Source organism: Papaver somniferum, chromosome 8 (assembly GCF_003573695.1).
Source record: "Papaver somniferum cultivar HN1 chromosome 8, ASM357369v1, whole genome shotgun sequence".
NCBI classification, from domain to species: domain Eukaryota; kingdom Viridiplantae; phylum Streptophyta; class Magnoliopsida; order Ranunculales; family Papaveraceae; genus Papaver; species Papaver somniferum.
The window spans coordinates 147,252,666-147,324,754 of record NC_039365.1 but is presented as its reverse complement, the minus strand read 5'-3'; the positions used below and the strand labels follow the sequence as shown (position 1 = coordinate 147,324,754).

Sequence of the window (72,089 nt, the reverse complement as noted above, 5' to 3'; positions counted from 1 at the left end):
AGGGCTAATCTTGGAGATTGTTGTTGCGTTGTCGGTCCATCCTTGACTTTAGGTTGTTCAGTGTCTGGACCTTCTGATCGCGATGATTGATATGTTGTGGATGATTGTATGGTAGAAATCTTCCCAAGACACAGGATGAAATAGATGAGTTGGGATACATTTTGTTGACAATGTGCTGCTATCAAGTCTTCAAGGACTTTGTTCCAAGAGACATCCTTCAACCAACTTCTGAACCTTGGACTACCGTATGGAATGGGATGCAGTGAGCAGTCCCCAGTTATATTTCCTGTTAGATCTGATGGCATGGCCGAATATGTGAATGTATCTTTGGGTCGTGCTTTTGGAGTTTTCGATGCACATGTACGGCTTCATGTTGATAAATTCCCGTGGTTCGTAATACTTCGGCAGTGATGATGTTGAAATCAGAAATAACCAGGTTGAGGGGAGTGAAAGCGTCTCATGCTGGTAGTCCCCACGTGTAGCCTACTGTCATCTCATCGCCTTGAATCCATGTCCACGGGATTTGATACAAGCTTATTGTACTCTTCTGGATGTGACGCTGTGATGCGCATGGAAGAAATATTCTGGATAGCGAAGAGGCAGGAATGAGAGAGTTATGGTGTTTATCGTGGCTCCCTCTGTTTCTTCAAGAAAATGTTTCAGCCGTGCCTCTGGAGTTATCTCATGAGTCTTTGATGGTCGTCGGGATGGACTGCGATGAGCAGTCCCCAGTCGCATTTTTCTTTAGTTTCTGAAGTTGCTTTCCTCTGAGAAGGCTTGGGATCCGTCGCAGCCTCGTAAAGTGTTGAAAGCGTCTTCTAGACAGAGAGGTGATGATATTCTTGCGCTACACCCTTGAAGAGTAGATGACCTTGTTGTGGTTTTGGCCTTTTGGTTGACTATGTCTTCTGAGCTTTGACAGTGAAAGGATTCCGTGTAGATCATCAGTCCCCAAGTATGATTTACATGTTTCCATATTTGTAGTGATTGCTACTGGGCTGAAGCTCTGGATGGTATCAAAAAATGAGAGGCAACAGTTCTTGGTAGCGGATGTAATCAGAAAAGACTACATTGTCGTGAGAACAAAGTAGGTTGGCTAGAATTGTATGGGCATCCATGGAAGTAAAAGGATTGGCCGGATGCGTAAGCGAGCAAACTATCCATAGTCACGAGTTTTGGAGGGATAGATCAAAAGGTGGCCATGACTACGAAGATTGGCTGGCTGCGATCATGATCCTTGACATGGGGAGTGTGGTGACACGACCCTTTGCGGGAAGGAGTGGTGTTGAAGCGGCTTCGGCTCTTGGAGAGGACGTTGAAAATTAAGGATCCAGATGCTGTTTCGGATCTTGGGGCTGCTTATGGAGATATCGCTGAAGAGGAGCGGCTGCTGGAGCGAACGTTGAAGCGGAGCGGCTGCTGAAGCGAACGTTGAAGCGGAGCCGCTGCTGGAGAAAGTTGAAGCGGAGCCACTTCTGGAGAGAACGTCGAAACGACGCCTTGAAACTCTCAGATCCTTGACGGTTACAATGTTGAAGCCGGAGACTGCGTCACTCAGTGTTCTGTCAAACTAGACATCCCTCAAGTGAACAGTGGTTAGGAGTCCCCAGTTCCATCTATCGATCGTTCTTTCCAGGAGAGGTTGGGGTTTGGGAACGGCTTTCCTGGCTGGAAACAGCTGCTTTTCTGATGCAGTGCGGTTGAGGGGTGCAAATATGTCTTGACGCTACGCCTTGGAGAAATATAGAATCTCACATAACTGTTTCATTATAGACTGCACGATTTTGTGGGCGAGGTCCCCAGAACTCATGCATCTCCTGACGGGAAGAGGGTCTTTGTGAATTCAGGAGGCTTGCTGATTTCCTTTGCCTCGATTTTGGAGAAGTCGTTCCTGATCTTTACGTGTGATAAAATTAGATTGTTGATTCCCTTCTACTGGGAATTCAAGAGCAACGCGAGCCCCTTCATCTATAAACGCACGTCCTGCTGAAGTTCCTGCGCCGGATGTTAAAAGTATTCCTTGTCAGCTCCCTCTTGGGTTGACGTGACTCTTATGGTGGCCGCTCCGTCAGTGTCTTGAGAAAATAGGTATCTCTTTCCGAGTTATAAACACGTATGTCTGAGCCTTACGGGAACCTTTTGTCTTTCCATAAAATCAACAGTGGTAAAAGGAGGTCGGCTTCTTCCGGCTCTTCCAGTATCTTTCCCTGATGGTGGAGTAGCATCGTCTCTGGTGACGGTTGGAGCTGTCATACTTGAAGAAACGTTGGGGGTGGCGGAAGCGGCTCTGGTTATGGTGATCGTAGGTGTATCGTGCAGAGATGGCGCGGTTTTGATCACGAAGTGTTGGAGCCGTGACGCTGTTTTGAAGGGTGAGAATGGCGCTGCTTTGGCTGGTTGTGGAGAGGAGAAGATGACGTTGAAAGGGTGCAAGTTGTTAGCGCTGGAAAGGATGCAAGCTGCTGGCGCTGGAAGGATGCAAGCTGCTGGCGCTGGAAAGATGCAAGTTGTTAGTGCTTTAAGGATGCAAGCTTCTCGCTGGAAAGATGCAAGCTGTTAGTGATGGATCGGATTGGAATGGGCGCTGGCTTGGCGTGGGCGCTGGCTTAAATTCGGTATGGCGCGAACTATTGGATGGGAATGGTGCGGACTGTTAGCTTGGAATGGCGTTGGCTTTGCGTAGCACGGATTGTTGGCTTGGCAAGGAGCTGGCTTGGCAAGGCACTGGCTCGGCGTGGCGTGGATTGTTGGGAACCGCGAGGCTTGTTCTTGTGGGCCCAGTTGTCTCTTTCCATATGTAGCTCAAACAGGAAATCCTTTCCTTATTCAGATTCAAAAAGTGTTATGCCTATAAAAGGGGTTGGCTCTCCTCTTTTTTTTTGAAAGGCAAATAAAGCGCCTGGTTTATGGTTTTATTTGAATTGATAGATAACTGTTATCTACGAGGGTTTTGGATTATTCTTTTGGAAAGAATTGTTTTAGAATAATGTTGTATTGATTACGATTGCAGGTGACGCAAACATCCCAGGAAAACCATGGAACCGTGAGTGTTGCATGTCGGTAGAGAGCATGGGATGAAACGTAACATGGCTATCGGTTTTATCATTCTTGTGAAAGCTTGAAGTAGTAAACCATGTATTTTATCTAAGCAAGACTTACCCGGTTTTTTCGGATCTCTTGACGAAAAATGAATCTTCCGGGTGTAAGTCCAAGTTTTATGGGAAGCACCGCCGCGATTGTGGAAAGTCCCCGGTCGTCCCTGAGTCACCTAATAACCGAGTCGTCGATCCCTGGGCTGATCGTTTGCTCCTACCATCTTGGAAGTACCCAATCACCTCTTTTCGTGTCATGACTGGTAACTGAGTCGTTGATCCCTGGGCGGATCGTTTGCTTCTACCATCTTGGAAGTCCCCGGTCACCTCTTATCGTGTTATGACTGGTAACTGAGTCGTCGATCCCTGGGCGGATCGTTTTCTTCTACCACCATGATGTCTGGGTTGAAGTATGAGATTGGGAGTTGGAAATCGATATTGTAACCGATAGATTAATCTCCCACTGTGATCGCCAATTGTTTGAGGGTGAAAACAGTTTCTGCTAGTTTCGGTAATTTCGTGTGTTGTGGGTGAGAAACGAGTCTAAACCCTAAACAATGTACTGCAAGGGAGTACTTTAGATTTGAGAGATCAATCTGTACAAATCCGTCCTAAACCAAGAAATGGCCGTTCCAGACTTGTTTCGGTCACAAAGTGAAGGAGAAGGGTTGGTTTTGGGGAGGGAATCAAAGAGAGTGTTGAGACCAGAATAGTTGCTTCTGGAAGAGTAGTTGTTTTGACTTGTATCAGAAAGCGTAAGATAACAGATGGGAAAGCTAATAGGTGATTTCTGAGTGTTGTATGCTCCTGACCAAAACTTGTTGTTCGGTGGTAATAGGTAAGACCTATTTATACAAGTCGAAGTGAAAAGTACTCTGGTCTCGTAAGAAATGGAAACATATGAGTAAATGGGAGGAGGTGGTAACCGGTAACGCCTGGAATTGATGTTCCATTATGAAGGAAAGCGTTTCACCATTACTCCCTGTATTTACTAACCGCCTCATTCTTATGACATTGTATTGTAACGGGCATAGTGTACGCCGCACGCTGTAAACCGCCAAACCAATACCCTAATGATCATCCCCCGGTTTGTGACATGTGTTGATGTCTCGAGTGTTTTCGTGGAAAACATGTAGCATGTTGTTGTTGTTTGGAAAGTTGAGCTTGGGATACTTTCCAGCTCGGTGGTGACTCTCGACGGTCGAGATTTTCATCTTGAGAGGAAGGGTAGCCGTTGATTATTGCAACCCTTCATTTGGTAGCCAGTGGCATGAAAGCATGGACTACATGGCTTTGACATGGTTAGGCGTGGCCAAGCTAGGATTTTGGTATAATTTAGGCGCGGCCAAGAACTAGGGTTTTGGCATAGTTTGGGCGCGGACAAAATTAGGGCTTGGCGTTGGGACAAAGGTTTCTACACGTTAGATGTTGACCTTGGACGGCTAAGATCTGGATCTTATATGGTAGGGTGGCCGTTGATTGTTGAAACCCTTCGTTTTGGCAGCCAACGACGTGAAGGAAAGGTTGGCTTGGTTTTGGCTCAGCGGTGCGGCTGGCATGGTTGGCATGCCTTGGCGTGGAGATGTGGCTGGCACGACATACCATTGGCACATGTGGCATGGTTAGCATGCCTTGGCGTGGAGATGCGGCACGGCATGCCATTGGCACATCCGTCATGGTTGGCATGCCTTGGCGCAGAGATGTGGCACGACATGCTATTGGCACATGCGGCATGGTTGGCATGCCTTGGCGCGGAGATGTGGCACGGCATGCCATTGGCACATGCGGCATGGTTGGCATGCCTTGGCGTGGAGATGTGGCACGGAATGCCATTGGCACATGAGGCATGGTTGGCATGCCTTGGCGCGGAGATGTGGCTGGCACGGCATGCCATTGGCACATGCGGCATGGTTGGCATGCCTTGGCGCGGAGATGTGGCTGGCACGGCATGCCTTTGGAATATGCGGCATGGTTGGCATGTCATGGCGCGGATATGTGGCACAGCATGCCATTGGAACATGAGGCATGGTTGGCATGCCTTGGCGCGGAGATGTGGCTGGCACGGCGTGCCATTGGCACATGTGGCATGGTTGGAATGCCTTGGCGCGGAAAGGTTGCATGGCATGCCATTGGCACATGTGGTGCGACTGGCATGGTTGGCATTCCTTGGGTGGCGAACTTGGACGGTTGAGATCTCCATCTCAAATGGAAGGGTATCCGTTGATTGTTGCAACCCTCTGTTTTGGCAGCCAGCGGCATGTGGTAGGGCCGGCATGGCTTTGGCATAGTTTAGGCGCGACCAAAATTAGGGTTTAGTACAAACAATGATGTTTGTCCTTGGGCCGGAAGTTTCCATGCGTTAGGTGGCAAACTTGGACGGTTGAGATCTGCATTTCAGATAGATGTGTAGTCGTTGATTATTGCAACCCTTTGTTTTGGCAGCCAGCGTCGTGCATGGCTTTGGCATGTGTTAGGCGCGGCCAAAATTAGGGTTTAGTACAAACTGTGATGTTTGGTCTTGGGACGGAAGTTCCCATGCGTTAGGTGGAAAACTTGGATGGTTGAGATCTGCATCTCAGATGGAAGGGTAGTCGTTGATTATTGCAACCCTTCGTTTTGGCATCCAGTGCATGGTTTTGGCATGTGTTAGGCGCGGCCAAAATTAGGGTTTGCATGAACTGTGATGTTTGACTTTGGGCCACAAGTTGCCATGCGTTAGGTGGAAAACTTGTGTGGCTGAGATTTGTATGTCAGAAGGATGGGCATCGTTGATTATTGCAACCCTTCGTTTTGGCAGCCAGCGTCGTGCATGGCTTTGGCATGTGTTAGGCGTGGTCAAAATTAGGGTTTGCATGAACCGTGATGTTTGTATTTGGGCCAAAAATTGCCATGCATTAGGTGGCGAACTTGTGTGGATGAGATTTGCATCTCAGAAGAAAGGGCAGCCGTTGATTATTGTAACCCTTCATTTGGCAGCCAGCGTCGTGCATGGCATGTTGGGACGGCTGGCATGGTCGGCATGCCTCAGCGCGGAGATGCGGCTGGCACGGCATGCCATTGGCACATGTGGCACGGTTGGCATGCCTTAGCGTGGAAAGGTTGCACGGCATGCCATTGGCACATATGGTGCGGCTGGCATGGTTGGCATGCCTTGGCGCGGAAACGTGGATGACATGGTTTGCCATTAGCACGGTGGTGCGGCTGGCATGGTTGGCATGCCTTGGCGCGGAGACGTGGCTGGCATGGTTTGCCATTGGCACGGTGGTGCGGCTGGCATGGTTGGCATGCCTTGGCGCGGAGACGTGGCTGGCATGGTTTTCCATTAGCACGGTGGTGCGGCTGGCATGGTTGGCATGCCTTGGCGCGGAGACGTGGATGACATGGTGGTGCGGCTGTAATGGTTGGCATGCCATGACGCGGAGATGTGGCTGGCATGGTTTGCCATTGGTACGGTGGTGCGGCTGGCATGGTTGGCATGCCTTGGCGCGGAGATGTGGCTGGCATGGTTTGCCATTGGCACAGTGGTGCGGCTGGCATGGTCGGCATGCCTTGGCGCGGAGATGTGGCTGGCATGGTTTGCCATTGGCACGGTGGCGTGAGAATTAGGGTTTGGTATGTACGAAGATGATTTCGGTCAATAATAAGGATTTTGCCGTGGAATATGACACATGTATAAAAAAAAAGGTACCATGATAATTCTTACGTAGGCATGTTGATTGATTCAATAAATGCGCTCATAGTGATGTCATGTCAGATGTAAGGTTTTACGATTTTAACCCTAAGCTAAAAACCACCATCAACAATTGTATGTCTAATTAAAGTCTTGTCTTCCTATATCATATAGATTTATATGTAATATATGTTTTAATATATACACTGTTAAATACAATAAACAAGTTAAATAAAGAAGATTGCACTATTGAATTAAAAAAATATTATAGTTTAATTTTATTATATATGACTGACATATTTCAATTTCTCCACGGGCCATAAAAATTATGTAAAAAGATATTAAAGTTAGAATTAACTTCTTCAAAATTTGAATAACTAGCAAATGTTTAAATTTGCTTTTCTATTTGATATCTCATTTGTAGGCAATATGTGTATAAATAGATATCTGATAACTAATATGCAAAGAAGAAGGTACCACGTACACCACCAACTTTTTCAGGAAACCTGTAAGGACAAACTTGTCATAATCAATAGCACGGATCAACAATAAAGATATGATACCTGATATGAAGACAAGTTCTACTTGGGCGATCTCATGAATCAATATTCGAGTAACAACTAGTATGTACCTGAAGTGCGATATTAATTGAACTCTAACGAAAAAGAATCTTGTAAAAAAAAATATTACCGATACAAATTCTCAAGAATAGATCTAGTAGGTTCTTGACAGTCGTTTAGGCTTAAAACCTGTCTAGGTTATTTAACGTACTACTTGTGATATTTCTATTATAAAGATAAACATTATAACACGCAAAAGAAATAAAATAAGACACCAGAATGTGCAGAAAAACCCCGGGACCCCGTCCAGAACATGAACATCACATCGTATTAATCTGTTACAAACACTAGCCTACTATCATACTTCGAAGCAGACTAAATTGATCCTACATGTAATTCAGTTTCAGTTACGCTCCTTTACGTCTCTTGGATATCGCAAGATACTACGAAACACGATTCTCCTAGTTGACATCCTTTACAGGCTTAGTATTTTCTTCAACTTAAATGAAGATTTTTTGACTATTTAGACTCTTACAGAAAGCCTATTTGATTTCCCTTCAGAAATATTTGCAATCAAGGTACGAGAATCTATATGCTTATGAAGAAACGTCAAGAAAAGAAGATATCAAGCAAATTTAACGATTAGGATATCTTATTATCTTCAAAACTTATAGAGATTCCTAATCAATTATACCTCACAAGAACAATCTAAACAAATCAAACTAGAAGTGATTTAGATATTTATCTTATATAATCATAAAGTCTAAGACAAAGATTACTTTGTGATTTCTATCTATCATGTTCCTGGTCTATAGTTTGGAAACTATAATATAAGAACAATATCCAGATAACAAAAACTATCATGTAAAAGATTACTTGATCGTGCTTCAAGAATACCTTAATGAAGTCTTTCAAAGTCGTAGTCTAATATTGTTTCACCACAGGAAACCTAGGGTTTCAGAGGACGACTCTAGCCGCAACTAGGATACAGAAGTGGCATGATTTGGATTCTAGTGTGCTGGTAGTCCTCTATTTATATTTATGTACATGAGTTGGTAGCTTACAAACAAAACAAGGTTCGTGATCTAGTTTCATGTTAACGAATTGCTTTGTAACCAAGAAATCTGAACTTCTCCATGTAAGCATGTCATAAAAAAGATATGTGCAACCGTAAGTATAGGTTATCGACCAAGTGTTTTCCAAAAACAACATTTAACTAGCTATAGAACCGACATGCTTAAACTGGAGTTTAATTATCATAATACAAAATCATTTCGTGAATTTTATAGACAAATTGTGAACTAAAAGTCGTCTCGTAACCTAGGAGCCTTTTAAAATTGACAAGTTCGTGAACTGTCAAAACATTTGTGTACTTGAAAACAAAATGTGTACACGAAATATTCAAAATCAACCAGTTCTCGAATTGCATAAATCAGTTCATGTACTATTGAATCAAATGGTATCCAGTATGACCTCAAAATTGACTACTTCGTGAACTGAGTAAATCAGTTCGTGGATGCAAGTTAGTTGAAATTTATTAATCAAGTCTTTTTTATATAAGTTCAAGTTCATAAACCGAGAAAATTTTTTTGTGAAATTTAAGAACTAACTTGACTACTCCTTATTGCTTGAACTCCTTGTTGTAATGTCCATCATAATACTTAAGTCATACGACATGTCTTAATAGATAGAATGGCAAATAATATGAGTAAATATGATAGTCCAATTTTTTGATGAAGTTTCTGTTGACACCGTCATTCTTCAGTATTCAATCTTCAAGGTCGATCGGTGAATTTTGACACTTAACTATCTTCAATCCTAGTCCGAGGCTGACTTTGGTAAACTATAAATCAAGACATATTTTTGATCAACTAAAATTGACAACAAGCTTGACGTACCAAAACTTGTGAGTTTGAACGAGCGATGCTCTAAAAATCTCCATATTTGTTAATTTAGTGAAAAACTATTAGTTACATATGGATTAAAAAATAATAATCTTCCACTCCACCAAGCATCTTGATTTAATCTTCATAATTCTTGAATTCTTCGTTCTTCAACTTCTTTTATCGTTTTTCATGCGTTCGTTTATCACATTGTTGTTGAAAATCTGTAGCTTATAACAACTTATGAGAATACTCAAGTTAGAGTATTTAGAAGAATAATCAATCTTCTCAATGGTTGTTACGCCATTGCATAGTATTTTTACCTACTTCAAAATCCATTGTACCAAGACTTTAATAAAATTACTATGGTGATATGTTCTCCCCCTTGGTCTTAACATGTCTCTTTTTGCTATATTTGAAGTTTACTTTCGTCCATGTAATTCAATCCCCCTTAGACATTGCTCGGTAATGTCATCTGTCTTAGTAGATTTTTACTAAATAATTCTCCATTTTTTAGTCATAAATTGACAAAGATTTCGAATATGGATCTTAATGAACTACGCCTTAAGATATTATAAACCCTAGAGATTCATACCTACTTCTTTCGATGATTCTATTTCCTTTAGGTGGTTCCTTGACATCATACCTAGTTGTGGAAACACGAAGTTACTCAAATAACTCAACCATATTTGTCTTTGTCACTGATTTAATTTTGAATATTTCTCAATTTGTGCTTTTGTTAGAGCACTGCTTGGTCGAACTCGCAAGCGTTGCTATCTCAAGCTTGTTTGTCAATTTTAGGTGTCAAAACTATAAGTCTTGATTCCTAATCTACTTATAGATATGTCTCGGATTATGATAGAATGTGTAGTTGAGATTTAGACTTCACGACGTTCATTGATTAAAGACGAAGATCTACTAAGGGGAGCTTGGAGGAACTTCATCAACAAAAGGTATGTGGATCAAACTCATGTATCACTCAGAAGTCTATTATATTTTATCTCCTATTGAGACTAAGTCGTGTAGCTATATAGACTTTTACATTATACACATTTGATATTTTGAGCCGAGTTTATCTCACTTATTTATTTCTCGAAATATGTGTTGGGAAGCTTTTTTCTTTAGCTATGTTCATCATTATTCTTGACGTTAAGTCAAAAGAGGATCATGTGAAAATTGCCTTGAAACATCTTACATGATTTATGTGAGACAGTCATTTGATGTAGACTCAGAATGTTTCATATTGATCATTCGATCACTTGAAAATTACTTATAAGCTAATAGTTTGTGTGATACAGCTATTTTAGTCTTCTAAGGATGTTTCAATGATTGAAATGAGAGTTTAGAACAATTAACCAATTGTCTGGATATAACACAGTATGCATACCAGTATGCAAATTGTTGTAATATGAACAGGTCTAGGAACCAAGTTTGAGTACCACTATGCGAACGATTTTAACTTTCAAAGTCCGGGAACTAAGTTTGCATACCTTTTTGCGAACGGTTTCACCCGAGTTCGGTCCGGAAAAACAGTATGCGTACCCGTTTGTGAACTGTCGTACATGACCAAAGTCTGGAACTTAAGTTTGCGTACCCGTTTGCAAATTTAGGTGGTTAGTATGATTTCATACTCATGAACAAATACATTTGTATATTAGGGAATACAATCTTTTCAAACCTTGTCTAAATGTTCATGAATTGATTCTTTTGAATCAAATCCGATTTTGCTTCAACTGTGTCTTGTATACATCTATGAGAATATAAACAATTGAAAAACTCTATGAATAACACAATCAGATTTATTTGATCAAGAAGTGTTAGATGAATGTGGTTAATACAAAAGTGTTCATATGGCTAACTTTGGTTAACTATTGTTGAGTCAACTCAATATACACGTTTAGGTACGGTTACCCATATCTAAATGAAGGTATATTTCATTTGTGTGTAACAAGATAAGACCATCTAACAATGTATAGATATTTCTTTGGTTTTAAGCAAACTTAGCTTGAATCTTAAATCAGGTTTTCATCTAACCGTGAATATTGATTACTTTCTTAGTAAGCTAACTTAGAATGCAAATCCTGATTTGAAAGACTATATAAGGGAGAACTCTAGCAACTAGAAAACCTAATCCCCACACCTCATGTGTGATACTAGTTGCGACTAGAGTCGATTCTCCTTTAACCTATATTTTTCCTAAAACCATTATTATAGGTTAATGACTTGAAGACTTCTTTGGGATTCTGAAGCCAGACCCAACTGTTTACTCTGTAATTGCGTGTTCTGATCTTACATGTTCAATCATATTGAGCACTATGTTATCTAAGATTGGCTCGATATTTATCTCTGATAGGTAAAATATAAAAAGTAATCACAAAGATCTTCGTCTCATTCTTTGTGATTCCACAATAACTTGTTATACCACCATATAGTTAAGTTATTGTGAGGTGATTGATATTTCTACGTTGTTCTTCGGGAATATAAGACCGAATTATCAATTGGTTCATCTTCTACTTGATTTATCAAAAGACAGAACAAAAACTTCGTAGGTAATTCTGTGGGAGACAAATTTATCTATCAGAATAGACTTTTCTGTGGGAGACAGATTTCTTTATAAATGAAAAGGCGGGGGTCTAACAACCGCACCCAATCTTTCGCTTAGCAATCTGTATGGACAACTCCAGTATACTTTCATGAGAATCAACTAGACAGTCAAACTCAATCTAGATAAAAGTACATCAAAGAGTTTTATATATCAATCTCTCGATTTTATCTATACTCAAGCAAATAGAAATATGCGAGTCTTTATCAAAGAGATATAACTTGGATGGTACCAAAGACCACTATCCAAGTGTCAATCAATTTAAATCAACAACCAAAAGGTCGGATATTATAATTGATTGAACAACGCACAGCCTGTGATATTTCAATTATATAACAAAATATAATGCGGAAAAAAATAACACAGACACCAGAATTTTGTTAACGAGGAAACCGCAAATGCAAAAAAACCCCGGGACCTAGTCCAGATTGAACACACACTGTATTAAGCCGCTAAACACACTAGCCTACTCAAAACTAACTTCGGTCTGGACTGTAGTTGAACCCCAACTAATCTCACACTGATCCAAGGTACAGTTATGCTCCTACATCTCTGATCCCAGCAGGATACTACGTACTTGATTCCCTTAGCTGATCTCACCCACAACCAAGAGTTGTTACGAACCAAATTCGAAGACTTTAATAAACAAATCTGTATCACACAGAAAAGTATACAGTGATAGATACATCCGTCTCCCACGAATATACCTACGAGTTTTGTTCCGTCTTTTGATAAATCAAGGTGAACAGGAACCAATTGAAAATACGGGCTTATATTCCCGAAGAACAACCTAGTATTATCAATCACCTCACAATAGTCTTAATCGACGCAGCGAATAAATATATTGTGGAATCACAAACTATGAGACGAAGATGTTTGTGATTACTTTTTATCTTTCCTATCGGAGATAGAAATCTCAAGCCAATTATTACAATTGTACTTGTAAGATATAAATAGCAAGATCATATCACATTACTACAAGAAAGTAGTATCGGTCTGGCTTCACAATCCCAATGAAGTCTTTAAGTCGTTAACCTGGTTTAGAAGAAGAAACCAAAGGTTAAAGGAGAATCGACTCTAGCTTAGCACAACTAGTATCACACAGAATGTGTGGGGATTAGGTTTCCCAGTTGCTAGAGTTCTTCCATATATAGTCTTTCAAATCAGGGTTTGCAATCAATGTTAGCTTGGTAACAAAGAATTCAATATTCACCGTTAGATGAAAACCTGATTAGATTCAAGCTAGTATTTATCAACCTTTAGATCGAAAACATAGCTTGGTATACAAAATTGAAATGCACGTTTCTAGGCTTATGTAACCGTACCCAAACTTGTACACTAGTTGGTTCAACAATAGTTAAACAAATGGTTAGCCATATGATCACTTTCATATAAACCGTATTCTTCTTCACCATAACTAGTTCAAATGACTCAAATGAACTAGTTAGAGAGTTGTTCAATTGCAAGGAAATATTATCTACTACACAAGACACGATTGAAGCAAAAACGATGTGGTTCACTTGAATCTGTTCATGAACTATATAGCCACGGTTTGCAATTGCATTCCTTAGCTAATGTGAATAAGTTCACAAACATCGTTTTTAGATATAACCTACTCAAGTTCGCGGACTTAAGTTCCCGGATGGAGTTTACAAACTCCAGCAGAAATTCTCGGGTTTGAGAACTTCGCCAGTTCGCGGACTGAGTTCGCGGACTTAGCTCACGCACTACTCTGGTTCACTTGATCAACAAAGTTCGCAAACTTCGGTTCAAGGAATAAGGACTTATACATATATGTTTTTCCACATTAATGTTTATATCCTCCAATGGTTATGTAATTTAAACTCTCATTTCAATCATTGAAACATTCCTAGAGGATGTTATATAGTTGTTATTCACAAATCATTTTTCGTCAGAGCAATTTTCAAAGTGATTGAAACATAACATGACTTTCTTCACTAGGTAAAGATGAACTTGGCTAAAGCAAAAGCTTACCAACACATATTTAGAGAAATAAATAGGCGAGATAAACTCGGCTCGAAATACCAAATGTGTATAATCTAAGTCTATATAGAAAAACGACTTTTGTGTCAAGATAGGAGATAAATATACTTTTGAGTGATAGATAAGTTCAAAGTCTTCACATACCTTTTAGTCGATGAAGATCCACCGGTTCCTTGAGTAGTCCTTCGTATTATATGATGATTGTCATGGAGTTCTTGAGCTCAACTATACTTTCTATCCTAGTCCGAGACCTTAGGTATAGTAGAATAGAAATCAAGACTTGTAGTTTTGATCACTAACATTGACAAACATGCTTGAGATAGCAACGCATGCGAGTTCGACCGAGCAATGCTCTAACAATCTCCTCCTTTGTAAATTTTAGTGACAAAACTATCAATACATATGGAATACAAAAAATATATAAATAAACTTTTGTAGCTCCTATTCGACATGCCTAATCTTCAACATTACTCGAAATCTTCGTCACTTCCAAGTAATCCAATGATCCCAAAGGTTGTAAGTTTAGCATCATCGTTGTTGAAAATCCGTAGCTATAACAACGAGAAAACAAGAGTTCTCAATCATTGTTATACAATGTCATAGTATCATTACACAACGTCAAAGTTCAATTGTATCACAACTTTAACAACAATAATACAGTGATATATCACTCCCCCTTAGTCAATACTTCATCTCACATGGAAACCTCTCCCCCTTACATAAGGATCCGAAAACCATATGTATTTGTAGTGTGAACTACATATTAATTCTCCCCCTTTTTGTCAATAAAATTGGCAAAGGTACAAGAACGGGATCCTAATGAAATTTCTGAAAGAGACATTTCATGACCAAAAGAAAGCATATATCATCTTATTTAGATGCAATCATAAAGCCGAAGCTAAATGCATTCATCAAAGAGTCTATAAAGATACAAGATAACCCCTATAATATTCCACAGCCGCACTCCCCACAAATATTTGATAATTAAGCACAAGTTCAATTAAGAATTCTCCCCTACAAAATGTTATTCGTGAAAGAACAACAAGAGTGACCTTAATTTCAAAAAAGAAAAGAAGGGTTTCTTTGGACATAAAAAATCACATACAAGTATGAATTTGAGTCCAAAATATTCAATTAAACTAACCATAAGAGAACCCATGATTAATTTAATCAAACATGCTCAACATAAGTAAACTTATGGAGACTTAAAAACACTCAATTAGATTAATCACAAGAAATCCCATAATTAATATAATCGAAATACACAACTAAAGTAATCACAAAAGTAATCAATTTAATTGGTCATGCTCGACACAAAGTATCTCGTGGAACAACAACTATGCCAAGACAATGACTCGGTCGATAGAGCTCAACATAAGACACCTTATGGAACAACACAGTATGTACACAAAAATTGTGGATCGGAGATCGACCTTATGTCGTGGAATAAGCAATGACTCATTCTATTTTCCATCACCATTTGCACAATGACATTCAATAGACATAATCCTTGAACACAAAAGATTTTAATCTATCTTCCATCAAAAATTGACATAATAGGCTTAACTTTTGTATTTGTCAAAAGTCCATTCATTCTTTTATCAATACATGCATATCAACTCATGAACGACTTTACTTTTGACAAAGTATGGGACAATCAAGTTCACGGACGCAAACATACATATCCCATAATAATATTGCAATATATAAAACCATAAAGATTAATACTGCAAAAATCATCTTCCAAACAATTTTAGAATTAAACCAATAAATCTAAAAACATGAAGATGAAAACGTTGGACATAGCTATGTGTAATCACAATAATGGATATTCCAAACTCTTGTTATTCTTCTAAACAAAACAAGAAAAATAGAAGATTTACTAGGCAATAAGACCTTTGAAGAATTCTTTATCGTCCCCGAACTCCTTGTCGTCAACAGCCACTGGAACATAAGGTTCATTAAGGTAAGAGTTTATATCAATAAACCTTATTGGATGATGTTGTCGAACCAGTGCCTTCTGAATCTCATGAGTATTATACACAAAAGCCTTTATTTGTTGAATATCCTTTCACATCTCCTTCAAAAGTTCAAGAACATCAGGAAACTTCTGAGAATTTGAAGGAACGGCTCTTGGCTTCCTCACGTTCCTTCTTTTCCTTTCCAATGTTGGAGATAATGGAGATTTTTATTTTTCCTTCATGATTGATGGCTTGACAATCATATTAACATCTTTTCCATCAGAAGACATCATGCTCGGAGTATCCATAAACGTATGGGTTTGTGAGAGGAAATCACAATTTTCTCAACAAGTAGTCTTGAGATAAAAAGAGGTTACGGAGAAGGAAAAAGGAATGTAGGGTTTCGAAACCTTTAAACAAGTCCGTACACGACCAACTCACAACCCTATGAAGAGTAGAATTTTCGACGGAAATTCCTAAAAGGACAAAGAAAGAAAAAAAAACTTTTCCTAAAGCCTGAGAGGTACAAAATCATTGTCTCTTTTGATCAGGCACATGAGACGAGATTTCAAAGACAACACAATAAAGTTGCATTGTGGTGAACAACAATTTGTCCACCATTTCCCTCTTGAGAGGAATCCACTGACCTCTGTCTATCAAAAAGACTTGACCATAATTTCTTCTCTAATGGTCTTGGTTTATCCTTGGAAACTAACTTCTTAGACGAAGATAAAATCCTACATACCTCAGCGGTCTTCTGAGCAAGTTTAAGCTTCCTTTCTAAATGATTTGTTGATGTGCCTTCGTTGGTGTTTGTATTTGTAGCACCTTGAAAGTTCATGACCCTTTAGAGAACAATAAGAACACGTCAAGCTAGGATAAAAGTCAGGCTTTTGAGATGTGCATGCAGCTAGGCACATAGTGGAACCTGAAACATTACAAACATAGTTTCCAAAGAAAGAGTCAACTTTATCTTCCAGATTAGTTGGATTATCTTCTAAAAGAATATCAACATTGATGTATTTGTTGCTACAAATATCAAAATCAATATTTTCACCAAGAAGTGCAACACTTGATTTCTCGTCTTCATTAGACTCATAATTGTCAGACATTTCATCAAGAGTTGCAGCAAGACCTTTGTTCCCAATGTATTTTCTACGATTTGGACACTCGTTTGCAAAATGAACAAATCCTTTACACTTAAATCACTGAGGCATATCCTCGTCATCAGTTTCATCAATATCCCTATTTTTAGGAGGAACACGATTATGAGGTTTGACTGATGTCTGATGCTTATCTCTGGAGAACCGTTTACTTCTCTTCAGCAGAAGATCCCTAAACTGTCTTGTGATCATCGAGACTGATTTTTCAAGATATTCATATGATGAATCTGTCTCAGAGTAATCATCTTCATAGATATACACTTTTTTACTTTTATCAAGTAATTTAGTGTCCTTTAGTGCTTTGAACGCAACATCCTTAGATTTGGATGAAAGTTCGTGACCAAAGATCTTAAGCTTACCAACCAACGTATTTCTGGAGAGATTATCAGGGTTATTTTCCTCAGCGATGGCATGCTTCTTAGAATCGTATCTTGATGGCAGCGATCTGAGAATTTTCATCACAATGTCCTTTTCAGGAATAGTCTTACCTAATGCAAAAGATGCATTAACAATTTCAGACACTTTGTGATTAAACTCATCAAATGTTTCTTCATCTGCCATACGAAGGTTTTCCCAATCGAAATTAAGGTTTTGAAGCCTAGCTTCCTTTTCACTGGAATTTCCTTCGAAAACGGTTTCTAAGATATCCGAAGCTTCTTTAGATTTTGTGAAATTAGACACATGGTGCTGAAGATTTGGGGTAATGGCATGTATAATGACATTCAAACCGTTGGAATTTTTCTTTGCATCATTTATCTCGGCAGGGGTGTATTCACCAATGTCCTTGGGAATGTTTACATCTCCAACTTCCACAACGGGAGCATTATAGCCATTAACTACATATACCCATGATTGAAAATCACGTGCTTCAAGAAAAGCTCGCATAGCAATTTTTCACCATAAGTAATTAGAGCCACCGAAGACTGGTGGTACGTGTATTGAGATAACACCTCTGTCCATAGAGTCATATCGCTATAAACACAGACTTGTAAGGTCTTAAACGTGTTTGCCTACTCTGATACCAATGGAAAAAGCGGGGGTCTAACAACCACACCCAATCTTTCGCTTAGCAATCTGTATGGACAAACTCTAATATACTTTCTAGAGAATCAACTAGACAGTCAGACTCAATCTAGATAAAAGTACATCAAAGAGTTTGATATCTCAATCTCTCGATTTGATCTATACTCAAGCAAATAGAAATTTGCGAGTCTTTATCAAAGAGAGATAACTTGGATGGTACCAAAGACCAATATCCAAGTGTCAATCAATTTAAATCAACAACCAAAAGGTCGGATATTCGAATTGATTGAACAATGCATAACCTGTGATATTTCAATTACATAACAAAATATAATGCGGAAAAGAAATAACACAGACACCAGAATTTTGTTAACGAGGAAACCGCAAATGCAGAAAAACCTCGGGACCTAGTCCATATTGAACACGCACTGTATTAATCCGCTACAGACACTAGCCTACTCCAAACTAACTTCGGTCTGGACTGTAGTTGAACCCCAACCAATCTCACACTGATCCAAGGTACAGTTATGCTCCTACGTCTCTGATCCCAGCAGGATACTACGTACTTGATTCCCTTAGCTGATCTCACCCACAACCAAGAGTTGCTATGACTCAAAGTCGAAGACTTTAATAAACAAATCTGTATCACACAAAATTTTTTACAGTAATAGATAAATCCATCTCCCACGAATATACCTACGAGTTTTGTTCCGTCTTTTGATAAATCAAGGTGAACAGGAACCAATTGATAATCCGGACTTATATTCCCGAAAAACAACCTAGTATTATCAATCACCTCACAATAGTCTTAATCGACGCAGCGAAAAAAGATATTGTGGAATCACAAACGATGAGAGGAAGATGTTTGTGATTACTTTTTATCTTGCCTATCGGAGATAGAAATCTCAAGACAATTATTACAATTGTACTCGTACGATAAAAACAACAAGATTAGATCACATAACTACAATAAAGTAGTATCGGATTGGCTTCACAATCCCAATGAAGTCTTTAAGTCGTTAACCTGGTTTGAAAGAAGAAACCAAAGGTTAAAGGAGAATTGACTCTATCTTAGCACAACTAGTATCACACAGAATGTGTAGGGATTAGGTTTCCCAGTTGCTAGAGTTCTCCCTTATATAGTCTTTCAAATCAGGGTGTGCAATCAACGTTAACTTGGTAACAAAGCATTCAATATTCACCGTTAGATGAAAACCTTATTAGATTCAAGCTAATATTTATCAGTTGTTAGATACAAAATATAGCTTGTTATACACAAATGAAATGCACTTTTCTAGGCTTGTGTAACCGTACCCAAACTTGTACATTAGTTGGTTCAATAATAATTAACCAAATGGTTAGCCATATGATCACTTTTATATCAACCATTTTCTTCTTCACCATAACTAGTTCAAATGACTCAAATGAACTAGTTAGAGAGTTGTTCAATTGCAAGGAAATCTTATGTACTACACAAGACATAATTGAAGCAAAAACGATGTGATTCACTTGAATCGGTTCATGAACTATATAGACACGGTTTGCAATTGCATTCCTTAATTAATATGAATAAGTTCACAAACATGGTTTTAGATATAACCTACTCAAGTTCGCTGACTGGGTTCACGGACTTAAGTTCCCAGATGGAGTTTACAAACTCCAGCAGAAATTCTCGGGTTTGAGAACTTTGCCAGTTCGCGGACTTAGCTCACGCACTACTCCGGTTCACTTGATCAACAAAGTTCGCAAACTTCGGTTCAAGGAATAAGGAATTATACATATATGTATTTCCACAACAATGCTTATATCCTCCAATGGTTATATAATCTAAACTCTCATTTCAATCATTAAAACATTCTCAGAGGACGTTGTACAGTTGTTCTTCACAAACTATTTTTCGTCAGAGCAATTTTCAAAGTGTTTGAAACATAACATGACTTTCGTCACTAGGTAAAGATGAACTTGGCTAAAGCGAAAGCTTACCGACACATATTTCGAGAAATAGATAGGCGAGATAAACTCGGCTCGAAATACCAAATGTGTATAATCTAAGTCTATATAGAAAAACGACTTTTGTGTCAAGATAGGAGACAAATAGACTTTTGAGTGATAGATAAGTTCAAGTCTCCACATACCTTTTAGTCAATGAAGATCCACCAGTTCCTTGAGTAGTCCTTCGTCTTGTATGATGATTTCCATGGAGTTCTTGAGCTCAACTACACTTTCTATCCTAGTCCGAGACCTTAGCTATAGTAGACTAGAAATCAAGATTTATAGTTTTGATCACTAACATTGACAAACATGTTTGAGATAGCAACGCATGCGAGTTCGACCGAGCAATGCTCTAACAATAAAGTCTTCGACTCTTAGCTGTGGATGAGATCATCTAAGGGAATCAAGTGCGTAGAGTCTTGTTGGGGTTCGGAGGTGTAAGGAACGAGACTGTACCTTAATCAATGTGAGAATCGGTTAGGGATCAACTACATTCCAGTCTGAAGTTAACTTGTAGTACGCTAGTGTCTGTAGCGTCTTAATACAGTGTGGTGTTCAAATATGGACTTGGTCCCGGGATTTTTCTGCGTTTGCGGTTTCCTCGTTAACAAAATATCTGGTGTATGTGTTATTACTAATTCGCATTATATTTGTTTATATAATAAAAATTATCACAGGTTGTGCGTAGTTCAATCAATTGGTAAATCCAACCTTTGTTTTTGATTGAAATTGATTGACACTTGAACATTGATCTTTGGTATCGTTCAAGTTGTTTCTCATAATAATCAGGCTCACGGATTCCTATTTGTTTGATTTGATGATTACATTGAGAAACAGTGATATAACTCTTGGATATATTTTCTTGATTGAGTCTGACTGTCTAGTTGATTATCTTGGAATTATATTGGAGTTAGTCCATACAGATTTCCGAACGAATTATTGGGTGTGGTTGTTAGACCCCTGCTTTTTCAACCTTTTCAATATCGGTATTGCCAAACACTCCGCCATAATCTTGTTCGACTATTGGTTTATTGAAGGATATTTATTACCAAAAGGGATCAATATTTTGAAGTGGGATTACGTCGTCTTGGTAATGTGGACATCACATGCCGACATGGCAATCCCAAATTTGACATTTTATGACAAACATACTCTTCTCCATTAAAGTTGCACAACCTAATTAAGTCGTTCCACTTTGTAAATTGATTTTATCAATTGCACACTATGACACGTTATAAGAAATTTCATGGAGCCAAGAATCGCCTAAATGTTTGAGTGTATACATCGGCGTTTTTCAAACTTCTGCTTAACTCTATCGACATCACAGAGGAAACAATCGTGCATGGCTTAAAAAAAAACGTAATAAATCCACCATCGTAATTATTTAGCTTCTTCTTTAACCGGTTGTGAGATGACTCTTCCATACTCGTAGCTTGGTTATCGAAGTGTTTATATTTTTTTATGAGTGCAGGTACAAACTTCTCTTTGTGCGGAATCAACCAGTGGTCCAACACATATTTAACAACACATGCATAACTTTTCCAATGCGCCACTAATATATGAGCATTTTCTTCATAATCTTCCGACCTACCATGTTAAGGCTTCCCACTCCCTTTGGAAACTAGCCAATTTTATTTCTACCAACTTGTCATCCTCCTCAAAATTTTCTTTCGCCTTTTCTTCTTGATCTACCGGTAATATCCTTATTTTCTCCATTTCAGTTTTCTTTGTTGGGCGAATAATGGTTTTGCACTTAGTTTCAATGTTATTCCACAAGTGGAACGTGCAAATAATGTTATGAGCGTCCGGGAAAACCCTTTCTATTCCATTCCTTAATATTTGTTCCTTGTTGATAATAATCACCTTAGGAGAATATCCTTCTATATAGAATAAATTCACTTTTTCTAATGCCCGCACATAAATTTCTTCGATCTCGTCTTTCAAGAAGAAAAATAGACTAAAAGAGGATTTAGTAGAAGTTTGTTCGAAAAAGTTCCAGACCGGGATCTCATACTTTTTTTTATACGTGAAATCCATTTGAAGCACTTGATGGGAACAGCGTGCCAATTTCACAAACTACGGATAAGCCAATATAAGATGCTTTATTTGTTTATCCTCATCTTCTTCATGGAAACCGTATAATTATGTTTCTCCCTCAAATACATTAATTGTTGCATTTGGTCCCTTTCTTCCTATGTCTCACTTTTCAATTTTGCTTTTGTTTTGTAGATAGTCTCCAAAGTAAAAAAAAAAAAATGGGTTTCTATCCTTTATATAACCAAGGATATCAATAGGTTTCATATGTTTTTGGGTCCCGGAATCTACAATCACCATTTCTTCGGTAGCATAAGGACGTGCTAGAAAACTCTCCAATGGTAGCCGGTTATGACGACCGCGTACAAGTTTCCTCAAAAACTTTTTTCTTTTGATGTTAAGCTCAAATTGAATCTTAAAAGGGAATAAGGTCTTCTTAGTGAAAGTAGTATTCTTCCTCCTCGTCTTTTCTTTATATACAACACTCTTTTACGCATGAATTTTATGCTTTCCACTACACTCGCAAACCATTTGAAAACGGGTGTCATTCACTTGATTGTTATAAACTATCACACATATCTTTAACTCATGTTCTTTAGCCTAATGTGTTGCACTTTATTTGTTTCCCCATGTCTACGTGGTCCAAGAACAGAAAGTTATAAAGAAAAAACTTAACAATACAATCCAAATGAATGAACAACATATATTTTCTTTCGAAAACAAACCCACCAAGTCATGTAAATAGTTCTGGGTAGTATCTTCGGTTAGATTATTATTTGTTGCAGGTTGATCATCCAGTGAATGTGATACAAGCACGATCTATTAATATAAATATCACAACATTAGCCTAAAACAAATCTATAAATATATAATTTACGATTTGTTTACTGAAATATCAAAACCATCTCTAAGTGCGCTTCACCAACGGTAATTATAAATGCCCTTCCATGGGAGCTAAAACCAACACACATACTGGTCATAAATAACTCTATGGTTGGCTTCGTTTCTTTTCGAACCTGGCCATAACTAGTGCAATAAATATCATTAAATAAAGAAGTCACATTTGAGGGATACACAAAATGAAAAAGAAACATTGTGAAGTAATTTAAAGAACCCCTTATCCAATTAATTTCGGTAATGACCAAATTACCTTTGATCAATTATTGTTGATTATATTAATTAGTTTGTTAAGATGAATTAGTAATATATTAAGTAGTTAAGATAAGATTTAAGATTTGAGTTATTTTGATTAATTTTTTTTAGAAAATTTAGTTATAGAGAGAGAGTGAAGAAGTACTCCCTCCATTCCTGTTATAAAGGCGGAGTTGTAAAAATTTGTGGTCCCATTAAATAGGCGGATTTTCAATTTCAAGATGGGTTTTTCCATATATTGCCCTTATTTATTATAGGTAGTTATCACCACAATTAAGTTAATGTTTCTAGTGTTGGAAATTGTACAAAGGATAAAACAGGAAAGAGGATGGAAATGTAGGAAATCAAAAAAAAAATCTTATTCTAAGAGAAACTCACTTCTCTGCCTATATAATGAGGACGTAGGGAGTATAAAGAAAAATGATTTTGGGAGATTCGAGGGAAATTAGAGGTTCTGGTGGGGAATTTGATACAACTATTCTGGATAATCAGGTATTGGCCCAAATGAGGGTGAATGCCTTTTTTTTTCTTTTTTGATTCGCATGTTAATGAGAAGTACAGAGGTACAGTCGGCATAGATAGGTAATTAATACAATGTCTTTTTTTTTACTCGGTCAATAAAATAGAATAAAAAGCGAAACTGTACAGGGATCAGGCTAATTTTGCGCTAAGCCAAAAGGCCGCACGCAAAAATAACCTAAAAACGATAGTAAACCTCTCCAGGCCATTCAACAGATTGAATAAAACCTGGCCTACCCTCATAAAACTCATAATGATCCTCAGCCAACAAACATGCTTGTTTAGCCGAGGCATCTGCTGAAAAATTAGCCTCTCTGAAGCTATGAACATAGCTAATATTGTTGTAAAAAGACTTTGCTATTTGCCATCTCTGCATTAGTTGCCACGGTAACTCTCCTTTTTGAAGAGAAAATATGCAACTCATCGAGTCCGATCGGATACACAAGTTCTTCACATTCCATCTTTGAGCAACCACAGCACCATAGATGACCGCACAAACTTCAGCATAGAAATTAGTTTGCCAACCCAAGCCCACGCATGAAACACCCAAAACTGACGAGCTGGAATCACGAAAAACAACACCAGAACCAGCTTGGCCCGGGTTGCCAAGTGATGCACCATCACAACAGATCATAAGTTCACCAGGATTTGGAGGCGACCAAGTAACTTCAATTGGATCAGAGTGATCGCAAGATCTATGCTTCACTCTAAAGAAATTAACAATACGCAAATCATCCAAAGTATTATGCATATGGCCCTTCATTCTAATAGAGTTATCACGAATTACCTGATGAACTCTACCTTTAAATTCCAGCCAACGAACCCGCATGTTCTCAAAATAAGCTTTGTTACGCAACTTCCATAACTCCGTGACTATTGCCAGATTAGTAACAAGCCAAAGGTCTTTTATCATTCTACTCCGGCCCTTTGCCACCTTGTAAGATGTCACGAGATCCTCATTTGGTTGAAGCTTAAAAATAGCAGCTGCCCAATTCCAAATCCTCTTAGCAATTTTGCAATGCCAAGTGATATGGCTAACATCCTCGCAATCATCCTTGCATAAACGACACATAGAAGGCATCTCCCTACCTGTCTTCTTCATAACATTATCATCGGAAGCACAACATTGTTTATGAAATAACTTCCAGTATTGAACACTCAAAGTAGGATGCACAACACTTCTAGAGAAAAGAGCTGCAGTTGGCGACACTTCAATGGCCCACGGATGGAGGCCTTGGCAGACTTGACAGAAAAAGCACCTTTACTGTCCAAGTCCCAAATCTTATAATCATCACCACCACCAATAAGAGGCAAATTATCAACATCAATATTGCAACGTATCATCAATTCTTTAGTCTTTGGAGGAATAACCCAAGAGCCATCAACAATAATGTCACTAACTTTGGCCCTAAAGTCATTAGGCCCCTTTGTTGTAATGCCAAGGCGGCTTGCAATTGAAAAATCAGCACACCAATTATCAAAGAATAAGGAAGTATTAACACCGTTACCTATAGTTGAGCGTGTATGGCGTTGCACAAAGGAATGAACCAATCTGATTCCTGGAAAAACCGAAGAACCCAACTTATAATCAATCAAGTTACCACTAACCTTGAAATATTTTGCTTTCAAGAATCTGGCCCAAGTCTTATTAGAGTCACGAATCGAAACCCACAACTTCATAAGCATGGCCCTATTAACATCATTCAACTTCTTTAGCCCAAGACCACCTTCATGCCTAGGCCGGCATAAATCATCATAAAGGACCGTGAAATGTTTGCGTTTCTCAGCATCACCAGACCACAAAAAATTGCGGATGGCCCTCTCCACCGTCTTTATGGCCGTGCAAGGCCATTTATACACAGCCATGGAATGAAGCAAATAACTAGAGATAACTGATTTTATCAAAACTAACCTGGCTTGAAAAGACAAAAGCTTACCCTTCCAACCTGCCAGCTTATCCATAATCTTTTCCATGACCTGACAAACATGAATATGACGCACAATACCAGGTTTCAATTGGATTCCCAAATACTTATCCGGGAATAGCGCCCTCTCCATGCCCATAAAGTTTGCAATAGCAACAGCACGAGAATGTCTATGAATTGGTATTGGCTTCATCATTTGGCAATACAGACAATAAGTATTCCCCCAATAGGATTCAACTGGCATTGTCTAAGAAAATCATCAATGCCGATTGTTGGAAAAAAAGCAGTTAGTATTGTTAGATTTTTAATCTACCATGCCAACAAGATGAATTTTCACACCCGAGAATTGATGCTTTTGTCAATATTGTGATCATCATGCATTTAGTACCGGTAGTACTTGTTGGCATTGGATGTATCATAGTTACTGTCGACCTTGTATTTATCCTGCATATAATGTCGATTGTTATGTAGGATTGGACTGGCTCATTTTTCAGAATTTGGTTTGATTTTTCCGAAGAATAGAAGCAGGCTCTACTTAATCATGAGTATATCCCCCTTAATTTGCGTTTTATGTTTTTTTACAAATATATGAAGACAAAAGGGTATCATAATATTTTCTTCGGAAAATGGGTCATTTGTCCAAATATTTTTAAAACATGGTTGAAATGGACGAGTAAAAATTAGTATGGGTGGAATGGACACTAAAAAAATAGTAAGGATGAAACTGGATTCATCTTGACTTAAACTTAAAAAATAGTAAGGATGAAACTGGATGCATCCTGATAAAAATTAAAAATAAGAAAAAATATTTTAAAATGGGTAGGATGAAACTGTTTACATCCTGGATATTTTCTTCACTATAACTTCCCCTGATGGCAAATCCAACTACACTTACCGTGAGTATCCCCTAATTTTTGGAGGTAATGATGAGTTGTAGTAAGATTCGAAATACCAAATACCAAGCCGTAAATATGTTTATAATTGGTTTTTACGCATTTTTACCCAGATACATCTGGGAGTTCATAGTTTCCTAACCGCAATACTACCTTACTTACGGTTGGGAAACCTGGTTGTAAACATGTATGAAAATTTTAAAAAATCTATCTTTTTACGTACTTCTAACAATTTTGTATAATAAAAAGACATTGGAGCTAAGTTTGAGGTATACCTGACTGTTCCCAGCCGTTGATTCTTCACTGTCTTTTTATTTCTTCATTTGGTTGAGATTCACTATCACTTTGGGTTAAAAACTCTTTACCATCAAATATATCATCCATCCTCAGATCTCCATCATGAGTTATTTTAAAAAAAAAAATCTCTATCATATATGATTTCACCCACCTCAAATTTCTCACTGGAATCACATATAGGAATCCACCCCAACTCAGAGGTTTTTCAAAAAAAAAAAACTCTTTTCTCTTCTCTTTTTCCTTTTGTTCCCTCCAAAAACCAAAATACTACCTCTTCTAATTTTCTATCTCTGCCTATAAATTAAAATTATATTAGTCTAATAGCTAATACTAAATTATCTAATTAAATGAATGATTAATACGAATTGAATGAGAGCAGTATAGGCGTTATGAAAATATTTTAGACAATAAGCTTTAGAAATTGCTAACCGTCAACCCTATCTTTTCACATGGAAATCATGTTTATTGATTTCTAAGCCCGTATATGAGGTTTCACAACAAAATGTTATTTTGATCTTTTTTCCCTCATGAATCATGCGAGTTAGGAGGTAAGTGGTTAAAGTTTGGATTTTTCATGTATTTTAAGTAGGGGTGAGCGACAAATAGGTGGATGTGAATTTGGTATCACCCGCATCCAATCCATTAAAATGACGGATTTGAAATTTTTACCCATGTCCAACTCATAACCTGTCGGATTTCGTACCCCGATAACCTGATGAGTGTACATCTGTAGGTGAATTTGCGGATTTGAAAGAAAATAAACGAAATCAGATTAATGTTGACAAAAGTAACTTAGTTTAAAATTTGATCATTAGTGATGTTCCACCTGCCATCAATTCGTGAAAGATGCAGGTTTCAAAAATCCATCCGCGTTCAATCCGCTAAGAAATACATTGGGTGTCCACCAGTCAAAATACGGATCTGGGTTGGATAAAATCCACGGATTCAGATGTTAGGCTCACCCCTAAAATTTGAACCGTTTTTTGGGGACTACTCAAAAATGGTGGGGACCACTCTCCATTTTCTGGGGTGGATATTAGAAGTAATAATGAGTCACCCCTTATCTAAGTTCTTTTTTAATACCAAACTTGCCCTTGGTAATTAAATTAGTGTAATGATTAGTGAGTTAATTAATGACTAGTGAGATTAAATTAATAAGTTGATTTTTTTCCAAAAGAAGAATTATTGAGAGGGAGAAGAAGAAGATGATAATGAAGATGAGGGTTTTGGAAGAAAAAAAGTTAAGATCTTTTTCTTTAAGAGTCACAACAAGAATATGATGTTTTGGGTACTCACGGATACTTCAAATTCAGTTAATGGTGCTTGAATTGGCCAAAACATTCCTAAAAATGAACAATTTACAAATTGATCTCGGTTTGGTTAAAAAAGTTCGGCTACGACATCTGAATAACAGGTAGCCGAACTCATCTGTAAGTGTAGTTCGAATAATATTTCTGAAAACACAGGTAGCCGAACTCAGCTTTAATGGAGTTTTTTCTTTCAGGTAAAAGTTCGATTAGGAGAAGAAAATTGCGACGTAACCGAACTAGGAGTTCGTCTAGGAAAAAAAATTGCGACGTAACCGAACTCAATATGCTGGTTTTTCAGAGAAAAGTTCGGTTGGGAGAAAAAGATTGCAATGTAACCGAACTTTTTATGGAGTAACCGAACTTTTTGCGACGTAACCGAACTATAAGTTCGGCTTGGACATTTTTTTTTTCGTCCTAACCGAATTTTTCTTTGAAAACAAAAAACTCCATCAAAGTTGAGTTCGGCTAGTTCGACAAAAATTTTCACATAATTCCTAGTCGAACTTCTCTCTGTAACTTCCATTTTCAACTCATTTTGATGATTACTTCTCATTTTTTTCAACGGAAAACGAATGAAAAGTAATGGGTTTGTTATAATTTTGATTTTGTTTTGTTAATGATTTAAATTAAGCTATGGCGGTGGTGGTGATTTGAGATGGTCGGTGGTGGTTGGTGGTGGTGAGCGGCGGTGGTGATGGGAGGAGGTGGTTTTATATATATATATAGGTGATGGTGATGGTGATGGGAGGAGGTGATTATATATAGGTGAAGGATAGGTTAGTCATTTCCACGTTGTAGGACACCTCGTATACGTAGAGGGTAGACATTCCTATCACAAAGTAGCCCCCTCCATTTTTGAATAGTCCCAAAAAAAAAACGGAGTGTACAACTGTATGTGAATTTGCGGATTTGAATGAAAATAAACGAAACCAGATTAATGTTGACAAAAGTAACTTAGTTTAAAATTTGATCATTAGTGATGTTCCACCTGCGATCAGTTCGTGAAAGATGCAGGTTTCAAAAATCCACTGGCGTTCAATCCGCTAAGAAATACATTGGGTGTCCACCCGTCAAAATACGGATCTGTGTTGGATAAAATCCATGGATTCAGATGTTAGGCTCACCCCTAGAATTTCTAAGGAAATTTGGCCCACATGCAATACCTATTTTAAAGAGTCCGGGCTTCATATGTATTACACCTAGGGCTGAGCAGAAAAACCGTAACGGCGGTTTTCATCCGTATCCGTCCGCAAATTTGCGGGTAAAAACCAATCCACAAGAGTTATGGACCGGACACGGGTGCATTTTCAAATCCGCACGCGGTGCGGTTACGGTTGCGGTTGGGATTTGATAACCGCGGATTACCCGCACCGTAGGACATTTAGGGAATTTATTAAAAGTATTGGATAATATGGGAAGTTGGGGTTTTATATATAAGGATCTTATATTTCTAAACCCTAATAGCCTTTTTCTTTTCTTCGAGTTCATCGTCTCATCTTTTTTTCTTCGAGTTCATCGAGTTCATCGTCTCATCTTCGATTTGCAGAGAAGTTTCTCTTCTTTCTCTTTCGTTTCTTTAAGTTTCTAGGTTAATAACCAAGCTCTTTATTCACTAATCACTATCGTTGGCGATAGTGATTTGATTTTCTCGCAACCTCAAGCAAATACCACTTTCTGTTCATTTATTCAATATTCTTTGACTCTTTCATAAAAGGTAATTACTTTTAGGTTTACTTTAATTTGGTGTAAAGTTTGATTTTTCATCTAAGATTATATGGAACTGAAAATTGAGAATTTGAGATTGATATTTGTTAGATCATTTGTATGATTTAGTGGTTTCCATTATCAATTAAATTTAGATAATTTTAATTTTAGTTCAGATTTTTGTTTTATGAATTAGGGTTAACTTTAAATTATCAATTCAATTGGGAACAGGGGATTCATTCTCATTTAATTGTATTCATTTTTGAGTTCTTATTTTGTTTTGGGAAATAAGGTTAAGTAACTTTGAATTCAATTGGGTACAGGGAATTATAATTGGTGTATATTTGTTTTGGGAATTAAGGTTAAATTGTATTCATTTTCAATTTCTAATTCATTTTTTGATTTTCATTGGTTCAATCAATGGGTACCATTTTTTTGTGAATAAATCATATTTGGAAAAGGGGTTATTAATGTTGATAGCTTTTCCTTCACATCCAGGAAGAAAAGAAGTATAATTTTAGTCGGCTGAAGACGAAGGGATATAGACGAGGAAGCGTTGCAAAGAAAGGTTTATATTCTTCTAATAACAATGGTTAGAAATTTAAGATTACACTTCTGAATTTTAGTTACTGGCTCGCTGTGGAGTTGTGTTTTGGGTTTTGTCTATGATCTCAGTGCTCATTTACATGGCAGAAATGAACTGATGTGCTTTGAGTGTTTTACGTTTTATGTCATATCTGACATTTAAGGAACTTAGAAATGTGTGGTTAGAAATTGAAATCACAGCTTGCTTTGTATATTAGTTGCTGATTGTGGTGGAGTTCGTGTTTGTCTTATGTCTATCTGAATGTTGATTGGCATGGCAGAATTGAAGTGATCCTGTTTGAATGTTTTTGATATGAGAATAAGCGATTAGATATTGAACTGAATTGCTTATTTTTGCTCGAGAATTGCTTATTTTTGCTCCTCTTAAGATTTCTGCTGTTTGTGACATTGGTTCCTTCGGCTTATGATATATCAGATCAAATTAGGAACTTATGATCAGAATGATGCCCAAATTTAGTGTTTACTGATTATCTATAACTCCTCCTCATTTTACAGATGCGGCAGAAATATTGCAGGAAATTCCAGACATATCTATCATGGATTGAATAAACTAGTACTCGAATTCAAGGTCTCTTTTTCAATTTTCGGCATCAGAGATTCATATGGCTTGGCACCAGACTTGTTGCATTTGAATTAGTACTCTTTTGTGTTAGCTGTTAACTATCTTATGTCTATTGTTGCTTTTGAAAAACTGAATTAGAACTCTTTTGTGTTAAAAAAACGCCTGTACTCTAGTTTGTAACTTTCTAGTTTCTATACTTAGTTTTTTTTTTGATGATTCTTGTGATCAAATCCGCGGTTAATCCGCAACCGGCCCGCAAAATCCGCTGATCCGCAGAGGGCAAATCCACGGGTGATTGGGCCGGTCACGGTTTGAATTCCCAAATCCGCAACTTTGACGGTTTGGTTGCGGGTGACCCCTAATCCGCAACCGTCCGTCCGTTGCTCACCCCTAATTACACCACACTCTGAAACACCCTCTTCGAAATGAAAAGGGAAGAAATCCTCGCTATCAAACCCTCAAACCCCAAAGCGGAACCCTTGAAATTGTCGACTCTTTCATTTTTGAAAATTTTGGATTCTTTCAATTCTGAAAACCTTAATTCCCTTTAAAGAGAAGAATTCCCTCCGAAGAGAAGAAGAAGGTATGTCAATGATGATTCTACCGGAAGATATTCAGGTAAATATCTTTTTAAGATTACCAGCGAATTCCATTTTAGCATGTAGATGTGTATGCAAGCCCTTTCGTTATCTACCTAGTAAACCTGATTTTATCAAGAGTCACCTTAATCGTTCTATTCAAAAGAGTAACCCTAGGCTCATGGTAGATCATTTCCTGCACCAAGAACCTTCTAAAAACAGAACCCTTCACTCTATCGACTATGAATCTATGTCTTCATTATCATTGATATCAGCACAACAGTCAGTATTTGATTGTGGAGGAGCCGTTGTGATGAATTTCCCCTTTGAAGCTGAGTCAAGTCTTGCATGGATCAAAAAGAGGAAAAAAGTGGAAACTATTGTATTTAATATTTGGGGTTCCTGTAATGGCCTGATTTGCTTAGGCATCCGCATGTCTCCTGAAACGAAGGAGGAGGAGGACCCTGCAACTAGAGAATATAAGAAAATATCATTACCCATATGTGATGGTTATTACAGTGTAAGGTATGGGTTTGGTTACGATAACAGTATTGATGATTACCAGTTGGTGTCAGTTACGGATTATGAATATGCTGGCTCTTTCAAGATTAAAGTTTATACATTGGGTTCAGATTCATGGAGTACAATTCGGACCCCCGTCCCTTACTCGGTTCCTGTTGATATAACTCACGGTTTACTTTTCAAGGGAGCTCTTCATTGGTTAGGTACTACCACTGATCAAAAATCTTCGGCTGAAGTTATAATTTCTTTTGATGTCAGTAGTAAGAGACTCATGGGTTTGAGTTTTCCTGAAAGAAGTCTTGTAAGAACTATGAACTATCCAATTCATAGAAGAGTGTGTAAAAATGTGGCAGTGTTGGGAGACCACCTCTGTTTAGCTTTCATCGAATGTTCCAAAGTAGATCTATGGTTGATGCAGGATTATGGGGTGAGAGAATCTTGGACCAAGCAATTCACGTGTACCCGGCTGTCATTGACCCGACGATTATTGTGTAAGCCGATATGGTGTCTGGAAAGTGGCGAGATTCTAATACAAACGGACCAGGATTTAGTTTTATATGATCAGAGGAATAATACAACTAGAAATGTTCGCATCTGTGGTGATACTATGGGAAGTAATCTAGAGACGTACGTGGAGAGCATAGTTTCTCTTAAATCTGGTACGTATGTGGAGATGCCTAGGTCAAGGAGAACCATGATGAAGGATGCTACTAAGTCGAGGAAAACCATGACAAGGCGTGCTACAAGACATTAAGCTGCCCATTTATGAAGATTTGTGTGTCCTATTTGTGATTCATCCCATGTCCCAGCAGAGAACAATGATGTCGAGACACCAAATCTGTCATCCAAGCAAGGCTCGTCTGCTTTTAATAGAGAAGAGGAAGTGAGTGAAAGCTCCGATGCTACATGTAGTTATTGGGGAACGTGAATAGCTCCAAGTAAGAAAGCGGCAAGCATTAGTTTAGGATCATGATGTGACTACATAGAATTATTTTTCCGCTGCTGACCTACTAAACGATCCTTACTCCAAAACTGTACCAAGGACTTACAGTCTCTTGAAGGTGTGAGTAATCGAAATATAATGGCTGCAGCCTAGTTTGCTTAAGTAATGGTAAAAAAGTCATGGGTCATAGGTTTTCAGATAGGTTTGATTTTGGTAAGGTATTTCCTTTTGAACTGGTTGTTTTTATTGTTATTAAAAGTTGAGGATGGTTAGACATGGGATGTTTCTTTTGGTTTTTGTTCTTCTGCATATTTTAATTTGTCTTTTAGACCGACATAAGAGCATCAATCAAAAGTAAGCCTCCAACTGGGGTATCTCCGGCTGGGTCAGGAGGTATTGTGTAGCGAATAAGAGCATCAACCAAAAGCAACATTATTACAACAGTAACTACAATTTGTAGTCTCTGACATTGCTTTTATTCTTTATTCCAGTAATGTTAGCTATAATTCTCCGCAGCAGATTCATTCTCTGTAAACACCTTCTGAGCAAATGCCAAGTGTGTTGGACCCAGATGTTTCAAATATCCCATTGACAGATTGGGATGATCAGTATAGCTGCTGCTGTCACCGGCAGCGTTATCAGGCAGGGCCTTTGTCTTTCATGCAATTAACACCAAACTGCAGCTCTTTCAAAATCCAAGCCAACATTTAAAATAAAATCTTTCTAGTTTTTAGTCAGGCTGAACATAAATCCCTGTTGAGATTTTATTTTGGAAGGTAATTCGCATGATCTGTGGTATTCATGGGGATATCTGTGTAGAATTTCATTTTGTACCATTGTATTTCATACTGTGACTAGCGAGATGATTTTTTTAAGCATCACAAACACTAATTCAATCCATTACAGGAAGATATCTTTGTACAGATTCCGTTCACCATTTCACTAATACTAACTTTTTGAAAGTAATAAAGTCATAAGCATTTCATGCCAAACTGCACAGTGTAATCATCAGTTCCCATATAGCTTGCTTATGGCACAGATACAACCAAATTGATTTCCTTCTCTGGTTTCTTGTATTTTACTATTTCGAGTTTGTCTGTATATTTGTTCATCGGACCTGATGTGGATAGTGGCTTTGTTGTGTCAATTTCCCCTGAAACTCCAAGACCCATAGCCTGCCCCAACTTGTACAGAACCTCTGAATCATTCAAGTACCTGAAAACAAATAAATAATCAAGCTATGTTAAAGAAAGCCAATAAATAGAACAAATGCATGGTTGTTCCAGAATGACAAGTTATTAAACACTAAAATGTAGACAAAACCTACAACTTAATACCTCATCATTACAATTGGGCCACCAATCTCGATATCTTCTACAATAGGTTCCAAATATGGATCTTTCTTGATACAAATCATTAGTTCTTCAAGATCTTCTAGGGAGATGGATGTAGAAATACAATCTGACGAAGAGTCAGGCTGGAGGTTACCGTTCTCAAGTTCTTCTACAACAGGGCTGCAGCACGAAAAGAATGTGGAAACACAAAATGAGCGTATTCAAACTTTTATGGATCATTTAACTGAGGCAAAAAAAAAAAACTTACACAGCCGCAATGTTTTCCGAAGTAACTGCCACACACTCCTTTCTTCCATAATCATTTGTTTTCCCAGTTGACTATATCATAAGAAAAACCATTTACAGTTATAATAACCAAATATTTCCCATGTGTAGTGGGCTACGATTGTGAGTCTATAATAAAAATAAATTGACAAAAATTAATAAAAACAAACACTTTGGATTGCAGTGCAGCAATTGCATAATTGTAACTAAATGAATTTATGGTTGCCGTTGTTTATGTTGTTTGTCCTGTTCTTGTTGTAGTAACTTAATCGTAATCTAAAAACGGAAAGCCAAACAAAACAACACAGTTAAACAATATCAAAGTACAAGTGTATATCATCTGGGGTTTCTCCGGCAAGATTATTCCAATCTAGGTTCTCCAGCAGTGTCATTAACAACGGCATTTTCTGTGTTGATTAGGCTTTTGTGAATGCTAAAGCATATAGTTGCATGTCAATGTTGTAAATTAGCTCATGCTTCAACACTGAGTTACAGGTCAGATGAAGTTTAAGATTGGATGGATTATCACTAACACTGTAATGCAAACACTACATAACACAACAGGGCACAAGGGCAAGGAGAAAGAGGGACGCTATCAGCCATCCTAGGGGCACAACAGGGCACAGTTGCATTCAAATAAATTGTTGGCTCCCACAGGCAAAAGAACAAACACCTCAATATTTATTGTCATTATAAGACAAACCGTCAACCACATTAAATTAATCTTCTCCGCATGCAATTTAGAACAGGATATTTAATCGTCTAAATTAACCAAATAGCATGTTCAAGCAAAGTAAACTACAAGTCTACAACTAGTTCCTAAGGTTCATCTACCAATCTAGCTTTGGTGTTCAGTGACAGCGAGAAGTGAGTCAACAAGTAGAGTAAAATGTAACGCAAATGAACACATATAGAGAGAGCTTCAGTTCAAGCAGACCACAAACTCTAATGCAACTGTGAATTAAAAAAACTGTGATCCTTTATGATCAATCGAAAAGTCAAGAGAACTAATAAAGACATTCTTCAAAACATGTACCTGTACTCAAACGACAGCTTTTGCCCATTAACATCGAGGCCGCAATCTCCAACTACATCCATCATCTTCTGAGCTGCTGCCACAGATGGAAAATCAATGAAAGCAATTCCGCGGCAGACACTAGATTTCCTTCTTCTCATCACTCGGACATGCAGAAAGGGCCTCCATTCCGCCTATGATAGAAGCAACTGAAATTAAAAGGTGAATAATTAAGCCAAAAACTTTTACCTTTCGAGAATAGACAAAAATCTTCCTATCAAATATTGGTAAAAAAAAACAGAATACAAGCACAAGTGAGTCAAGTGACATATAAGAGAGCAGAACTCAGAGTTGGAAGTTGGCATAGGTTACTAGAATCTGATGAATATTTTCCACAGTTGTCTGTTTCGATAAACCCTTCACCTCAACCGTAGCAGTTAGAGTCTACAAGTGGAAACGCTAATACAATCAGCATGTATTTTACTTATAAAATCCAAGGTAACAATGATGCATAATTTATATCATACTATTGAAGAATGTTCATGGCTTTGTCTGTCATCCCGATTCCTGTGCCCCTCACTCTTATTGTGTCGGTCTTTGCCATAGTTGTCTTGGTGACTGCGGCCACGAGTGCAAACTTGAGGAGACCTTGATCTCTGACGGTCATCATGCCCAGAATATTGAGAACGTTTGCACCTTCTATGTGGACATTGATCTCTCTCCAGACTCAAACATTTTTTATCACGCACATGATCACTGGAATCACGCCTCGTCCACTTATCATCCCTCTTACCGCCTATGTCACTGTTGGAATCATATCTAGATCGGCCGTAATTGTAATCTCTTTCGCGTCTATAAAGATAAGGGGAAAAAACCACCAAAAATGACAAAATTGAGTTCACATTTCATAAGAAAGTGACCACATTCGGGCACATAAAGATAGATACCATTTGATCTAAGTGACGTACTAGGCTGACCTTAAAGACAACCAGCTCCAGAGACAAAGTAACCAAAACAGAACACTATAGTAACCTTGAACTATAACTCTATAAGGCATATACCTAGGAGAAAAAACAAGGAAAAATGTATGCAACACTTTATGTAAAAAAAAAAAAAAAAAGAGAACCTATGTTGCCGAACATAATCCTTACTTGTTATGGATAAAGGTCAAAAAGCCTATCCTGATTTCTAAGATAAAGTAAGTTTGTTTGCGAAAAGCTAAGTTCATCTAACTTGCAAAGTCACAAAAGTCAAAACTAATTCTTATGAAGCAAAGGTACGAAACGTTATTGAGCTTCCAAATTTTTTCCCTTTTACGAAAAACATGTTTAGTATATGTATAACCACGGTTCAAGTTCAAAATATCTCAGATGTGCGACTCCAAAACTAATGGTAGCTTAAATGAGGCCATTCCAAGTAGCACTAATGGTTTCAGGGTCTAAACGATGGAAAACGATTTTAAACAATTAAAGTTGAAACCACTTAAATTACATAATGATTTGTTCAAAAGAAGATTTAGCTGTACCTAATTGTTAACGGAAACTCTCAATCGAAACACAAGTTGAACTACGATTCCAGTTCACACTTGCTAATACCTAGACCCACTATACTTGAAAGATGACTCTGCTCATTCAATCATCATACCACGCCATCATGAATCCCAATATTATTTCATTATTGAACTACAAATCTAATAAACACCTGTGAATATCAGCGCGTGGTAGTCATCTTTTGCAAGAAGGGAACAGTCAGAGAATTATGTTTCTTTGCAATCCCTACTTTTTATCTGTGCGATGATCTAGCTAGATACCGTGTAGTTCAAGGCTAATTATCACTTTTGATGTTTCACCTGTAGAATGCTCAAATAATATGCTCACTGCATGTCAAACTACATCTACACCGCACTGAACAATAAATTAATTTATTGACAGAGTAATACTATGGATAAATTTCTAAGCCAAAGTCTCAGTGATTATCAAACACATAAACGGAACAAACCCAACAAGTTATGACACGTTGAAAGGAAAATTGCGAGAAAAAAAGAATTCATCCATCCACAGCAGTAGTATTTCATACTACGTAGATTATAAAAATAAGATTATACTCTTGCCAGTGCATCACTAGTAAAATCCTTTTATGAAACTTTGATTGCACAGATGGTCTTTGCTACCGCTTTTCTCACAAGATGCTTATATCCGTAAATTAGCATATCCAAATTTCTGTAAGCTTTTTCCAGAAAAGAAAAGCAACTCACCACGTACTACTCTTTGCAATTCAGTTCATCATGAAATGAAAAACTACAGAATTTAACTTTGGATAAGCATCTGGACACAGCACGGCCAAATAGACATATCAAAATAATGGCAGATAATTTTTCTTTTAAATTGTGCTCAACAGCGAACTTGAAAAAGATGTTCCCATTTAAAGGTTGATCTAGTCTCACAAGTGGAAAAATCAATAGCAAGTTTAATGAAATGTTTGGCTGGTTAGAACTCATTATAACATAGAAACCTACCTATAGGAGAGTCGATCGATCTGGACCCGCATCTTTGATTTCTTTGGTGCTTTGCAGTAAGTGTAGGACCCTGGTTAGCAGACATTGGATATCACTGGCAGCTCACTAATAAAACTTAAATTCCGCCATGTCAATAAGCCTCAGGTTACCTGATATACAAAAACCAACGTATAATTAGCACATATTAGATAGTACAGTTTTAAGTCTACTGAAACCCCTAAGGATTGATTCCTAGACTAGTTTCCTAAACCACTCAGTTTTGACATCTATGTTTACATTTGTATCCTAATGGTGGTCTTATACAAGTCCATGTTACTAGCAAGGGCACCAGCTAACAACAGCCATCTAAGTAAAAAAACAAAAGCCCCAAAATGCCAAGAAACTACCAAAACGAGCCAAAGAGAAGTCCTCTCGAACACTAAACCTCTCACAGAATGATTCAAGACAAAAACAAATCTTGTAAGCTATACTATCATTGTTTGTTGGCTTTTTGATGTGATATACTACCATTATATGCTGATAGAAATAGAGTAACAAAACTCCAGGTAGATAACCTTCCTAATACAATTTGGGCTGAAAGTTTAAGACGGAGAAAAAATACAAGTAATAAGGATTCGGCCTCTAACGCATTGTTATTTGCATTTATTCAATTCATTGTCATTAATCACCTGACGGCATTATAGGACTCATTAATATAGCCATCCTAAGCAAATAACCTATTAAAATCATGCTTAAATAAGCATTTCGAGAAAACCAACTCCAATTTTGAACCGGAGTTCTCCTTAAACCAGCAGTCCTCAAATGATAACTCATCCATGGTATGAAATTTTCCTACAAAATGACACTAATACTAGTTTATCCTATTTACAGACACACACATGTTTTTGGTTATATAATTCAGCCATTCTAATCAGAGCAAAATGAGTGTATGATCCCATGAAACAATCTCAACAAGAACGACCTAAGATCAAATTATTAGATATAAACAAAACAAAAGCCAGTATACATGTTCAAAAACTATCATTTCAGGGGGAATCAATCACGACTCACGAATTACAAACTATTAACACAGAACTAACCTTTTGCTTGCTGATGAAGAAGCGCAAAATCGAAAAATCTCAAGAACTCCAAACTAGATCCTCTGAGTAGAAATCCACCACATCTACTATCCTCAGAAGATAAATTTCCAGAACTCTCAAGTTTTAGGGTTCCAGAAAGAAAGAAAACACCTAGAAAAAAGAAGATATTAAGAGAGTAATCAAGGCGATCTGGAAGGCATACAGTGGGAGAAACTAGGGTTCAGGGTAAGAAACGGAGGGAAATTTGAGGGAAGATTTGGTTTTGGCCAGAGCTGTGTGCCTGTGTATAACACATAATTAAAAGCACAATGTTCTGGGGTGCTACTAGTATTTAGTGGATGCTGCTATGGGGTAACCATCCTATCCCAAACCAAAAGAGTTACCAAACAAATAGTCTAAGTCAGCGTCTGACACTTCGATTACACATTTCAAGACACATAAAGTAATGATCTCATCCGATCACGATTCACATAATAAGTAAACAACCATCTCTCTGTACTTCATCTTCTTCATTTCATTCTCTCTCAGAAATTCACAAATCAAAAAGATGGATCAAAACCCCACAGTAGCAGAAGATTTAATCAAAGTCACAATTGAATCAAATGGAATAGGAATCATAACAATCAACAGACCAAAATCATTAAACTCATTAACAAGAGCAATGATAGTTGATTTAGCAAAATCAGTAAAGAGATTAAATGAAGATGAATCTGTTAAGGTAATAATATTAACAGGTTCAGGTAGAGCTTTTTGTTCAGGTGTTGATTTGACTGCTGCTGAAGATGTATTCAAAGGTGATGTTAAAGATAAAGAGACTGATCCTGTTTGTCAGATGGAGATTTGTAAGAAACCTATTATTGGTGCTATTAATGGATTCTCTGTTACTGCTGGTTTTGAGATTTCACTTGCTTGTGATATACTTATTGCTTCCAGAAATGCTAAATTCATGGATACTCATGCAAAGTAAGTGCTTCTTGTATTGGTAGCTTGTTTAATTTAATTTGGTGGATTTAATCTTGTTTTGAATGAGTAATTTAAGATTTGAGATTATTCTTGATAGAAATTTCTAGGGGAAATGTAACATATTAGGGTGTTGATTACTTGATTTTACTTGAGAGAAGTTATATTAGCGCACACCAAAATGTTGGTTGCAGATTTTGGATGGATGGGGTTAATCGTAATTCGTATTAGCCAACCAAAACATAGAGTAGGGTGCTTATAAGACAATTTGATAGATGATAGTGTGAGTTCTGGAATACATGTGCATTTACATTTATGGCTGTATGTTGTGTTTGTTTTCGTACCATCTCATTGCTGGTTCATTTCCGTTATGAATCCTTGTATACTGCAAAGTCCTTGTAAAGGTGGTTTAGAATCTACCAGAATATGTGTGCCTACACTTGGATCAGGGCTTTTGCTAGAGCAATACTTCGTACCTTGACAATATGGTGTCAAAGTGGAGATGGTGATGGTAGAGATGTGTGACAGGTCATGCCACCCTTTATATGTTTGCTTGAGTAGGTCTCTCAATTACTTGACTCTTCAGGATATGTTTTATACAGTGAGGGGTGTGATTGAAAGTTGAAGCATATTCTCATGAACTACTTAAGAAAGGTCTTTGCTCGACTCTTCGGGATGTGTTTTAGGTTGAACAGTTGTATAAAAATTTTGGTTAGAAAACCACGCAACGGCATTTACTTTTTTGGCTGAGCTGAATCACTTTAGTTATACCAATTCGCAGACATGGTTTATAAAAAGTTGAAAATGGAGTTCTTGTATAATGCAGGTTTGGGATATTTCCATCGTGGGGACTTTCTCAGAAGCTTTCACGGATGATTGGACCAAACAGAGCTCGAGAATATTCATTAACAGCAATGCCTATAACCGCAGACATGGCTGAAAAATGGGGTCTTGTGAACCATGTTGTCGAACCACACGAATTAATGCAGAAAACCCGAGAAGTTGCTGAAGCCATCATTAGAAACAATCAGGAATTGGTAGTTAAGTACAAATCTGTGCTCAACGATGGCTTCAAATTGGACTTAGGTCATGGCCTTGCTCTAGAAAAGGTAATTCAGGCTTTCTTCTACTAGTGTTGTATGAAATCCTCTTAGGTTTAAGAATTAATTTTAAAATGTTCACCACTTCTTGTATATTGAGACTAATGATGGTTGTTATACATGTTCTTAGGAGAGAGGACACGAGTATTACAGTGGAATGACAAAGGAGCAATTCCAGAATATGCAGAAATTCATATCAGGTCGGAACAAGCCTACTTCCAAACTGTAATAATATGTTTGAAGAATAACTACACCTGTTGCACTACATTCAGCTGTAACAATAAATCTCTTAGGTGCTTTAAATATTTGGGAAATGAAAAGGTTTTACCAATAATGTTTACTGCAGCAGGATTCTGTATTTCCTGTTTTAGAAATGATAAATGTTTTAGTATCTTGGAAAAAACAGTGTGTTTCTTCAATGTTTAACTTTGCCATTGTTTATCTTACTCCTATTCTTAGAGATTCTCGAGAACACTTTCCTTGGCTTTTATCACAAAAGATTTCGATGATATCATAAAATAAAGGGACCACTACCTCTGTTTCAGGAAAAGTGATATTTTCTCATTTTTGACTAAAATAGGCCAAATTGAAACAATAAATAATATCATTTTTCCTGAAAGGTAGGGAGTATCATTAAACAACACCTTTTTTAACTGTCCACGATGTGTAGTACTGTGCTAGACTTACAGTGACAACTATAGATTAGATCGAATTGCCACCAAAACCTGGCTTGACGTTTATTCATCCCGCCGGTTTAGCAAACTCTACCTTTTGACTTATGCCTTACATATATAACCAGGTCAACGAAGGTGAAGCACTAAGTCCGGTAGTCCACGTTTTAATTTCGTGCTTATCTCAAATTTCACAACCGCTTAAGCCTGAATATCCCGCCATTTTGTAATTTTGCCGCTTGTTTCAGCATAGAAATATCTTTTAGGGTTTCAAATTTTGTTTCTGACCAAGGTCCTGGCCGCTTGGGTTCCAATTCTTCCCTTAATAGCAGAGTTCGTGTTCAATCTTCTGTTACTCTCCGACCCCGTTCATCCTGCTCCACCATTTCCGATTACTATCTCAGGTTTCCTCGCCTTGAATATACATGGAGTAAGGTAAGAGAAACAAAAACCCTCAATTGCATATCATCATCAAATTACTTGTGATCTTAGTACCATGAAACCAAGAAAAGCACCATTGGCATCTGATAACAGAGATAGACTTAGTGATTTACCATATGCCCTTATTCTTAAAATCTTATCATTCATTGATATGAGATCTGTAATTCGGAACAGCATTCTGTCGAAAAGATGGAGGTATATTTGGAAATCTCTTCCTACTTTGAACTTCAATTCAAATGATATATACCAGAATTCTTCTAGAAACTTTCACATAAGAGAGGATGGCATCATACATTTCATTTACCAGGTATTAGCTCTTCGCGAGAAATCTATACAGAGACTTGACATTGTTATTGAACATATTGAATCTAATTTTGAAGATCGTCTTTATTCATGGATACTTGTTGCTGTAGAATGTAATGTTCAAGAACTATCTATTGAGATTTGCGATAATCAAAAGATTGACATTCCTGATTGCCTATTTACTTGTTCATCTTTAACCAAATTCGAATTGACAGTGAATGGTAGGCATAATTATGGGAAAATATTTTTACCTGATGTTATAGATTTACCTAGGATCAAATGTCTGAAGCTTGAGGGACTTGGATTTAAAGATGAAGAATTAACTGATGAGTTCTTCTTGAACTGTCCTAACCTTGAATCGTTGACAATAGTAGATACTTACATTGAGTTTGATATCTGCTGTCCAACTCTCGAAGTGTTTATACTAGAATTTAATGATAAGAGGAGTCCAATGACTAGACAATCAAGATATGGTCATCTTATTTCTCAAAGGAAAACTTGGTGCGGCAGCAATACTATCAGGTTAAGTGCTCCAAAGCTAACATTCTTAAGATGCAAAGGTATGATATCCGAAGACAACATCCTAGAGGACCTTTCTTCTCTTAAAACTACTGATATTGAAATCAAGTTATTAGAAGATATGGACTGGTACTATAATGTTGTAGACGAAGAATGTTCAGGGCTTTCTGCAGAGACTGAAGAATTTGGTAAATTGATGGTGAATTTCTTAAATGCGCTCCGTAATGTGAAGTTTCTAACTCTATCTCATAGAGTCCTTGAGGTATAGTTTTTTTCCTTTTTCATTCAAAAAGTTAGTACAGTACAACATTGTCAAGATGGGATATTGTCTTACTTCCCTATAACATGTGCCAAGATTATATCGAATGCTCCTGACCTGTTACAAAGTCGGCCCCAGCTATTCCACAAGCCACAAGATATGACTCTGGGAACATGCCTTTCACCAGACTGCCTTCCTGGATTAACCTACTTGATGAAGATATCTCCAAATATTAAGACTCTCTCCTTAGTATTGGATACGGTAAGTGCAACCCAAACCTCTTTTCAATTTTCATTTGATTTGATTTATTCCATTATGTTTTTATATATCTTTTATGTCCACCTTCAGGTCTTAAAATGAAATATATGCATCTTCTGCTAACGCTTAATTGTTTGTTTGGTAGGAACGTCTAGACGAAATCGCGGAGGAACTATCTTGTGATGAGGCAACTTTATAAATTCATGCTAATTTTTTTTATACTGCTGTCCTTAGTTTTTTATATTCTGCCTACAAAGGTTCTCTGGTGCTAACTATCATTTTCTTTCTTCTGGCTTTTGTGTTGATAAAGTCTAATTGAGGAAGCTTGGAATACTATTGGAAGCTCGAACACACTCTGAATTACCTCTTAGTCGTTCACATTGTAAATTTCCGAGGCAGTGCTAATGAATTCAACTTTCTGCAGTTCTTGTTTACTAAGGTGCCAGTCTTGGATGAAGTGCACCTTACCTATCCAAGATTCCAATGCCCTAGTGACAGAGAAAGAATGGAATTTTTTGATAAGCTATCTGTGCTTCCAGCAGATACTCCATCTATGACAATCATATTCTGATTTTAGTTTGTGTTGGTGATATCATTTCTTGCTATTTATTTTTTGGTTGGAGGATAAGCTAGGGTTATGATGGCAAAACCATTACAATGGAAACAAAGGATTTTATGCCATCTTATTTAGCTTGTTTCGTAGTTAGGTGACTTTGTGATACTTTCTTGCAATCAGCGAGCCTTTTCCCGTTGTTTTTGGATGTGTACTTTCATTCATTTGTTTCTTTCCTGTAAGAACTTGCATCAACTAGTTATCATAGTTTTTTTTTTTTTGAAAAGAGGTGGTTATTTATATAAGCGACGATCAAACAAGGTTTACATATTTTAGGAATATTGCATTCTTAGTCTTTACAATTGGGCAGAAAAACAGTAGTTGAGCAAATTCCCAATTATAAGCATTAACCTCTGACGAAGTTGTTCGCCACGACCTTATCCCCTTGATAGCGTTGATATTCCTGCGAGTCTTGATCCATGTTACCTGCACATTTTCATCACAAGGTATGTTGTTGTTTCTTGGCCCCGGTCTCTTAGTCCACAGTTGGTGTACAACACAGTAGATATGGCTAGCCCAATGTTTGTTGGTGGTTTGTTGGTGAAAGATCCGGAGTGTGAAGGTTGTTAAACCTTCTTCAATGACTATCCACAAGAATAGCCTAAATTTTGACGGATACTTCAGCGTTTGCACATTGAAGTGACCCAATGGTGTTGATGATGGTTGTGTAACCGAGTGGTTGGTGTATTGGTAGATGTTGCTGCTGCGGTGTAGTGAACGTTTGCCGCCCCTACCTTCCGTGAGCACCTTTTGTTATTGATGTAAAGCTTGCATAGAGGGCTCCTGTTGCTGATGACTCTCAAGGCCGGAAGTATCCTTAGTACTTCTAGCAAACTTGTTTAGAAACATAGAAGGAAAATACATGAAAGGAAATACTAGACCTAAAACTAGAGCTAAACAACACGTAACACACTTAACTAGATTATTCATAAACAGAAAGGGAAATACTATTCTAATTTCCATGCCAGACGATAAGGAAATAACTGCCTTAGAACTGTGCGTAGGACTGCGCAGATTTTGGACTGTCAATGGTTGCAACTTTTGACAGTCCGGCCCTATGGTATTCATTGAGCTTGCAAGAGCTGGGTCTTTCCAAACTCTCGCATTTCTTCACTGACGACATGTATTGCCGGGCCTCCCATAGATGAATTTTCTCTTTCTTCATTCTCCCTGCCTTTCGTTGTAGATATAGCCTTATCTGGGCCTGAACAATGTGCTTTGATTAAATTATCTTTAGCTGCAAACAATATTCTTATGGGATAAAAATAATCCACGTGGTCACACAATTTTTGCCTCATATTCTTCTGCCCAAATGTTTCCACACGTCGCCTGAGAGGACCCTTATCCCTTCCTCTGTTAGAAAGGATAACAAAGGCAGAGACAAGCTCTTTCCACAAAGCAGTATATGTCCCCACTAGAGATACCGTCACCCGAATCCACTTCATACCGGGTTGAACCACATATGTGTTCTCGATTGAGATCGCTTCTGATTCCATAACCCAGGTCGCAATTGACTCGGCCAAACTGCTCGTCAAGAAAGTGAAAAAAAAGATGAAGAATGTAATTCCATCTTCCCTGTAAAACACTTAATTAGGAGTGAAATTTTCTTGAAACATCCAGTTTGTACTGAGCTTTGAGGTTGAATTCCTCCGATTCGGTGAAGATGCAGATCAATTCCCACGGTTTTCTGACCACCATCGTTTTGCAGATGGAATATTACCATATAAATTGTTTTCTCTTCCTGCTCTTCTGCCAAAGTAACTTCTCTGTGTGGATTAAAGATCTTATTTGGTTGATGGTTTACAAGGACCTGTGTAGCCATGACTTTAATCCCCTTTAGCTTCACGGGCTTGGATCCATCGAGTATAAACCGACAGATAGAAGGGTTAGTATGATGGAAGAAGGAAAACAGATTGTGAGGTATTGTAGGTGATTTTGGTTGGGATTTGATCATATAAGGTGTGACTGTGAAAACTGATTGGACTGATTTTGGCATAAAAAGGGTATAGTAAAGAGATCTAAGGAAATCAGTAAGAACTATGAGTGAATAATCAGTCAGAAGTAATCCTGATTTGTAAAATATCTCTTGCCTAATCTGAGAACCACAAACAGAGAGAAGACGAACTGAATTAAAACAAAGGTATGATGTTTAGAAACTTGTGGATACTTACTGGAAGGAAAAACGGAGGAAGTTTCCAGGAACTCAACCCAGTTTCTGACTATTGGAACGACCAGATTTTAATCTACTCGACCAAATACAGTCTAGAAACTCAAAAGGTATGAAGAAACATGTCTTCCGAATCCATCAACTGTAGAGATATCTCAATTCAATCAACATCAAATTGAAAAACCATTTTGATTCAGGTTCGAATAGTTGAATTGTTAATGTGGAAGATCAGATAGAGGAGAAGGAAGAGGTTGTTGAAGGTGGATCGGTTACAAACTCTCTAACAAACCGAGTTGCAGAGCAAAACTCGGAAGAGATAGTTATTCAAGGGGACGATTATTTATATCATAGTTGATTTATTAAAAAACTCATAATGATATGCAAAAAATAAGTTAAAACATGGCAGATTTTAGTGCGCAGTCCTGCGGTATGTTATCACTTTGAAACAACTGAATGAACCTGGAAAATAACAAAGCTTTTATGGTACTTTTAGATCACCAACTCAATGATATGGAAAGTGGGTAATGAGTAATTTTAAAATATGGAAGTTATAAGAATAAGAAGAATAAGTCTTGATACCGTTCAGAAATGCATCGCCATTCATAAGTTCATCAAGTTTATAAGAACATCATTTCAAATATTACCGAAGAGAAAGCTAATTTAATATTGGTGCGCTGGAGTGACACAATTGAAGTTGAAACCTCAGCTTTCATTGTAAACCATGGGAGAAAAACTTTAAGAACTCAAGTTAAATAACCTCCTGTTTTATTCTACGATTCCTTGATTCATATACCATCAAGAACTCTCATTGACCTGACCGAGAATAAGTGGTAATCTCGAATAGTGAAACAAACAAGAATGGCCAAAGTGTGTACAGTACAAGGTAAAAAGCGACAACTGCACGATAGATAGAAGGTTCCACTATAACCTTCCACCTCCATAGCAAACATATGAGGCCAACAGAAAATGCTATCGCCGAATTGGCCACAATTATATGTATAGCCAGAATAGGGTATACCTGGCGAGTGAAGCTTGAATGAAGCCTAGGATTTTCGACCATCGAATAATAAAGTAATTGGTTGCCATTGGATTCAATATCTCTTATTTCCTCAGTATCCATAAATGAGAAACAATAAAGAACAAACTTCTGAGTAGTTCAACCAAACTGCAAATTAGAGCAATCACAGTACCAGCTTATCAGCCTTATATATAGAGTACTTTAAGTGCAAACTTACAACCATGATCTTGATGCAGTCTTTATACTTAAATAAAACTTGCAAGCGTGATAAGTGTGACTATTTTTCTTTAGTAATTCTGCTGGAGCGAGTCATGAGTAAAAGTCGAAATGTAGTTTCCTAAAAGGCTAAAATCCTCACGTTTTCTCACGATTTATAAAGGGGATACCAATCCTACTAAGTGTTGATACCATTTCATCGATCCAACGGTCAGGATCGGTGGGATCTTTTTGTCCTATATGAAAAGGTATCAACACTTAGTAGAACTGGTATCCCCTTTTATAAATCATGCGTTTTCTGGGCATGTTTTTGATTTCGTACGTCTTATTGGGACGACCGATCGGAGGGCCCAAATGGAGGGAGTACATTTTTTTGACTACATTTTTGTAAAATGAAACCTAACGCAAATGTGCAATTTGATAAAAAAAATTGGGAACTTCCATCACTTTTTTACTGGACAATACTATCCCTTCCTTTTGGTCTGATTATTATAACTCCTTATGTATCATATTTTTTCAGTGTATAATTGGAAAGCAAACTAGAATATAACCAATCTAAAAATCCGTGCCTTGAAATTTATCTCGTTGGAAATAATTTAAGAGACCTACACAATGAGTACAAACAATATCAAATTTAGAGTTTTTACGAAAATTTTGGAGGTGTTTATCATTATAGGCACAATTTTTGAAAATTATAGCCATTAAGCAAACCACCACAAAGGATGCATAACACATTAAGCATCTATATTTTGGTTTATACATAAACTAATTTTCCGTTGTAAATAATAAAACGATGTACTACCTTTGTTTCAGGAAAAATGATACTTTCACTTTTCGGTCGGCTTTCCCACCGTGACAACAGTGTTCTAATTTATAGTCCTTAAACTATGCTCTCAGCGCCAATAAAATGCGCGGACTCAAACTCACCATTACTGTCGTTAATGTCAATGGTGGTATATGAAAGATATATGTCAAAAAAATTTCTATACAAAACAAACATGCTTAAATATGTCGAACGATAAGGATCAAAATTATATGAATTCATACCATACACCAAATGACTTCAAATTCTCTTCGGGTGATTTTTCTTTTTTCATTCTTTGGCATTTGAATTCTCATGTGAAGTTCGGTATTTATGTTTGTTTTTTTGAAAGAAAAACAGGAAAGATTTTCATTAAGCTCAAAAGCCAACCAAAGACATTACATCACTATTCTTTCACTTTCTAATCTAGACTCGACACATTGAGGGAGTTCGGAAATCCATTTCCTAGTACAATTATTATTTCTGTCAAACTTAGCAAGTAGATCAGCTACTTGGTTACACTTCCTATTTCTAAAACAAACTTGAACATTCCCTAGACACTTAACTAGATGTTGACAATCTCTGATAATATTGGCATCCTCCCATTTTGTAGTAATCTGAGGACCCCTGACGCTTTCCATAACTTCTTTGTTGTCTCCTTCCACTATGACCTGCTGAATCTTCAACTGAACAATCCATTGAAGAGCTTTAAGCACTGCCACTGCTTCAGCTTGGGCGACATCTCTGGCTCTTTCTACCAGCGTCCAGGCTTCCACCATCCTCCCTGTAGAATCTCTTATGATTAGAGCAATACCAGCAATATTATGATTAGGTAAAATAAAAGCATCAATGTTGATTTTTAATTTTCCTCTAGGAGGGGGACACCATCTATTATTGTCTCTACTAGCTTCATTTCTGCCTATCATGCTTCTATCAACTTGGACTATACTTTCTGACTGATTTATGTGGATTTTATTCTCAGTGCAGTAAGTTAGAGTCCTGTGTTTTATACTTGAGCTGGAACATCTGTTATTATTAAAAATGAGCTCACATATGGATTTCCAGATGAACCACATAGTAACAGTAATTAGATTAGTTGTTGTTTCCCTTCTGAAGCAAATATTATTGTTAGAGTTGCTCCAGCTTCTTAGCCATTGTTGTATGTCATTGATGCTATCAATATGTTGGCCAATCTAAGGAGAAACAGCATTCCAAACATCTCTGGCATAATTGCATTTGAGCAGCAGGTGGGTGATATTTTCTTCTTCATCATTACATCTTTGGCAGTTGACTTGATGATTTTGATTGTGTCTGGAAAGTCTTTCATTCACGGGAACTATATCATGAGCCACTTTCCATAAGAAAAGTTGACATTTATGTGGAATCTGCAGATGCCATAAGCTCAGCCAAAACTTTGCTTCCTCCTCTTTGTTAACCAGAATTTGATTTTGCTGACAGAGAATTGCCTTATATGTGGAGTTAACTGTAAATTGGCCATTTCTAGTTAGAGACTAAACCATTTCATCTTCTTGCTGCATTGAAGGTTTTATGTGACTGATTTTCTCTATATGATCTTGAGTAAAGTAATTTTGAAGAAGATCCAAATTCCAGCTTTGAATATGAATATTAATTAATTCAGTGACTTTCATGTAGTATGGATATTCTTCATAGTTAGAGAAATTTTGTTGCACTTGTGTTGTTGTGTATCCTTCAATCCAATTATCTCTGAAAGCATAAACTGTCTTCCCATTCCCAATCTGCCAAATATGAAATTGTTTCACCCAATTCATTCCAGTGCTTATACTTCTCCAAATATCATTCCCTTTATTTGAAACATCTTCTTGAAGAATATCTTCATTTTTAAAATGTTTAGCTTTAAGAACTTCCACCCATTCTTGTTCTTTTCTTGTATCATCCTCGAAGCCAGTTTTGTAACCATTGCTTCATTGAAAACTTGCAGATTTTTAAAACCCATCCCTCCCCATCTTTTTGGTATATTCACACTCTCCCAAGATTTTAAGAATCCTCCTTTTCCTTGTTTTCTATTCCACCAATATCTTCTCTGCATTGCTTCAAGATCATTTATGTTTTTCTTAGGTAACATGAAGCAGCTCATCTGAAATTGAGCCATAGAGTTTGTAACAACTTGGATTTGTGTGCTTCTTCCAGCTTGATTTGTGAAACCAGCTTTCCACTGAATCAGTCTTCTCTGCATTTTCTCCTTTATGCTTTTGAAAGAGTTGGATTTCTTCCTTTCTATGAATAGATTTATTCCCAAATATTTTTCTTCCAAGGGCATAACATTTATATTCATAGTATTGCAGATTTGTTGCTTTATTTCATCCTCAATCCTTTTATTAAAATGTATGCTTGATTTGCTGAGATTCACCATTTGACCAGAGGCTTTGCAGAACTTGTTGATGATATCCTTAAGATTATTTATGGAGCTCATTTTGGCAGAGGAGAATAGAATGCAGTCATCTGAAAAGAACAAGTGAGATATTGAAGGACTTCCTTTAGCAGGATATATTAGAGTAATGTCTTTGATATCCACTGAAGCTTGGATCATTATGCTTAGACCTTCCATGCAAGTGATGAAGATATATGGAGATAGGATGTCACCCTGTCTTAATCCTCTTGTAGGATGAATAGTTTCAATTGGAGAACCATTGAGAAGAATTGATATGCTTGTTGTAGATGCATTGATTGACCAATTGACACCATTTCTCAGAGAAGCTTAGTCTTCTGAAGATGTTAATGATGAAATTCCACTCCATTCTGTCAAAAGCCTTTGACATATCCAGCTTTATTGCAACAACTCCATTGCTATGTTTTGTGGTTTTCATGTATTGAACTACTTCATGAGCAATGACAGTGTTGTCTATGATATTTCTTCCTGGAACATATGTTGCTTGCCAAGGGGAGATGATTTTGTGAAGCATGGGTTTCAATCTGTTTGTCATGATCTTAGATATAATTTTATAAGATATGTTGCATAGACTTATTGTTCTGAAGTCAGAAGGGTTTTGAACACAGTTGTTTTTTGGTATGAGGGTTTGAAAAGTATGATTGAGCTCTTTTAGCAGTTTACCATACTTGAAGAATTCCTGCACCATTTTTATAACATCTCCTCCCACCACTTCCCAATTTTGCTGGTAAAAACCTGCTTGAAAACCATCTGGCCCTGGTGCTGACCAAGCTCTTATTTGGAAGAAATTGCTCTTGATTTCTTGTTCATCTGGGATAGCAGTTAACTCCTTGTTCTCAGCTTCAGTGATACATGGAGTAATGAGATTTAATATTTAATGATCATCCTCAATTAAGTTAGAATTAGCAATCTCTTGGAAGTGTGCTTTGAGGATGACAGCAATTTCTTCTCTAGTTTCTTTCCATTCCCCTTGCTTGTTTTTGAGAGCATCAATTTGGTTGCACCTTCTTCTGTAATTAGCTTGAGCATGAAAACTTTTAGAATTTCTATCTTGAAACTTGATGGGGCTTTCTCTGGACTGTTGGTAAGCTATTCTATTTTTAATTTCATATAGATTCTTCAGCTGTTGTTGGAGCCTTTGATGTTCTTGATTGTCTATAATTTGCTGGTTCAAGCACTGTTGAATTTGTTCTTGAGCCTCCTTCATCTTCCTATCTGTGTCTCCATATTCCTTTATTTTCCACTCTTTGAGTCCTTTCTTGACAGATCTGACCTTGCTGGTGCATTTGAAAGCTTCAGTTCCTTGAGCATTACTACTCCAACTTCTCTTAATCTTTTCCTTACAAGTTTTATTTGTTAACCAGTGTTCATAAAATCTGTAAGGTTTGCTCAGATTTTCAGATTGTGGGTTAGTGATTAGAAGAATTGGAGCATGATCAGAGCCAAAGGGTATGAGATTTTTTAAAGTGGTATTTGGATGAAGGTTCATCCAGTTGGGAAGGAAAACAGCTCTGTCCAGTCTAGTTCTGACTTGATTCAGTTGATCTCTATGGTTTGACCATGTGAAAGGGCATCCTGAGAATGGTATATCCATGAGGCCTAAAGAAGTAATAGTGTTAACAAGTATGGGATGGGATTGAGTAGGGTTAATGGAATATCTTTGTCTTTCATAGATGTATAATGTGGAGTTGAAATCACCCATGATAACCCAAGGCATCTCATATTTCTTCCCATTTCTTGTATGAAGCTCCATTGAACCTGTCTATGATTATTATAAGTGGAACTATATAGACATGTTAGAAACCATTCTTTGTTAGATTCAGGATTAGTAATAATAACATTCACCATAAATTTAGAGCTATGAATAAATTCCAGGTTCATGCCATCTTTCCAAAGTAAAGCTAGACCACCCACTCTAATTCTATCTTCATTGCACCAAACATTGGGATACTTCATTTGTTTCAAGATAAAAGAAGCTTTTTCGATTGTTGACTTGGTTTCAGATAGAAAAATTATGTCTGGGTTGTAATTGAAAATGCAATTTTTTAGATGGTCTCTAGTGAGTTTGTTTCCTAGCCCTTGCATGTTCCAGGCTAAGATTTTCATATTTGGTTGTGTATAGAAGCAACTTTTACTAAAGAATTGAATATTAATCTGAAACTTTAAATAAACATGGTTTAGGAAATTTACCATTGAGTTTCCTTGTCCTGCTGCAGCACCTTGGTTGTTGTTAATATATTTGTCCCAGTCACCTTCTTCTTAAAATTCCATCTGGGGATCATTATGCATTTTCTGCTGACTAGATTCCCCTTCTTCATATCTCTCAGACATCTGGTTGGAGCTAACCCTTGAAGTTTCACCTTCTATAGTTCTTTTGAACCTTATGAAAATTCCACTCCTGCTTCCTAGACCTCTATCTCTCTTGGAAGTATCATTTGAATTCTCATCCACTTGCTCTGGTTCATGGCACAGTGAATGGAAGTATTGTCCATCTTCAGGTCTGACAAACAACACCATATTAACTCTTCTGTTTTTGTTATTCTTCTTTGGAGAGATTCTCGTTGGTGCATCCTCAATGTTCCAATATTCATTCCTTGTCATATCACAAGGAATTCTGTCAAGGAACCTGACAATTTTCTGAGATAAATCTCTCACATCTTTTGCTTTGTCTTTGCACTCATCCTTGTTGTGGTCAATGATGAAGCATGCTGGACAGAGTTGATGTGGCTGCTTCTGGTAATAGTAAGTTATCCACTGAGTGCAATCAGCGGCATTTTGAGACAGGACACCTCTAATGAGTGACTTGGAGATGTCAATTTCAATCAAAGATCCTACATCATTGGAGTCAACTGGCTTAGCATCTTCAGGATCAAGTTCTTTGACTTCTCCTAGCATCTTCCCCATTTCGTTAGCCACAAACACATTCATAAACTTTTCAGGGAGGTCTTTGAAGATGACCCAGAATTGTTGTTTGTCAAAAGCCATATCCCTGAAGTTTTGAGTTGGGTTCCATGGTTTTATGATCCATGGATACCCATCAATACACCAGGGAGCTTCAGAGAGAACCCAGCTCCAGTCTTCCTTGGATCCAAAGGTGAAAGTAAAAATATTTTTACTTTTCTTTCTGAGCTCATAGTTTCCAATATTGTTTCCCCACATCAATGTCAGTTGTTTTTCAACAAAACCTCTGCTCATTATTTCATGGGTAATGACTTTTCGAATAATGCTGGTACCATTTCTCTGGAGAACAAGGCTTGGATCAATTTGAGCAATATTGATGACATGCCTAATGTCTTCCCCCGAATCAATTGAAGCACCATCTAATTGGTTAGCTAGGTTATTAACATCTTCTGAAGCCATGAGTGAGTAGACAAGTAGAAGATTTAAAATGCAAAGGAAGTTGATGATGAGAATCAGTTTGTTATTCATGGAATTTATAAGGGGTTTTAAGATTCTCATCCTTCTACGTGTTTGAATTGGATTGAAACGTGTACAATCGTTCATAATCGTTTTGACAAATTTTATCCAACAAGAAGAGGGAACTGTAATTTCATTCTGATCTGACTTTAATCGAGATGACGGGTTCTTCAAAGTATCCATTGGGACGAGAAAACTCTCTGAACTGGGAAAAACGTCTGCAACAACAACTCCAAGGTCTTAAACAAGACAAGAAAGCTCAAATGGAATCAGAACCTGTAAGCCATAAAGCAAAGTTAAAGAGAAAGTTAAAAGAAGAAGACAGAAGGAGAGGGAATCAAAGTTTTAAATTGAAAAAAAGGTTTTATGGGTAAAGGTGTCCCTTTAATCAACAGCAGGAAGCATTAACTATTCAAACGGTAACTAGATTTCTTTGAAAATTTAACATGCAAACTGATTGAATCACATTAATGGTGAAAAAAATTGGTGAGTTGATCGCCGAGTTGCAGAGCGTGACTCGACCGATTTCTTTAAGCGTGTGAAATTTGGGTTTCCGGTATTTATGTTGAAGTTTTGAGTTTTATACTTGACTACTTGTGCATGAGTAGTCAAACTTTACTTTTTATTTTAACTGGTATCCTAAGAAGTCAGCAGATCGAAGCCACTAAGCCTACTCCCCTGAGCAGACTCAGCCAAACGATAAAGCTATTCACTGAGCCTACTTCCTTGAGCAGACTCAATCCAATAATGAAGTTATAAGTATTTACATAAGAGGAGTATTTCATGACATCTCCAAACTCTTGAGCGGAGACTCGATTCGCTGATCTCCTACTTGAGAGTCATGATCCTGGCCAACTGGGCTAACCATGATGGTTTATCCAAGAGGAGTTACATTATTACAATGTATCATCCTCAACGTCGTTGTATTCGTCATACTCAATGATAAACATCAAAATTATAGATTTACTTAGGGTGTTTTTCCTCGTGCAGAATAGAAGTTAGCTAGAGTAGAGAGAATGTACTTCCACTTATATAAATCTCGGGTACCCTTTGGGTATTAAGAAAACTTTAAACAAATATCTCAAGACTAAGCATGCACAAGATTATCTATTGGTCGTTCCTATTAGCGGGCTTAACCAAAGTATCGGACCATGCCAGTTCAGTTTTGTCCTTTTGTTACCGTCTAGGTATCCTACTTTTTGCATATGGTAGTTTATGCTCCAGTTATAACAGAAAGATGGATATTTTTGTTGATCATGCCTTACATTGTGCCAATGATGTCTTAAATTTCGACACAACCTTCTTGGTGACACACTTGTTGGTGCTTGTTTTCGAGCAGGGATCCCTACGAGAAAAGAAGTATCCTTAGGCCTTCTTTCCGATAATGGAGCAAATTTGAGGCCAGATGATATCCTTGTCTACAACTGGAATAGTGGTAAGGACACTTGTTTTGACGTTGCTGACATTTCACCTTTCACTGGGGGAGGTACTCATGTTTTCATACCGGGTCATGTTATCTTTAATGTTATCACCAAAAAACGCAACAAATACTTGGACAAATACAACGCTCAAGGATATGGTTTTGGTATTTTAGCCTTTTCCACCCTTGGAGAACTTGGAGAGGAAATGATTGCCTTTTTGAAGAGATTGAAGAACTACATCTCTTTTCATGACTTTAGTATAAAAGTAGGCAATTAATTGTTTCATAGTATAGGGCTTGTTATTCAGAAAGAGATTGGGGCCTAGCTTGTTGCAAGGCTCCCAACCAATTACCTTAAAGACCCTATGTGTTAGAGCATAGCTCGGTTGAACCCACCAAACGTTGGTATGTCAAGTTTGGTTGTCATATTTTAGTGAACCAAAACTCATTTAAAGAGAAGCTTGATTATTTACTAGAGTTAACTTCGTATAGGTTAGCTTGAAAGTATTAGGATATGAGACATTACAAGTATTATGTGAAGACTTGAAGAATGTGAAGAAGTAAAGAGCTACAACAACGACATCATCCTTCTACTCGAGGTTAGTAATATTTAGCTTGAATTGTTTCATTCCCTAACGTATCTTTCAAGTCGTGCATATTGAAAACATAACTGCGAAGCTGTGAATGATTATACTCTAGTTAGACATAGTATCAAGGAATACAATACGAAGTATAACGCTTATCTTTTGAACTTCGTATATAAGACATCGACATAATCGTATGAATGCTATTGTGATTATGTATGGGTATGGTGAAGATTTCGTCCTAAGAAACGATGTTTTACATTAGTTTAAAGGAAGTACAATTCATAAACTTGTTTTATGAATCGAAAGGGAAATCGCTAGGCTTATTGGTATTGTTATTTATTGCAAATCTTTGGATTACCAATATGTGAGTTTAGTATAACCGCTCATGACTTGCTTATGTTTTGGTAAAACTATTCACAAAAGGCCTGACTTATGTATTAGTATGACTTTTATTATTGAAACCGATCTTAAGTAATCACCTGAGATGGTATGATCGATTTGTTGTAATTGGTATGAACAACTCTAGACATTGGGTGACCGATCCTAGTAAGAGGTGCAACCGATCACAAAATGGGAATCGATCCTTGTAAGAGGTGCAACAAGTTTTTAGTTATTGGGAACCGATCCTATGAACATGTGCAACACGTTTTTAGTTATTGGGAACTGATCCTATGAACATGTGCAACAAATACAAGTTATATATATATATGTGGGAGCCGATCCTAGTACCTAGTCAAGCAAGTTTTGGTAACTAGCGTGACTACTTCTAGTACCCCACATGGAGGTAGAACGGAAACTTGTTTTGGTAGAACCGTGAATCCAATGATTTGTGATTTGATAGGATAATCAATCACATAGTTCTTGGAAGTCAGATGAACCAATTCTAAACTTGTTTGGAAGTGTGGCAAATCGATTCCAAGATTGTAAATATGAAAAATGATTTACAAAGTAAAGATGTCGACGTACTTTGAACATGTGCAGTAACTCTTATCATTTGTTGTTCAAAGATATTCCTTAATAACTAACGGAGAATCCCGGATCGAAAGAAATTGAGAATCTTTTAATTTCCAGCAATTAAAATGCATATCTTTAGAAAACAAAAATTAGTAATGTGCATTTACTAGTTGGATATTTTCTATTGAGATTTCGGTCATTAATTAGACAGAGCATTTCCAGGAATTAGGAAAACTGATTTGGTGTTTATTGCATATCTTTGAGAATATTCGGTTTTGGAAATTCCTTGTTGTCCAAACTTCCTTGGTCTATAAATATTGAAGTTTGCATTTCAAGCAAACTAATCCTTAGAGCCAGCAAAACTACCTAGTTGTATGGTTACTGGTGGAGCCGCCTATCCGGAGAGGAAAGTAACCTAATTAGGCGAAATCTCTTACGACCGCTCGGTTTAAAGAATTCTTTGGGATTGAGAATCTCTATTAATACCGTTGGTGGGAAACTAGATAATTACAGTTTATTATTAGTTTTCTATCGTTTTGATTGACTAACGGTTGTTGAACTTTGATTGCACCTAGTTTTTTTATGCGTGAGAATCTTCTCTTATGATATAAGATTCACTCAAACTAGATCGAAGTTTCGACGGGGATATTTAGACTGTTTGTAGTTCTAAAGACGTCTTGTGATAACTATTGTTAACAAACTCCGTTTTGTGTGTGGTTGATCACAAGAGATTCAAGTTGATTTTATGCATGTGTTTATTTAAGATCTAAGAAGATTTGAAGACAAAGAAGATATTTGGTTCCATAATCTTTGGTGTGCACAATACTTTTTTCGGCTGGAAAAGGATCCAACTATAATCGGTTTATATTTGTGATAGATTTGATTGATTAGTTGAGTAGATCGGCATCAATACAATTCTTTGTGATTCAAAGTATTGATTGCAAAATCTTGACAATTACTTTGGTAATTGTTATTGGATAGATCTAAGGACCTGACAAAGGAGTTTATTGGGATAAATGGAAGAGCCTTTTGTCAAACTCATATAACTTGGTTGAAAAGAGTTGTTACCGAACAGATTTGTTGTTCCTTTACTGTTTGGAATACGAACCAAAGGAATTGTTCCAAGTGCGTGACTTATTGCAAGTGGGAGGCGCAGGGATACAGACGGAACTAAGTAAACTATAGGTTTAGTTTCTTGGTCTCAACTATACGAAGTTGGTTTATATTTTTTATAGCGGCTTAAACCTGAGAGTATTCAATTATGGACAAGGTCCCTGGGATTTTCTGCATTTGCAGTTTCCTCGTTAACAAAATCTTATTGTGTCTTTTACTTCTCTATTTCCGCAATTATAATTGTTTTATTATAATTAGAAGTAAAATACACAAACTTTAATTCCTATTTACTTGATAGCAATCCTATTGTGTTTGGTTAATTCCGAACCTCTTATCAAGTAAACATACTTCGTTGTTGTATTGTCTCGATCTAGTATCCATGGTCAATCACACAAGTTATCATGTTGTCGTATTGTCTCGATCTCGTATCTATAGACGATCACACGAGTGTGAACCGATTAGTTGTATTGTCTCGACTCAGTCCATACACAATCATTTTCGGAGAAAGGACTTATAGGTGGAAAAGTTTTAGATTGAGGTATATTTGGGTACACTCATCTTTTCACTATGTAAATAATCTTTGATTTTCAAAAACAAAAATATCTCTAAAACTTAATATCTTTCTCTTTTTGGTTTAAATCATAATTATTTTTTATAAAAAGTTACTATTATTTCTTTATTGATGTTCTAATTAAAGACTAAAGGCAAGAAAAAAATGGGAAAAAAACAAAAAAAAAGAAAACTAGCAAAATACTTAGAATTCTGCTTAAATGATGAATTAATGAATGAACTATTGGGTATCCTACGGGTAAATACCCGTCCGGTCCTAAGTTTCTAATGGGTCCACTTTTAGCACCAGGAATTGGACCCGAATGCACCAGGTCCGGTTTCGTTTCTGGGTATTGGGTACCTATTGACAGCCCTACTTTGAATTCAAGCTTAGATAGATAACCTATGATCCGAGTAAACACTTTCTCAGTATAAATGAGATTCTTATTAGGAATTCACGAATTGAAAGTACATTGAAGATTATGCATTATGATCCAGGGTTACGGAACCGTGCACAAAGATGTTTCATGGTGGCTCAGTAGCCTTTGAACCTACAAGCACAAATGGTGTTCAATAACACTCAAGACTAATCCGTGGTCCAAAACCACGATGTGATTTAGTGAATAAATTTTTTTTAGAAGTGTTTATGATAATTATAGCAAAGTCGAACATAAACATATAGAATATCTCTTTACTTCAGTTAATACTGGAACTAAACAAGTTTGCAAACCTCTGACAGATCGTGAAGTCAAGGTACAAGGGTTTGAAAATCTCGAAGTTTGCGAAAGTCATGACACAAGGGTTTTCAAAACGGTTTGCAACATTGGCAGCTTACAAAAGTCAGTTGGTACTTCTTTGCAAATTGGTTTTGCAAACCTACCTGATTTCAGAACCTCAGATGTAAAAGGTTTATGAACCTCTAAAGTATGCGGATTACAGACTGACTTTGGTAAAACATGTGAGTATGTTTATCTAGTGAAAAGTAGATCTTTTTCTCACTTAATCAATTTGAAATATTCTTAATGGCCATATAAAGTATGCCTTATTGCTTAGGAAATTTACAAATAATCAACTTGGTACGAAAATAGTTCTTGAATAACAAATTATTTCAACTAAGATTGTCAGAGATCTAGAACATCCATTGCTTGAATCATATATCGATAGTTTAACCAAGACAAGCTTGAAATCACAAATTCGTCTTGGTAATATTAAATCTACTGAATAGTTCTTGAGTGTATTTATCACCAAGACGGTTTAATCAAACAATCTAGATAGTTTAAGTCCTTACTATTTGAGATAAAAAAAACATGACTTGTCTTGTTGAATTCATATCTTGAAAGATAGATTATAGGTTTCATACTTGTTAGAATCCGGATCCTACTAATTAGGATACGACTAGATTGATCTTGGACATTGAGTTTTGAGATCGTCCAAGTCTACACAATCAGGTACACGGACATTTGGTCTATACATATTGATTGCGGAAAATAAAGAGAAAAACTTTATATACAATCTTCCCCATGGGTCTTTCCTTTGACTACTTTTGATTGTGTTAGGTTTTTCCCATATAGTTTGTCGAATGAAAAAGTTGGTGCTATACTTGGTACCCTCTCCTTTTTGGTATTCATCTAAACCTTACTGTTGATTCATATTTTGTAGGTTTACAACAATTAGGTTGCAAGTAACGGAAAATATTATGATATTAAGATAATGACAACTAAATGCTGGCTAATATGAAAAGAATGGTGTATTAGACTCTTTCAGGGAAACACTAATAGTAACTAGAGTATATCCTTAGGTGTTCAAAGATCTTTACATTTATAGATAACTCTTCTTTTATGGTGTCCAATATTTTACCTCTTGTTAACTATTCTGGATTATTGGCTTGTGAATCTTGGAAATCTCCTGTGGATACTGATCTGAAAAATAATGTGGAATCATCTTGGATTAGTAATAATTCAATTGTTGAATATGGACTAATTATGAGAAACTCTGTAGGAATAGCTCTCAGAGCTTGCTCTGGATATGTCACCGCTAGAGCTACAAAGAAACCGGACCACAACCGATAAACCCGGACCAAAACCGGAGAAGGGGGTACAGGGAATGAAACTAGAATTCAGAACCAGTTATATGGAGGGTAAAAGTACCGGTTCCAATCTTATTTCCGACCGTACATGTATACCAAAAACGGTTGATACAAAAATAATATATCTCTCACTCACCTCCCTAACAAAACCACCAAACGAATATATCTTTGCTTTAATAAAAGGTGTTCTAAAATGGAGAAATTTGAGAACATGAATACGAAAGGAGACCAAGGCGATCAAGAATCCAGAAATCAAATCAAATAAAAAAAGAACTAGAGTGAGAAAATGTGATGTGGATGATCGATGTGTAAGTTCTGTTTTTGTCCGATCTTGTCGGTGATTTTGATAGGATTTATCATTGGGTTTGGAGTATTTAGGAATGTATTTGAGAAATTGAAATACAACGTACAAGTTTCTGATCCAGGGGCTACTTATTATTACTTTTGAAAACCATTCTTGGATAAACAGAGTACCTGTTCATCTCTAGGGATTAGGTTTTTTGTTCACGTTGTAGATTGATTTTTATTGTATCTTTCTAGGGTTTTTATTCTATTAACAGATGTCTTAAAGATTCTTTCTGATTTCATAACTTTTACAATTCTTTCTTAAGGTTCTATTGACTTGTTGATTTATTTAATGTAGAGGATTTTATGTGAATGAATTATGGTGACCAATAATAATACAGTTCTCAGTATATGGGATGAATTAATAGGTAAAAACCTGATGTCAGACTCGTATCAGACCGGTATTATAGGTACATATACATGTACCCAAACATAAAAACGACCATTAGGACTTACAGGTACTCAGTTCTTAAGAAAACCGAACCGCACCGTCCTTTTTGCAGTCCTAGTTGTTAGAGAACTGCTTGGTCGAAATCGCAAGCGTTGCTATCTCAATCTTGTTTGTCAAGTTTAGTTGTCAAAACTATAAGTCTTTATTTTTAGTCTACTTATAGCTAAGTCTCAGATTAGGATAGTAAGTTTAGTTGAGCATTAGACTTCACGGCGTTCATCGATTGAAAATAAAAAACTACTAAGGAGAGCTTGTGGAACTTTATCAACAAAAGGTATGTGGAGACTTGAACTCATCTATCACTCAAAAGTCTATCTACTCTATCTCCTATTAGAGATAAAAGTCGTACAGCTATATGGAATTCGATTATACACATTTGATATTTCGAGTTGAGTTTAACTCGGTTACATATTTCTCGAAATATGTGTTGGTAATATTTCGCTTTAACCAAGTTCATCTTATATTCTTGACGGAAATCAAAAAATGATCATGTGAAAATCGCCCGGTAACATCTTACATGATTTGTGTGAGACAGTCATTTGATGTAAACTCGGAAAGTTTCGTATTGATCATTCGATCACTTGAAAATTTCTTTAAAGCTAATAGTTTGTATGAGACAGCTATTGTCGTCTTCCGAGAATGTTTGAATGATTGAAATGGGAGTTTAGAACAATTAACCATGATTGGATATAGCACAGTATGCGTACTTGTATGCTAAAGTGTTGCATGTTATTCCAAGTCCGGGAACCATAGTATGCATACCCGTATGTGTACTGGTTGGTTAATGAAAGTCTGAGAATATAGTATGCATACCCGTATGCGTACTGGTGTAAGTTCAGTTACGAGAAATTCAACTGAGTTCGGAGGTATGCGTACCCGTTCACATACTGGCGAACCCAAACTTAGTCCGACCACTTAGGTATGTTTACCTGTTTGCATACTTGAGTGGGTTATGTTCTAAAATCGGTTTGTTCATGAAATAATACATTTATATATTAAGGAATGCAATCTTTGAAAACCGTGGCTATAATGTTCATGAATTGATTCAAGTGAATCAAAATCGATTTTGCTTCAATTGTGTCTTGTATACTTATATGAGAATATAAACAATTGAACAACTCTAGAACTAGTTTCATTTGAGTCATTTGAACTAGTTATGGTTAAGATGAATAAGGTTGATATGAAAGTGTTCATATGGCTAACTTCGGTTAATTATTGTTGAGGCAACAAGGTGCACACGTTTAGGTACGGTTACTCACATCTAAAATTAAGTCACTTTTCATTTGTGTGTAACAAGCTAAGTTCGATCTAACGGTTGAAAGATATTAGCTTGAGTTTAATCAGTTTTCATCTAACTGTGAATATTGAATGCTTTGTTACCAAGGTAGCATTGATTGAAAACCCTGATTTGAAGACTATATAAGGGAGAACTCTAGCAACTGAGAAACCTAGTCCCCACACCTCCTTTATGATACGTTGCGACTAGAGTCGATTCTCCTTTAACCTTATGTTTTTCCAAAACCCTATAGGTTAACGACTTGAAGACTTCATTGGGATTGTAAAACCAGACCCAACTATTTTCTCTGTAGTTGCGTGTTCTGATCTTGCTGTTTTTTATCGCATTGGGTACTATCTTCTCTAAGATTTGCTTGAGATTTAATCTCCGATGGGAAAGATAAATAGTAGTCACAAACATCTTCGTCTCATCATTTGTGATTCCACAATATCTTGTTTCGCTAACATACAATTAAGATTATTGTGAGGTGATTGATATTACTAGGTTGTTCTTCAGGAATATAAGTCTGGTATATAAATTGGTTCATGTTCACCTTGATTTATCAAAAGACAGAACAAAAACTCGTAAGTATTTCTGTGGGAGACAGATTTATCTATTCAATAGACTTTTCTGTGTGAGACATATTGGTTTATCAAGTCTTCGACTTTGGGTCGTAACAACTGTTAGTTATGGGTGAGATCATCTAAGGGAATCAAGTGCGCAGAGTCCTGCTGGGATTCATAGGTGTAAGGAACGCGACTGTACCTTGATCAGTGTGAAATTGGTTAGGGCTCAACTACATTCCAGTACGAAGTTAATTTGAAGTAGGCTAGTATCTGTAGCGTCTTAATACAGTGTAGTGTTCAAATATGGACTAGGTCCCGGGGTTTTTCTGCATTTTCGGTTTCCTTGCTAACAAAATTTCTGGTGTCTGTGTTATTTCTTTTCCGGATTATATTTGTTTATATAATTGAAATATCACAGGTTGTGCGTAGTTCAATGAGTTAGATAACCCAACCTTTGGTTATTGATATAAATTGATTGACACTTGGATATTGGTCTTTAGTACCATCCAAGTTATTTCTCATATTAATCCGGCTCACAGATTTCTATTTGTTCGATTTCAAATTGATTTGAGAAATTGAGATATAACTCTTGGATGTATTTTCCTTGATTGAGTCTGACTGTCTAGTTGATTCTTTTGGAAATGTATTCGAGTTCGTCCATACAGATTGCCGAAACGAAATATTGGGTGTGGTTGTTAGACCCCCGTTTTTTCAATTGGTATCAGAGCAGTCAAACACGTTAAAGACCTCATAAGTTTGTGTTTGTAGCAATCTGGATAGTATAGACGAGTCTATCTCTAATAACGTACCAGTTAAAAAATTACTAGATGTCTTTCGAAGCTTAAATTCTCTTGAAAAAACTGTCACATCTAGGTCAATATTTAAACATCCTTGTGATGTCGAAACTGTTGATAATTGGGAAACACGCTTAGAAAAACAGTTGGATGAACTTTCTGACGAATGTGACTCAGATATTCAAAGAGATGTTGATGAGGAAATCTCAGAGTATGTTATGTTGTTGAAACCAGTGGAAAAGTTGATGAATTCTTATGTCACTTATTTTCTAACCCATCTCTGTCGAGAAAACAAGAAATTGAAAAGGATTTACGAAGGTCTTTATGTTTTGAATTGCTCTTACGAATCAATCCTCAAAGATTCTAAGGAAAACCTGAGTAGAAAATCACTTGATGTGATAATGTTTATCAAAAATACTTTTTGTTGGAAGAGAAACTTGCAAAAACTGAAGCAAGGATTAACTCCCAGCAAACAAGTTTTGATGACAGAGAAAGCGCTTATCTCGCTCGAGAAAAACACCTTGAGGCTGATTTAACTGCTGCTCTTGATAAAATCAAGATGTTGGAAGATGACTTGAAAAAGTTCAATACTAGTTCAAGCAAATTAACCACAATGCTAGGAGCAAGTAAAAATCACCGTTATACACGAGGATTGGGCTATAAGGGAATATATGCTCCAAATATTAGCAAAGAGGTAAAAAATTTCAAGGCTAGTGATTCTTCTGAACAAAAAGTTTCTACTGATGGCAAAAGTGAAATACCTTCCCCGGCGGTTAAGGTTCAAAAGAAAAAAGTATATCAACCTCCAAAGTCAGCATACACGGATCGAGGTAAGAACATTCCTTATATTTGCCACTATTGTGGAAATAAAGGTCACCTGGAAAGAGATGTATTTTCGTATAAGGAATAAGAAACTTCATGATGTTCTTGTTTGGGCATCACAAGAAGTTATGAAACCAAGATCATATGTTAAGACTAATCCTCTTAACGTTATGAGTAGTAACTGTTCAATCTTTAGGCAAAGGAATCAGTGTTGTGATAAACCTAGATTTGCCTATAAACGTCATACAAATTCTTTTCATAATCGTAATGGTTATCAAAAGGATAACTTCGTAAAGATAAAGACAAGATCCGATGCTCCCAATTGGAGAAAGACTAACTTGCAAAAGAATAGTCAATCCAATTCTCTTCCGAGAATTCTAGAAGAAAGTAATGGGAAGAAGGTTCCATTTGTTCCTAAAGCACTCAGAAGTGGATACCAAAGAAAGTCAATGATGTTTTGAGTGTGAAAATGAATGATCTCCCAGAAAATTCCATGACTATGGAGAAAGCAGTATCCATAATGTTGGAACTTATAAAGTACTTTGGAAAGATGGATTTGGATGTGAAAGGTTCTAAAAGCGATCTCTTTCATGATAATCCAAAAGTGAAACGGAATAAGCCAAAAATTATAGATGGTGAAAAATCCACAGTTGCGAAAAAGTCTGTTTCAGTCACTTGTGGTGAGCAAGACCTTGTTCACCTCCACACAGCTTGATTGTGTTGTAAGTGCATCCTCACCAAGGAATGCCCTGCTATGTATACAGTGAGGGAAGCACGAGAATTGGGGCACACGGATTATGTTCGGTAAGGCTGTATAATTCGATTGGATTCTTGTAAAAAGGTATGTCTATAAACTTGAGAAATATTTGTATTTTTATTTATTTTCTTAGAGTACTTATAATGATCCATGTACCTTTCTTATCGTTCATTTCTACCTAACTTGATATGTGTTTAAGGTTCTTAAATGTTTAGGTATGAAAATAGTAGTTCGGGATGTTTGGACTTCATGGTACACATAACAGGTATGCTTACCATCATTTAAAATCAAAATCCAGGTATTTTAGTACGCAAACCCGTTTGCATACTACTCCAGGTCACGAAATTTCGTTTGCAAACCGGTACGCATACTGGCATGTAGACGTCGATTTTCGGTATACTTGGTTTGGACGTAACTTCTTCGTCCAAACTCGGAATGACCTCATTCTTTTTGATTTCTCTTCCTCTTTGAATTCTCTTGAAAATGGAGATGATAATTCCTGAATTTGGATGAGTTAAGATTGGCCTTTGTCCCAACTCTTGTTTTTGAGTGTTTTGCTCAGTTTCGTTGCACTTGTTCCACTTCTCTTGGACTTGGGCACTTGGATTCTTGGATTACTTCTCTTATAAGATCATTTGTAGATTTTGGAATATGATTTTGCAGTATTTATCTTTATTAGTTTTATATATTGCAAAAATTATTATGGGATATATGTGTTTACGTCCGTGAACTATGATTGTCCCATATATGTTCAAAAGTTAAGTATATTATATGTCTCAATGCAAATATTGATGGAAGATAGAATGAACTTTTGATTATAAAGATTAAGTTTATGATATCATTATGCAAATATTGATAAAAATATAATGAATCTTTGAATATTCTGTAGTATTGATCTTTCTGTGATCCACTTTTATGTGAAAGTACTGTGCGGTTCCGTAATTTCTCTTATGTTGAGAATTTCCGATTAAATTAATCATGAGTTCTCTTGTGGTTAATTTAATTGAGTTTTCTGGATACAAATTCATGTTTCATGTAATTTGTTAATGTCCAAAGAAATCCTTCTTTTCTTGCAAAAGTAAGGTCACTCTTGTTGTTCTTTCGAGAATGATATTTTGTGGGGGAGAGTTCTTAATTGAAATTGTGCTTAATTGCCAATTCTTTGTGGGGAGTGCGTATGTGGAATATTGTAGGAGTTTTCTTGTATCTTTATAAACTCTTTGATGAATAAACTAAGTTTCGACTATGTGAAATCATCGAACAAAGTTGATATGTTTTATTTTAGTCATGAAGTATCTTTATGGAAATTTGATTATGATCCCACTAGTTTTCGTACCTTTGCCAATTTATATTGACAAAACGAGGAAGAATTAATGTGTTGTTCACACTACAAATACATATGGTTTACAGATCATTATGTAAGGGGGAGTGGTTTTCATATGAGATGAAGTATTGACTAAGGGGGAGTGATACATGTCACCATAGTATTGTTGTCAAAGTTGTGATACAACTGGGACTTTGATGTTGTGTAATAATACTATGACATTGTATGACAATACGAAAACATCTTGTTTTTATATATTGTTATAGCTACGGATCTTCAAGAACTATGATGCTGAGTTAAACACGTTCAGAATTATTGGAGTACTTGGAAGTAACGTAGATTTCGAGTAATGTTGAAGAACCAAGGGAATCAAGCATTGGATGAGAAGCTACAAAGTTTATTTATTTTGTAATCCATATGTATTGATAGTTTTGTCATTAAAATTGACAAAGGGGGAGATTGTTAGAGCACTGCTCGGTCGAACTCGCAAACGTTCTTATCTCAAGCTTGTTTGTCAAGTTTAGTTTCCAAGACTATAAGTCTTGATTTCTAGTCTATTTATAGCTAAATCTCATATTAGAATAGTAAGTGTAGTTGATCATTAGACTTCACGGCGTTCATCGATTGAAGATGAAGAACTACTAAGGGGGGCTTGTGGAACTTTATCAACAAAAGGTATGTGGAGACTTGAACTCATCTATCACTCAAAAGTCTATCTACTTTATCTCCTATTTGAGATAAAAGTCGTATAGATATATGGACTTCGATTATATACATTTGATATTTCGAGCTGAGTTTAACACGTGTACATATTTCTCGAAATATGTGTTAGTAATATTTCGTTTTAACCAAGTTCATCTTATATTCTTGACGAAAGTCAAAAGATGATCATGTGAAAATCGCCCGGTAACATCTTACATGATTTGTGTGAGACAATCATTTGATGTAGACTCAGAATGTTTCGTATTGATCATTCGATCACTTCAAAATTGCTTTGAAGCTAATAGTTTGCGTGAGACAGCTATTGTCGTCTTCCGAGAATGTTTCAATGATTGAAATGGGAGTTTAGAAGAATTAACCATGATTTGATATAACACAGTATGCGTACTTGTATGCTAAAGTGTTGCATGTTATTCCAAGTTCGGGAACCATATTATGCATACCTGTATGCGTACTGGTTGGTTAATGAAAGTCTGGGAACATAGTATGCATACCCGTATGCGTACTGGCGTAAGTTCAGTTCCGGGAAATTCAACGGAGTTTGGAGGTATGCATACCCGTTCGCATATTGGCGAACCCAAACTTAGTCTGGCCACTTAGGTATGCGTACCTGTTTGCAAACTTGAGTGGGTTATGTTCTAAAATCGGTTTGTTCATGAACTAATACATTTATGTATTAAGGAATGCAATTTTTTCATATCGTGGCTATAATGTTTATGAATTGATTCAAGTGAATAAAAATCGATTTGGCTTCAATTCTATCTTGGATACTTCTATGAGAATATAAACAATTGAACAACTCTAGAACTAGTTTCATTTGAACTAGTTATGGTTAAGATGAATAAGGTTGATATGAAAGTGTTCATATGGATACTTCGATTAACTATTGTTGAGCCAACAAGGTGCACACGTTTAGGTACGGTTTCTCATAGCAGTGAAGCAGCAGTCAAGCTAAAATAAGAATAAGCTATGCAAGAAGTTGAGAAAGAGAAGGAAGAAACCTGAACCAATAAATGATCCAGAACTGAAACAGATGACACTACTAATGATAACATGGATGGTAATACTGGAAAGATAACATTCTCATCTGAGATGGAAGAAATGGAACATGACTTGATTGAACAAGAAGGATTAGGAGAAGCAAAGGAGTATCCCATGAGATGAACGAGGCTGCTGACATTCTGGTAATCCATCTCTCTGTGCTAATAAATTTTTTCACATCTCCTTATCCTTTAGTTTATTGTCATAGTTTTTATTACACTGTTTTTATTGAACTTAATCTCTCATTTTGTTCCTTGCTAATTATTTCATATACTTCCGTTCAACATATATCTATTGACTTGAGTGTCAAGTTACATGTTATTAAGTTTCTTTATAACATGAAGCTTTTAAGTTGGAACTGTCAAGGAATTATGGGTAAAGATACTAGAGAGCACTTACATTTTCTGAATAGAACTCATTCACCAGATATCATATTCTTGTCTGAAAACAAAATCAATGATGATAGAATAATTCAACTCACTAGATTTTTAGGTTTCTCTAATAGATGTTTTGAACCATCTATACGTCAGGCAGGTGGAATTATTATTTTGTGGAAGGATGGCTTTAAGTTAGAGGTTGTTAACCAGTCCACCAATATGATTCATGCTCTAGTCACAAATGATCCTTCTAAGGGTCATTGGTTCCTTTCCTGTGTGTATAGTACCCCTTATAAAAATGATCAACCTAGTCAATGGGAGTACATCAAAGACCTCAGTTCAGATATCTCAACACCTTGGGTTCTTTTTGGTGACCTGAATATTATTATGGATCCATCTGAAAGAAATTCTAATTCTGAGATTACATCTCAAGAAGTTCTTGACCTGATTAAAGATTCTGATCTTCATGATCTAGTATTTAGTGGCAATCCTTTTACTTGGACTAGCAATAAACATGGAACTGGGAAAGTAAAATATAAGCTAGATAGAGCTTTAGGGAATAGTGATTGGATTCTGTCTTACCCTAATGCTTCTCTAACTCATCTTTCACAAAAAAGTCAGATCATATGCCAATAATGTTGTCTATTTACTCTATCACTAATACTTCAGGTAAAAAATGGAAATTCTTTCAACACTGGCTTGAAAATGATGCTTGTATCAATGAAGTTATGAATGCTTGGAAAACTAACAGTGCAGGATCTGCAGCTTTCATTTTAGCTGATAAACTCTCAAATACCAGACATATCTTATCTATTTGGAGTGGAAGTGAGTTTGGTAATATTCAACAAAGACTCAATGGGATTCAACAAGATCTAGCTGGTCTCCAAGCTACAGATGTTCAGGGCAACAACATAGCTGAAGTTATAAAACTGGAAAAGGAGATTGATTCCTTAAATGATATCCAAGCCAGCTCAAACAGACAGAAATCTAGGGATCATTTTTACAATGATATGGATAGAAATTCTAAATATTTTCATATAAGAGCAAACTATAGAAGAACAAGAAATAGAATAGATACTTTACATGCTCAAAATGGTTCTTGGTGTCAAGACAGAAATTCTATTGAAGATCTCCTTGTTTCTCACTTCAAAAAGATAAGCTCTACTTCAAATCCTGATGACAGACAAAACTTTATTCAATACATTCCAAAATGTATCAATGATCAAGACAATGCAAGTTTAGTGGTTGTTCCTTCTTACCAAGAGATTCATGATGCTTTATTTCTAATGGAGCCTTGGACTTCACCTGGACCAGATGGTTTTCCACCAGGCTTTTATCAAACTCAATGGAATATTGTTAAAGATGATGTTTGCAAGACAATACAATCCTTCTTCATTTCAGGTTTTCTTCCTAAGAAGCTTAATAATACAAGAGTCTCATTAATCCCTAAAACTACTTCATCACATAAACCAGAAGATTATAGGCCAATAAATTTATGAAATACAATATATAAGCTCATCTCAAAAGTTATTGCTCTCAGATTAAAGAATCACATTGGTAATATCATTTCTCTAATGCAGTCTGCTTATGTACGAGGGAGACTTATCTCAGAAATATTTGTATGGTTCAAGAACTAGTAAAAGCAATGAAGCATAAAGGGGGTAGAACAAGCCATCTAGATTTAAAAATGGATATGTCAAAATCTTTTGACAGATTAGAGTGGAGTTTTCTCATAGATGTTCTAAAGAAGTTTGGTTTTTGTGACAAGTTATGTCAGCTTATTCATCAATGCATCAGCACAACCCAAATTGAGATTATGATTAATGGCTATCCATCAGTTTCCTTCAAACCTACAAGGGGAATAAGACAAGGAGATCCCTTGTCTCCTTATCTTTTCATTCTTGCTATGGAGGCCTTCTCAAGGAATCTTAACCATATTGAGCTGAAGAATCCTAACAGGAATGAAAGTTTCAAGATCAGCTCCAAAGATTAACCATTTATTGTTTGCAGATGATTGCTTGCTATTTTGCAAAGCAAACCAAGTTAAAACAAACAAATTACTTCAAGTAATACATAATTTCAGTAAGTGTTCAGGCTAGTTAATCAATTTTCACAAGTCAGTTGTTTATTTCAGTAAGATCAGAACTCCTACTAATTCTCAATTGATCAGTGGTCTTCTCCAAGTTAGAGAACTTGATATTGCCAATGATAAATATTTAGGCTTACCCTTTTTTGTTGGAAGAAACAAGAGAATTCCTTTTTCTTGTCTTGTTCAAAAGATGAAAGCTAGACTATCAAAATGGTCTTGTATTAACATTTCTGAAGCAGGGAGATCTGTGATGATTAGGAATATAACAAACTACATTCCAGTGCATCATATGAGTAGCTTTAAAATTCCAGATTCTACTATTTCAGAGTTGAATTCAGTTCAGCAGTAGTTCTGGAGAAACAAGAAGAATAATAAAGGCAAACACTTTATTGCATGGAGAGAGGTCAATAAATCTAAAGAAGA

General features: G+C 36.8%; 6 protein-coding genes across 8 annotated transcripts; 3 read left to right on the top strand and 3 right to left on the bottom strand.

Moving 5' to 3' along the window:
- Positions 1-31,370: 31,370 nt before the first annotated feature.
- LOC113303413 (F-box/kelch-repeat protein At3g06240-like) lies at positions 31,371-33,271 on the top strand. Its single transcript, XM_026552444.1, has 2 exons — positions 31,371-31,570; positions 31,806-33,271. Exon 2 carries the CDS (start codon positions 31,844-31,846, stop codon positions 32,804-32,806), a length of 963 nt encoding a protein of 320 aa, XP_026408229.1. The 5' UTR covers positions 31,371-31,570; positions 31,806-31,843; the 3' UTR covers positions 32,807-33,271.
- Positions 33,272-33,805: 534 nt separating this feature from the next.
- Positions 33,806-39,523, bottom strand: LOC113303412 (SUPPRESSOR OF ABI3-5-like). Of its 3 annotated transcripts, none has more exons than XR_003337466.1 (8): positions 39,224-39,523; positions 38,145-38,293; positions 36,157-36,481; positions 36,002-36,073; positions 35,651-35,838; positions 34,598-34,668; positions 34,333-34,509; positions 33,806-34,210 (listed from the first exon to the last, which is right to left on the bottom strand). XR_003337466.1 is itself a non-coding variant. In XM_026552443.1 (8 exons), exons 2-7 carry the CDS (start codon positions 38,174-38,176, stop codon positions 34,499-34,501), a joined length of 684 nt encoding a protein of 227 aa, XP_026408228.1. In that variant the 5' UTR covers positions 38,177-38,293; positions 39,224-39,523; the 3' UTR covers positions 33,806-34,210; positions 34,333-34,498. The 3 variants fall into 3 exon arrangements, 1 of the variants encoding a protein (XP_026408228.1); XM_026552443.1 differs by having other exon boundaries at positions 35,651-35,823; XR_003337467.1 differs by lacking the exons at positions 36,002-36,073; positions 36,157-36,481.
- A 117-nt stretch (positions 39,524-39,640) lies between these two features.
- Positions 39,641-41,729, top strand: LOC113303410 (probable enoyl-CoA hydratase 1, peroxisomal). Its single transcript, XM_026552442.1, has 3 exons — positions 39,641-40,186; positions 41,010-41,292; positions 41,414-41,729. The coding sequence occupies exons 1-3, from the start codon at positions 39,771-39,773 to the stop codon at positions 41,510-41,512; spliced, it is 798 nt and encodes a 265-aa protein (XP_026408227.1). The 5' UTR covers positions 39,641-39,770; the 3' UTR covers positions 41,513-41,729.
- A 721-nt stretch (positions 41,730-42,450) lies between these two features.
- Positions 42,451-44,305, top strand: LOC113306168 (putative F-box/FBD/LRR-repeat protein At4g13965). Its single transcript, XM_026555138.1, has 4 exons — positions 42,451-43,479; positions 43,573-43,737; positions 43,880-43,921; positions 44,159-44,305. The coding sequence occupies exons 1-4, from the start codon at positions 42,451-42,453 to the stop codon at positions 44,303-44,305; spliced, it is 1,383 nt and encodes a 460-aa protein (XP_026410923.1).
- Positions 44,306-50,348: 6,043 nt separating this feature from the next.
- LOC113306166 lies at positions 50,349-51,137 on the bottom strand. The gene has a single exon (XM_026555137.1). The coding sequence runs from the start codon at positions 51,135-51,137 to the stop codon at positions 50,349-50,351; it is 789 nt and encodes a 262-aa protein (XP_026410922.1).
- Positions 51,138-51,852: 715 nt separating this feature from the next.
- Positions 51,853-52,731, bottom strand: LOC113306165. The gene has a single exon (XM_026555136.1). The coding sequence runs from the start codon at positions 52,729-52,731 to the stop codon at positions 51,853-51,855; it is 879 nt and encodes a 292-aa protein (XP_026410921.1).
- Between the last annotated feature and the right edge of the window lie 19,358 nt (positions 52,732-72,089).

Bases quoted from the DNA above. Each gene is read 5' to 3' on its own strand.
- LOC113303412 (XM_026552443.1), bottom strand. From the start codon at position 38,176: ATGCGGGTCCAGATCGATCGACTCTCCTATAG. The intron at 36,074-36,156 runs GTATGATATAAA...TTCCACTTGTAG, and splicing joins GCCATGAACATTCTTCAATA to ACTCTAACTGCTACGGTTGA. The intron at 34,669-35,650 runs GTACATGTTTTG...CTTATGATATAG, and splicing joins AAGCTGTCGTTTGAGTACAG to TCAACTGGGAAAACAAATGA.
- LOC113303410 (XM_026552442.1), top strand. From the start codon at position 39,771: ATGGATCAAAACCCCACAGTAGCAGAAGATTTAATCAAAGTCACAATT. The intron at 40,187-41,009 runs GTAAGTGCTTCT...TGTATAATGCAG, and splicing joins TTCATGGATACTCATGCAAA to GTTTGGGATATTTCCATCGT. The intron at 41,293-41,413 runs GTAATTCAGGCT...ACATGTTCTTAG, and splicing joins ATGGCCTTGCTCTAGAAAAG to GAGAGAGGACACGAGTATTA.
- LOC113306165 (XM_026555136.1), bottom strand. From the start codon at position 52,731: ATGGAGCTTCATACAAGAAATGGGAAGAAATATGAGATGCCTTGGGTT.
- LOC113306168 (XM_026555138.1), top strand. From the start codon at position 42,451: ATGAAACCAAGAAAAGCACCATTGGCATCTGATAACAGAGATAGACTT. The intron at 43,480-43,572 runs GTATAGTTTTTT...ACATGTGCCAAG, and splicing joins TATCTCATAGAGTCCTTGAG to ATTATATCGAATGCTCCTGA. The intron at 43,922-44,158 runs GCAACTTTATAA...AACTTTCTGCAG, and splicing joins AGGAACTATCTTGTGATGAG to TTCTTGTTTACTAAGGTGCC.
- LOC113306166 (XM_026555137.1), bottom strand. From the start codon at position 51,137: ATGGAAGGTCTAAGCATAATGATCCAAGCTTCAGTGGATATCAAAGAC.
- LOC113303413 (XM_026552444.1), top strand. From the start codon at position 31,844: ATGAATTTCCCCTTTGAAGCTGAGTCAAGTCTTGCATGGATCAAAAAG.